General features: G+C 49.7%; 2 protein-coding genes across 3 annotated transcripts in view; one reads left to right on the top strand and one right to left on the bottom strand.

Moving 5' to 3' along the window:
* The window catches only part of Igfbp4 (insulin like growth factor binding protein 4), a 13,334-nt gene extending 1,951 nt beyond the window's left edge, over positions 1-11,383 (top strand). Inside the window, exons 2-4 of the mRNA XM_042672542.1 lie at positions 5,970-6,124; positions 7,469-7,603; positions 10,150-11,383. Of these exons, the coding sequence (XP_042528476.1) occupies positions 5,970-6,124; positions 7,469-7,603; positions 10,150-10,284 (425 nt within the window). The 3' untranslated portion in view covers positions 10,285-11,383. The remainder of the gene's footprint in view (positions 1-5,969; positions 6,125-7,468; positions 7,604-10,149) is intronic.
* Positions 11,384-22,586: 11,203 nt separating this feature from the next.
* Tns4 (tensin 4) lies at positions 22,587-44,541 on the bottom strand. 2 transcript variants are annotated; one of them, XM_042673938.1, is made up of 12 exons: positions 44,099-44,541; positions 35,700-36,084; positions 33,561-33,991; positions 30,371-30,457; positions 29,233-29,364; positions 27,374-27,466; positions 27,163-27,240; positions 25,825-25,896; positions 24,970-25,138; positions 23,777-23,845; positions 23,523-23,549; positions 22,587-22,782 (listed from the first exon to the last, which is right to left on the bottom strand). In XM_042673938.1, the coding sequence occupies exons 1-12, from the start codon at positions 44,523-44,525 to the stop codon at positions 22,641-22,643; spliced, it is 2,112 nt and encodes a 703-aa protein (XP_042529872.1). In that variant the 5' UTR covers positions 44,526-44,541; the 3' UTR covers positions 22,587-22,640. The 2 variants fall into 2 exon arrangements, with proteins under 2 accessions (XP_042529872.1, XP_042529873.1); XM_042673939.1 differs by having other exon boundaries at positions 33,561-33,988.
* Between the last annotated feature and the right edge of the window lie 24,873 nt (positions 44,542-69,414).

The following is a 69,414-nucleotide window of genomic DNA, read 5'->3' as shown; positions in this document are numbered from 1 at the left end:
CCATTGTTGCAGTCCGGATGCTGGGACTTTGGCCCCAAGCTTCCTGCCTTGGGTCCCAGACTGCTCTACTTCCTCAATCTTCTGCAGCTTGTGAGCTGGAGGAAAGCAGGATGCAGGGAAAACAGGAAGAAGGTGGACCCCAGGAGTCTGGGCCTCAGGCCTCTCTGCCCTTCCTGCCCTTGGGCAGGGAGAGATAGGTCAGCAGAAAACATTCTAGGGGAAATGCCAGCTGGAACCCAGCACTTCTGGAGAGTGGGGTTTTCAGGAATGGAATCACTGCTATTGGGGGCAGAAATGCCCATAGCAGAGAGACCAGGAGTAAGGGCTGAGTCTGGGCTCCCTAGGTATAACTTTGTCTTTGAAACTTTACAGTAGCTCATAGGTATCTGGCAGCAGAGAAGATTGGTAACTTCTTCTCTGACACTATCTTCTCTGTAGAAGCATCCCAGATGTAGTGGAGGACAATCTTATCCTCTAGATTTTTTTTAAGGGGGGGGTGTAGATATGGCATGAACAGTTTGCCATTATCCTGTAGACATAATGTAAACCAGCCTCAAGAGGTGTCTAGATGTCAAAGGATGTCTAGTGGCTTTAGGTCTACTTTGATTGCAGAACCTGTAGCTTGCTAATGACCCCTCCTGCTTCCTGTCTGGCCTTGTCCTCCACTCAGTGTCTTGGATATAGATATCAGAAGAGAGGTAAAGGGAAGCCAGGAGGACCCTGGAAAAGCAGGTGCTCACTCAGCAAGCTATGCCCTGCCCTGTCACTTCCCAGTCACTGTGGAAGTACTTCCTTTTCATGGCCTGGGCCACACGGCACCATGGGAAGTGACACCAATACAGCCACATGACAGCTCTGCAGGGACTCTGGTGAGATACTCAGCATGGCTCAGCCCCAGTCTTCACTCTCCTCTTTAGCTTGACACTGTCAACAGGCCACTGTCCCTTTTACATTCCCAGGCTTGGGGGCCTCTGTCAAGAATAGTTTGGTAGAGGATATCCATCTGTTCTTGCTGTTCTTTTTTTTCTTGAGGTTAAGTTTCAGCAAGAGAGTGGATATTTGGCATTCATCCTCCCTCAGCCTCGGTTCAGTTGCCTCCTGTTTATCCCATGGGCAAGTCCCCCACTTCCATCTCTAGCCAGTCCTGCCTTCCTTTCTCAGTCATATTATGGGTTAACCCCAGGCCATCAAAGGTGGAGATGGCCATGTGCATCAGAAATCTACAATTTTGCATCATGGTACTGACCCTTGAAATCTGGGAGATTTTCAATGGAGAGATCAGGCCTGGGACAGGGTTCACAAACTGCGCTCTGGGTCCTTCGGGGACAGGCTTAGGGATCAGGCAGTCTGGGTTAATTTTTAGTCAACGCAGCAAATATTGCCCTCTCTACTTCAGTACTGGGAATCTAGTCATGCCATGGATACAGGGCCTTCCCAGAAATTCTGTGCCTTGGGGGGAAGGGAAAGGAGGAGTGTGACTGCTTAGCGTTTTACTTTAGTATTGGCAATGCCTGAATTATTGATTCCTTGGGCTATCAGAAGTCCGTCCATTTAGACATAGAAGTGGCAGAGGCAAGTCTCATTTCTTTTCCTATACCCAGGAGAGTTTAGTTTCCACATCAAATAAAATGGGAATGCTGATAGGATAGCATTGGGGGGGGGGGGGTCTGACATGGCTGAAGAGCTCAATAAATTGGAATGGTGGTGATGAGGAAGCTTATACTGGGACTCTGGGGACCTGTAGGTCAAGGAAGCAAAGTTGGAAGCACATTCAATGGAGCTAAGGGGGGTTGGTTAGCTTTGGTGCCTTTTGCTACTGCACACACATGGAGAAAACATGTGCTTTACCTGTGGCCAGAAGGATGACACAATAGGGAGGGAGACAGTCTCTGAACCAGACTTGATACCTGGTGTGGATAATCTTGGCTTCTGCAAACAGAGTACTAGGGAAGAAGGAAAGAAAGGCCTTTCTTGACACGTTGATTTTGTGACCCTTCAAGGCATGACTGAAACTTCCAGGTTTGAGTGGTGGGTCCCGCTTAGTTCATAGCCTATGGGTTTCATGGAGATATGAGCCGGAGTTAAGGAGAAATCATGGGGTAAAATCATGTAGCAGAAACTTTGTAGCCCCTGATGCCAAGGCTATGTGCATCCTCTTCTTACTCTGGGCAGCTTCTTCTTGTTCTTGTTCTTGTTCTTCTACCTCCTCCTCCACCACTTCCTCCTCTTCCTCCTCCTCCTCCTCCTCCTCCTTCTTTTTTTTGCCAGTCCTGGAGCTTCAACTCAGGGCCTGAGCACTGTCCTTGAACTTCTTTTGCTCAAGGCTAGCACTCTACCACTTGAGTCTCAGTGCCACTTCTGGCTTTCTCTGTGTATGTGGTACCGAGGAATTGAACCCAGCGCTTCATGTATGCTGGGCAAGTACTCTACCACTAAGCCACATTCCCAGCCCACCTCTGGGCTTCTTACTCTCCTTTGGGACTAGAGCATAAAGCAAAGCTTTCCCCTGTGTTGGATGGCAGCTGATCCAGCTCCAAACCAGGGCTGTAGGAGAAAATCTAGCTTGTCTTGGAAACACCACCTTCCAGAACTTCTCAGAGGCCTGGCCTTCCACTGTGAGGAGTGTGGTTGCAGCTTATGTTTAGAGGGGGGCCCAAGGACATTGAGACTTTTGTAGAGGGCACTTCAAGGTGAGCCTTGCTGGAAGATTTTCAGGCGGGCCTGATGCTACAACCCTTACCCCCCCAAACCCAGTATCTAGGGGTGGATCCTGGGGTGGATCCTCAGTCTGCCAGTTAGTAAGGCTGGATAAGGCAAAGTCACAGATTAACTGAAAAGTCAACACTCTGTGGTCCAGAGAACCTGGAATTCACTGTGTCCTGCTTTGGTCTGTGTCTCTGACTATGGTAGGGTCAGAGGGCCTGAATCTACGTGGGTGTGCACACGTGGACAAGTGTTTATATCTGGACACGTAATTGTATGTGTTTGTGATTCTTGAGTCTCAGCCTGTGTGGGGGTGGGCAGATGTGGACTTCACTCTGTGTACCTATGTCCCCAGGTGAGTAGTAAGGAGGGTGGGTTCTACCCTAAGCTTAGACATGAAGTCGAGGTCAGTGGGATGGGGAAGATCAGCAGTCCGGAAGTGAGGCAGGCTGCTGGCTCAGCTTAGAGCCATTCCAGCAAGAGCTGAAGCTATGCTTGAGGGCTCACTCTGTATCCTGAACAGCCTAGTTTTCAGTGAACTACCCCATTGTCCTCCGTATACAATGAACAACTCAAATATCCATGGGTGATTTCCTGAGGGTTTGTCATTTATGAGCTTGTTGAAGCTCCTCAGTAGAAAGCAGAGTGTGGATGGAGCCCCTCTGGATTCTTGAGCTTTCTCTGCTCCAGGGCTACACATGTGCAGCGTGGGGAGCTCTCAGTCTCCTAAGACTTTTCTTTAGAAAAGTCCTAGGACTGGGAAGGTGGCTCAGTGGTAGAGCGCTTGCCTTGCATGCATGAAGCCCTGGGTTCGATTCCTCAGCACCATATAAGCAGAAAAAGCCAGAAGTGGCTCTGTGGCTCAAGTGGTAGAGCGTTAGCCTTGAGCTGAAGAGCTGAGGGACAGCGCCCAGGCCCAGAGTTCAGGCTCCACGACTGGACCCCCCCCCCCAAAAAAAGAAAAGCCTTCTCATCTGGGTGCTGGTGATCCTAGCTACCCAGGAGGCTGAGATCTGAGGATTGTTGTTCAAAGCCAGCCTGGGCAGAAAAGTTTATGAGAAGACTCTTATCTCCAATTAACCACTAAAAAGCCAGAAATAGAGTTGTGGCTTAGGTGGTAGAAAGTCAGCCTTGAGTGAAAAAGCTAAGGTACAGTGCCCAGGCTCTGAGTTCAAGCTCTACTACTGCCCTCTCCCCCATAACAAAGGACCAAAGAAACAACAACAACAACAACATAAAACTTTTCTGAATCATGGAACTGTGAGCCTAATACCATTCTTCACACTTATTAAAAGGACCTAGAATCCCAGGGTAAAGTCTCCCTTTCCATTATTTTTGTGAAAGGAACCCACACTCTGGAAGAATATAGGCTTTCAAGGTAGGAAGGAGTGCTCCCTAGAGGACAGTATCCCAGCTCCAGTCATACCCAAGGCCAATGATCATACCCTCGTTCACACCCTGAGCTCAGCCCCTGTCCTTCCAAGATTTGTTTCTAATTCTTTGGGTCTTCCTTTTCTGCTTTCTCCACAACCTAGGTCCAGTTTACACCCTGAAACAGTGTGACCCTATGTATAAGCTCATGGCTTTATGCAGGGTGAGAATAGGGAGAATGGGGTGCTAGCTTGCTGGTTTTTTTTGTGCCAGAGGCTCTCTGGAAGGGGGTTCTGAGGAAAGGCCTAGATTCTAGAACTTTCCCTGGCTCCTGACTGAAGGCTTAGAGCGTATCTTCTTGTGGTTCCATTGGCACAACCCTACACCCCCACTTTTGCTGCCTATACTTTCTGGGGAATGGGTTTTGCTGCAGTGCCTCATTTTTGGCTGTGTCTCTGAAGCTTGATTTGTGCTAGAGTCCCCTCTTGACTGTCATTGGGGTGTTTCATATACAAAAGCATGGACTGGATGTCTCTGGTCCACTTGTTCCCGCCCTGTGAACCCTTTTTCTAAGCTAGTCTTCCACCTGTGACAAAATCTTCCATCTATAGTAACTTGGTCTTATTATAAATCTTGACAAAGACTTTCTAATGGTCTCAATCGTCTTTTGCCTGGTTTCTCTTTCATCTGTGTGCTTATCCCTTCATCCCTCTAGCTAGATGAAGAAAATGAGAACCAGTTCCCCACGCCACTGCTGCTCCCCCTTCCCCACCCCCCCCTCGCTCCTCCTCCCCCCGCCTCCCACAGCTTTGCCCAGGCAGAAAAATACCATTTGACCAAGAGGCAGCTCTGGGCCCACTGCCACACATGAAGGAACCTGCTAACTCCTCAGGAAGAAAAAGTCCTGACGCAAACCAGATGTAACCTCCTGTTCGCCTGCCAACATCTGGAATGCTGGCAGGGGCTCCACACTGGGGCCTGTAGCAGGCTGCCAAGCCCGAGCTTTTCAGAGGTGGCTCTGATATGCTGAAAGGTCTTCCAGCCTCCTTCTCCAGCTCAACCTTGCATTCCAGTCTTGGCTGCCTGGAAGGAGGAACAAGGTTACAGTCCAGGACCTCCTGGATAGGGTTTCTCGGCAGCGCAGCTAGAGTCTTCAGGAGGTCCCCTGGAGGGAGTGAGGGTCCCCAGCTGTGGCTCTCCTAGCCTCACATACCCAGATCCCCGACTCTGGGGAAACAGAGACCAACATTGGATGGGGCTGAAGTCTACGGAGGAAAGACTTAGAGGTGGGGGCTAGAGAAATGCGCATGACTCTTCTCTTAGTCCTTGGGCCACACAGGGTGTCACCTTCCTACTTTCCCATGCAGATGGACATTAAGTCCCGCCCAGGCAGTGGGAGAGCCTTTGGGCTCTGATTCTGGAAAGTCTGATTCTGGTCCTGGGGATCCTAGGCAGGCTCAGTCAGACACTGGAAAGAGTAGGGCAGGGGACAGAGAGAACAGAAGGAGAGGGGGACGGCGGGAGGAGGGAGATTCAATAGCCTACTTCCCCAGCCCCCTTCTTCATCAGACCTCCCTAACAGAACCCAGGGGACCCTCCTGCCATCTGGGCAGCTGCAGCCGGTGACTGACTCATCTGAAAGCTGAAAGCTGAACAGGGTGGGGTGAGGGACAAGTCAAGGACTTCAAGAGTACTCTCCCAAGGAAATCCAGGGGAGAGGGGTGCAGAAGGGGGTGTTTTCATTTCTTCCTGCCCCTCCACAGGCTCCCTGCTGTTCTCAGACTCACGCTGGAATCCCCCTGGAGGAGGAAGCAAGTGGGAGGCTGGCTTGTTGTGAAGCCCTGCTCTTCCCAGGTCCTGACCTTTGCCCTTTGCTCTTCTCGACCTGTCTGCAGACAAGGATGAAGGTGATCACCCCAACAACAGCTTCAGCCCATGCAGTGCCCAGGACCTCAGATGCATACAGAAGCACTTCGCCAGATTGAGAGACCGGAGCAGCAGTGGGGGCAAGATGAAGGTCATGGCACCTCGGGAGGAAGCTCGACCTGTGGTGAGGATCTTGACCCACAGATTGCATGTGCACAGGACACACACGCACACCCTCTTACCACCAGACATGGATTATGTTTACCCAGGAAACACCCTTGGATGCCTACTGAGGTGCTACATGCATTGCAGAGAGAATCCTTATTTCTTTCCATATGATTCCTTTCCGGCTCACCACATCTGTATGTTGATAGAGCTGAAGTGATTGGTTAAGTACAGCCATGCTTCTGTGCCAATTTTTTTTTTTTTAAAGCAAGATTCCAAGCTCCCTAGTGTTTCTTGCCCCTGTTCTCCCCTGCCCCCCAGTACTGGGGCTTGAATTCAGGGCCTGGACACTGTCCCTTAGCTTTTGTGCTCAAGGCTAATGTACTACCACTGGAGGCACAGCTTCACTTCTGGCTTTTTGCTGGTTAAATTTTTTTGTTTTTTTTTGGGTCCAGTCGTGGGGCCTGAACTCTGGGCCTGGGCGCTGTCCCTCAGCTCTTTAGCTCAAGGCTAGCACTCTAGCACTTGAGCCACAGCTCCACTTCTGGCTTTTTCTTTTTGCTTATGTGGTGCTGAGGAATCGAACCCAGGGCCTCAGGCATGCAAGGCAAGTGCTCTACCACTGAGCCACCTTCCCAGCCCCTGCTGGTTAATTTTTGATAAGAGGCTCACAGACTTTTCTACCTAGGCTGGTTTAGAACCACAATCCTCAGATCTCAATCTCCTAGGTTAGCTAGGATTACAGGTGTAAACTACCAGCTCTCAGCTAATGACGTGTGTGTGTGTGTGTGTGTGTGTGTGTGTGTGTGTGTGTGTGTGTGTGTGTGTGTTGGTTCTAGAGATTGAACTCAGGGCCTGGGTGCTGTCTCTGTGCTTTTTTGCTCAAGGCTGGCACTTAACTACTTGAGCCCACAGCTCTACATCCAGCTTTTTGTTGTTATTAGTTAATTGGAGATAAGAGTCTCATGGACTTTTCTGCCTGGGCTACCTTTGCATTGTGATCCTTAGATCTCAGCCTCCTGAGTAGTTAGGATTCAGGGCCTGGTTCTAATGTCCTTTTTCACTGATGGTTCTGATGGATTTGTGCCTTGGCCTTATGTGTTAATTTGGTCCATCCTTCCTAGTTAGAAATTCCCTGCTTCTTTCCTGGGCACTGACTGTCCCTGAGCTTTTTTGTTCAATGTTAGTGCTTTACCACTTGAGCCACAGCTTTTTGTTGGTTAATTGGGAATAAGAGTCTCACAGACTTTAATGCTCAGGCTGTTTTCAAACTGTTCTCAGATCTCAGCCCCCTGAGTAGCTAGGATTGCAGGTGTGGAGCCACTGGTTTCCAACTTGGTGAACAGTTTCTTTCTCTCCTCAGCCCCAGGGCTCCTGTCAAAGTGAGCTGCACCGGGCCCTGGAGCGGCTGGCCGCCTCCCAGGGCCGTACCCACGAGGACCTCTTCATCATCCCCATCCCTAACTGTGATCGCAATGGCAACTTCCACCCCAAACAGGTGCGTCTCCCCATCTGCTTCTCAGTCCTGGCCTTGGCTCCTTCTCTGCAAGAGAGTCTCAGAAGGAGATTATAGGAAGAGGAAACTCCCATCCATACCCCACCCCGGGCCCCACTTTGTCTGACCCTGGCTGCAGAACCTCTCCTCATTCTGCCTACCTCACTCATTTTGGAGATGAAGAGACTGAGGCTCAGAAAAGAGTTCCTGGTGGCCCCAGTCACAGTGAGTTCAGGGAAAACTCTGCTCCCCCGCAGGGATGTTCTGTTGGGTCCCCCACCTGTGTTATGGTCATTCCTGCCAACCCCTTCTCCCAAAGCTTCCCCCCCCTCCTCATTTCCTGGTAGTGGTCTCTTATCGCTGATGTCTCAGGCTTCATCTGGGCTTGGAGGACCCAAGTTATGAGAAGTCGGGAACTGCTCATCCTTCCCAAGCTGGGCCACAGAATCCCCTGGGGTGCAGAGAGAGTGGCAATGGAGCTGCATCAGATAGCCTGAGACAGGGCCTTTGGTTGGAAGTAGAGGAAGGAGGGGCAGGAGAGACGATATGAAGGCAGCAGCCTCCTATTCATTTATGAATATGGAACATGTGGGGAACTCCCAGAAGCCTTGGATCTTCAGGAGGGTTGGCCTGCTCCAGCCCTTCCCAGGCCCATTAGAAGGGTAGCCTGGGGAGCACTGGGTCTGGGTGTCCTACAGCTTTTCTGGGCATTGACCCATATATCCCCTCATTTCATGCATCCACTTGGCCAGCAGAAGTTGTGCTAGGAGGGCAAAGCTGCCACTTGGAAAGTGCCTGTTCATCCCAGCTTGGCACAAAAAGAGCATAAGGTTGTGCGCAATGGATGGAGGTCCAGAGAGGGCTCCCCAGAGTCAATGCCCAGCCTGCCTTCAGCCATTATCCCAACATAAATTCTTTCATTTTGTTTAATGCTCCCCAGTTTAAAAAAATAATAGAGGGGCTGGGTAGGTGGCTCAGTGGTAGAGTGTCTGCCTTGCATGCATGAGGCCCTGGTTCGATTCCTCAGCACCACATAAGCAAAAAGAATAAAAGCCGGAAGTGGCACTGTGGCTCAAGTGGTAGAGCGCTAGCCTTGAGCTGAAGAGCTGACCCAGAGTTAAAGCCCTACTGCTGACCAAAAAAAAAGAATAGACAGTATTTTTTTGGCAGGACTGTGGTTTGAATCCCAGACCTATTCTTGCTGGGTAGACATTACTGCACTGCTGAGCCATGCCTCTATCCCCACTTCCTTCCTTCCTTCCTTCCTTCCTTCCTTCCTTCCTTCCTTCCTTCCTTCCTTCCTTCCTTCCTTCCTTCTTGCCTGCCTGCCTGCCTTCCTGTCTTCCTGCCTTCTTTTCTTTCTCTTTATTTTTTCCTCTTATTCTCCCTCCCTCCCTTCCTTTTTAAAATTTTTATTTATTTGTTTGTTTATTTATGTTCCTTGTAGGTTGTGGGGCTTGAACTCTGGGCCTGGGCTCTGTCCCAGGGCCTGGGCAGTGTGCCTGAGCTTCATTTGCTTAAGGCTAGCACTCTACTACTTGAGCCACAGTGCCTCTTCTGGCTTTTTCTGCTTATGTGCTACTGAGGAATCAAACCCAGGGCTTCATGCATGTTAGGCAAGCATTCTATCACTAGGCCACATTCCCAGCCCCTCCTCCAGATTTTTATTACAGGGAGAATTGTGACACTTGACCCTTTATCCCTAGATCAGTTTTCTGACCCATGAGCCAAACTTCCTTCTAGTTCTGGTTATGATGCTGAATTGCTGAATATTTGCCCCATCCCTACTGTCTAACTCTGACCTGAACTTTAGTCCAATTTCATTTGTCCTGAACATCTTATTTATTTATTTATTTATTTTTGTGCCAGTCCTGGTGCTTGAACTCAGGGGTACTATGCTCAAGACTACTGCTCTACCACTTGAGCCACAGCTCTACTTCTGGCTATTTGGAGATAAGAGTCTTTCCTGCCTGTCTGGCTTGGAACCTCGAACCTCAAATCTCATCTTCCTAAGTAGCTAGGATTATAGGCACAAGCCACTGGTACCTGCCTTCTATCTTTACTTTTATTTTTTTGGGGAGATGTATCTGCTGGGGATTAATCCTAGGCTCTCACTCATGCTAGACAAGCCTTCTACCCCAGCCCTTGGCCTCTATCTATCTTTATCTTGTCTGTCTCTGACCTGGATTCTAAGTCTTACCTGAGTCAAGTTTTAGCTGCAGTTCTAATCCTGATCCTGCCTTTAACCCTAACTTGGATGCTGTTCTAATCTATAATCCTATTCTTCAAGACCCAGCCTAATCAGAACATACCCCCCAAACATCTCCAGCACAAACCCAGGTATGTCTTTCAGTCCTAGAGTCTAGGGAAGCTCTCTGAATGTTTCCCTCTTGCCAAATTCTCTCTACTTTCAGACGCTTAGAGGATCAGTGCTCAAAAAGAGCCTCCACCCTCACATGCTATTTTGGAGCACTGTCTGACCTTGAGGGCACTCTGTTCTTACCTGGGAGCTGAGTAACCTCCCCCCTCTCATGTCCTTGTCTTGGCAGTGTCACCCAGCTCTGGATGGGCAGCGCGGCAAATGCTGGTGTGTGGACCGGAAGACAGGAGTGAAGCTTCCAGGGGGGTTGGAGCCCAAGGGGGAGCTGGACTGCCACCAGCTGGCTGACAGCTTCCGAGAGTGAGGCCTGCCCACAGGCAGGGGGCACCCCCCATTCTCTGGGGGCTGCAGAGTTGACCTGGAATGGAGTCTGGGTCTGAGTCCTGGCTTTGTCTCTGGTCCCAAAGTTCCTTGAAGGTCTGTGTGTTTGTGTGTGTGTGTTTAGGGCATGAGTATGCCCTTGGGGTAAGCCGGAGCCTACAATATCCTCTTTGGGGATAGATAGCCCAAGAGGTCTGAGAGTGGCAATGGAAAACCCCAGTGTGTTTCCAAATCGATCCTGGACTCATTCATTCATTCATTCATTCACTCATTCATTCAGCATCTACAGACATTTATTGACCACATACTGTGTGCCAGCTCTAGTTTTCAGCCCTGGCAACCCTCATCCTACCTTCCTCTGATGTGGCATAAATTCCTATGAAGTGAGTGCAAGCCTGTGGAAGAGGAGGGAACCTCCAGAGTCAGAGAGGAAGAGAGTGGCCTACTTTGACAGTTGTCCCTCCTCTCAGTCTAGCCAGAGGGTGGGAGCCATCAGGAAGTGAAGGATGCTGATGGCTCAGGGCTCTTGAGGCCCAGCCCTAGCTTTAGTCTCTGCAGCTAAGGTTGGCTGGGCTCCCCTGCCCTTCTTCCCCAGGTCTTACCAGGGAAAGACCTGGTGAATGAGCGGCAGGCCCACCTTTGGTTTCTGGGTATTATGTCATGCGCTTGGTTGCCTCAGAGCTGAGACTCTGCCATTAGGAGATAGGGTCAGAGGAAGACCTGCCAGGCAGAGAGCTTACACAGTCAGTGGGAAGAAAGAATACAGGATTGGATTGAGTGTGCCTGATGGACAAGAGGACCCCATGCTGGGGGATGAGGGCCTTGCCTACCCTATTTGTAGTCACCAGGATGACCCTGTCTGTCCAATGCTTACTGCCTGTGGCTCTGTCTCTCTTCTCATAGCTCATTCCTCTCCATATCCCATTTCCCCTGGTTATTTTCTGGCTTGGCTGTATGGAAGGAGACATAGGGACCTGCGGGTTGGCCATGATGTCTTTTCTTCCTTACTTTCCTTTTCTTCCCATCTTTCTTTGTTGGTGGTTGTTGTTGTGTTTTTTTTTTAAACAAAACAGAACAAAACAAAACAAAATCCAGATAATTGTGTTTGCTTGGTTTATTTCTGGTTAGAGACAGGGACATATTAAAGATGGAGAAAGATGGACACGGAATGGTCCCTAGACCTGCTTGGTTGGTAAAAGACCACAGAGAACAACTGGTCCACTCATACCCTCTCTAAGACCTGTGATGAGGGTTTCCTTCCTCTGTAGTCCAGGCTCTTAGACTTCTGGTAGGCAGACTGCGGCTTCTGAATGCAGGGCATGGCAAAGAGCAGCCCTGCTGGACCAGAATGGTTTCTAGATCAGCTGCTTCATCAAGTTTTGGGGCTATTCCTAGGGCACTAAGCAGATTGCATTCGCAACTCCATTCAGTTTATTGGTGTAGTTGGAGGCAGGGGAAGGAGGTACGTCCTACAGTTGGGGAAGGGGCCTATACTCTGCAGCAGGTTCCACTGCTCTCATGTCCAGGTTTGATTCTGAGGAGTGTGTTTGGGGGTGGCAGTGTTCTTGACTTTGCTATAGCAAAGCCAGTGCCAGCACCTACTTGAGAATTTGGGCCCACGTGGATTCTTGACCATGCCTCTGTGTGTGTGTGTGTGTGTGTGTGTGTGTGTGTGTGTTGGGATGGGCCAGTCTTTTAGAAGAAGATTCCTTCCCTGAAGGTCCCAGGCTACCTGGGGACCCCAAGCAGGTAGTCTGCTGCCTGATGGGGGGACTCTCCTTCTGTGTCCTGGGTTCCCTGAGCCTTGACTTCACTGCCTCCCCCCCTTCCTTCGCTCCCCCTCCCCCAGGTTTCTGCAGCATTGGGACTGCCTGCATCTCTAGCCCAGGCAGCTCTCTGGCTGGTCTCTATCTTGGCCCCAGCGAGGGTGGCCTGGTAAGGCCACTGCCAGTAGCAAAAGATAAAGAAAAGTGGCCTTGAGGTTACTCCCACAACCCTTGGCTTTTCTTCATAGAACTGCCCCCTTCTGGGACTCAGGCCAAGGGATGTTGGTGTAGGGGGTGGTGCAGCCTGAAGGTAGGGAAGATATCTTAGCCAAGGTAGGGAAGGTATCCTTACCCAAATACCTATATTCCCACCCCCACTGCTCTCCAGCCCTTTCCAGTGCTCTTACCTTGTGACAAGGAGGTCTTAAGATGTCTTTTTTTTTTCTTTCTCCCTTTCACTGGTCTCAAAAAGAAACAAAACAAATATAAACAAACACAAGGTTGGCTTATCAGGTTCCAGGACCTGGGTTCAATCTCCAGCCAAACACACACAATATGTGCACACACACAAAGCTGTGTGTATGTGCATGCACACATGTAGATATGCACAGTATTGCCTGAAATGCAAGTGAGAATTTGGGCTTTCACACATGTACCTGTGTGATGGGGACAGATAAGGTACAAGATATGCTATTGTGTAGTGTGTATGTGTGGTCTGAATGAATCTTGAGTGTAGATTTCTAGATGTGCACATGGGTGTGTCATGTCACAAGGAGAAAGCAAGACAACCTCAGAGTATGCCCATCCCTCATGGAGGAAAGATCCTCACTCATTAGGTGTCCCTAGGGATCTGCCTAGCAGGAGAAAATAGAGGATGTATGCATGTGCTGGGGGAGGGGATGGGAGGGGTTCCACATTCTACAGACACATCCCTTCCCTCCTGGACTGCTTGGCCAGACCCAACATCAAAAGCGTCAAAAGAAGAAGAAGAAGGAAAAAACAAAAACAACTCTCCAGCCGGGCATCAGTGGCTCACACCTGTAATCTTCGCTATTCAGAAAGCTGAGCTCTATGGATCAAGGCTCAAAGCTAGCCCAGGCAGGAAAGTCCATGAGACTCTTATCTCCAATTAACTACCAGAAAACCAGAAGTGGCAGGCACTGTGGCTTAAGTGGTAGAGTACTTTCCTTGAGCTGAAGAGCTCAGGGACAGCGCCCACTCCTAGAGTTCAAACCCCACAACCAGCACCACCACAAACAAAAAAGCTCTCCATTTGTACATAGACCCTCCTAATATGGCTTCCACATATCCTTCCTTATGTAGTCCCTCTACAGTTGTCAGAGGAGAGTGAATCCCCTCCACAGTATGTGAGGGAAGTGGACCATAGTCTTTATGTCCTGGTGGGGCCACCATACCTGAATGAACTAGAGAACTGACATCCAGTTCTGCTCTACCTTCCTAAGTAATGACATTCTCTCCCACTAGCTTGGAGCGGGAAGATAAGTGGGTGTTCTGTCTTCTAGGATCCTGTAGCACATGGGGTGCTAATCCATGAGAACAAACTTTTGTTTTATGCTTCTCAGTTTATTAGGAAACAGTAAAGATCAAGCCCTGATAGCACAATGAATTAGGGTAATTTACACTGATAAGAAGGCAAGATGAGCAGGACACTGGTGGCTTACACCTCTAATCCTAGCTACTCAGGAGGCTGAGATCTGAAGATCACCATTCAAAGCCAGCTGGGGCAGGAAAGAACTTGGAACACTTATCTCCAATTAACTACCAGAAAACCAGAAGTGGCAATGGGAATCAAAGTGGTAGAGTGCTAGCCTTCAGCAAAAAGAGCTCAGAGATGGCGCCCAGGTCCTGAGTTCAGGCCCCATGACTAACAACAACAAAGAAGACAGGATGGGGTTGGGGAGGAAAAAATAGAGACTTGGAGTGATTCACACTGGGCTCGGGTAGGACAATCTCTGAAAGCTGGCCATGCCCCACTCTGTCATTTAGTCCCCCATCAAGTTTTGAGATTCAGTAACTGCGACCCTTATTCAGCCAGATTTTGCTGCTCAAATGGTCCTGAATTGTCTCGAGGCACCTGAGGCTGTGGCATCTGCTCAGTCCCCCCTTTCCTGAGAGGGTTATGTAGCTGTGTGGTAAATAACCCCAAAACATTCCTAGCTAGGGAAGCTCCCCTTCATTCCAGGCCCCTGTGATATAGTGTTACCTCTGACCCAGAAATAGTCTAGATAAAATAGTAGTATGGCACTGGAAGTCTGGGGTACCCAAGCTTGCAGGGAGGAGGGAACTGTGTTGTAGGAAGGGGATGATGAGCAAAAATGTATTCAGGGGGAGAGGAGCGCTAATGAGGACAATGAGTGGGAGACAATGGAGCCAGCCTGTGGACATACCCACTGTGGGGAATAGAGAGCACCCCAGCCAGTCAAGGGTCTAATGAGATCCTTATTGTGGAGTGACCTGTCCCTCTCTGAGGCCCCAGGGTTGGGGAAGATTGAGGTCAAAGAATAGAAGTATAGGGGGGGAGGGAGGGTAGATAATTAAAAACATGCTCTTCTTAATGAACAGTCAGGCGCCACCAAGACCACCTCTCTCCTTTCTTCTCCCCAATCTCCTTCTCTAGTTCCCAACCCCCTTACCCTGACCTGGACAATTCCAGCCAGGCCTGGGGGGGTGGGGGGGGACTGGTGGAGTCAAGAGTAGAAACTGTGGGATTGGCTTCCCAGACCCTTACAAAGTCTCTAAAGTGCAAACAACATATTTTCACCATGCAATGGTATTTAATTACATATAAAAACAGAGCCATTAAACTGAAATTAAACCCTTGTTGGAATCACTTAATTCAGGGCATGACAAATTGCTTTCAGTGCAGGAGGCAGCAGCAGTCCCTGGGGGGCGGTGGGGGTGGGGGGGGGGGGAGAGGGAGATCCAGAGCCTCCTTGGCTGGCTGGGTTGCCTCATTCTCTTGGTCCCCTTGCCAACATTCAGTTCTGAAATGGAGCCCAGAGCCCTTTTCCTAAAGACCACCCAGGCCAAAGGAAAGTGTCTAGGTTTGTTCAGGGTGATAGGAACAGAGGGTTAAGCAATCACTGAATCACTGGCCAATTCAGTTTTCACAGCCCAGACCCATTTTATAGATGGGGAAATTAAAGACCAGGTACCAAGGTCACCTACAGCCAGAATTAGAACCCTAACCCCAAATCATGAACCCAGAGGCTGAATGACTTCAATTCTTAGATCCTGGGCCTGGAGCATGAAAGATTGGGGACTAGAGCAGACCAAAAGACTCTGAAGTCAGCCAGACCAGGTTACTCACCACCTAGGAGAGGTTGGGCAGGTGAGAACTGCCCATTTGTAAATGGAGATGGTGACTTCTCCCTGTAGAGCTGTCTGTCCTGAAGGCAGGCAGACCCCACACATGAGCACTAAATCCCATAAGCCTTCCTTCTCTGGCTTCACTTCCCCTGGCTGGACTTGGTGGTCTTTAGGTCCCTGTGGCCTCCAGGACCTCCACTTGTTCTCTGTGTTTCTGGTACTTCCTTTTCCCTCCAGCTCCCTCCCTTTCTTTGCTCAGATATCCCCCCCTCTAACCCCTTTTTTTTTCTTTCCTCTGTGGTTTGAAAGTCTAACTATAGACAGAGGTGTGTGTGGTCTGTGGCCAGGACACTGGGTAGAAAAAGGGAGGTGCTTTCCCACCCCCACCCCAAGACTTCTCTGCTCAGGGCTGCTTGTCATCCAGGCCTTCCTCTTTTCCCGTGGGTCCTCAGTGACAAGATGTGTCACCATGGCTCCAGGCCCTGTCTGAACCGTCTGTACACTCAGTGCCCACCACAGCCTGCTCCCAGGATGGGCAAGGAGATAAACCCAAGAGAAGCAGAGGTATAACCATGGGGGAGGGCGGAGGAGGGAGTGTCCCTTCTGCCTTCTCCTTGCTTTCCAGACCTGTAAACATTTGTTAGCTCACAGAAGGTGCTAAGGGAGAAGTGGCTGATAAGGAAAAGTCTCCCCCCAAAGCCTGAGTGGACAGCCCTCTATTTTCGGATGACTTCCTCTGAGGCCAGCACGCCCACCTCCCTGCCTCATTCCTGAAGTTCAGCTCAGCTGCAAGTTACTACGTGGCAGGGGGCTGACCATGTCTTGTCCCCCTGGCCTCCTAGAGTGGTCTCAAGTTCATCCTTCTTGTCCTGGCCTCCTTTCGTCTTGGCAGACCTAGAGGTTACTTCACTGGGGGTGCTGGGACACAGAGTTGCTGTCATTCCAGGCCTGGCAGCTCCCCATCCGCAGAAGGCTTTCTTACCAGCATGGCGGACACAGGAACATTTCCAGCTGCTCCTTCTCTGCTGGACCTAGGGCCTCCAGGCAAAGGGGCACAACACAGAGAGCTGGGCTGGTAGGGACTGGACCAAGACAGCTGCCTAGCAAACCTAGGTTGCTGAGAGAATATGGGTGACCAGAAGAATTCCAAGCCTACAAGGATTGGAGTGGGCTGTCTGAGGCCTGGTTGGTGCCCCCCATTTCTGTTCTTGGTGCCTGAGCAGAGCCAGAGCTTCTAAGCTGGTGTAGCCTGGAGGGAAGGTCAGCCTGGTCCCCACCCAGGGGGAAATTAGACTAGACTGCTCAGGAAATCAGTGCGATTTTCCAGTATCCATGGAAGGTTCCTTGGACAATAGAGTTTTCTCCGCAACCCCCCCCCCCCCACCCCAATTTTTTTTTTTAAATTGCATTTGGCTGAGTTGTTTCCCAACTTCATTTCTCAGTGTAATTCAAGGCTTCTTATTTAAACTGACATGTGACTGCTCAGTGACCCTGTCCTGAACTGTGGCTGTGCAGGGGTCAGGCCAGGCCAGCCAGCGCCTATGCTCCCAGGGCTGTGACCACCCCCATTCCCAAAAGCCCCTTGGGGGTCAGTGCTGAAGACTAAAGACCGTCTCTGGGCAGTACCAGCCAGCCAGCCTTCGCCCCCAAAATAATATGGATGTGGAGGCTAGTGTCTTCTAAATCTGGGCAACATGCCCTGAAATTTTTTCTATTCAACTATAAATTGGGACCTGAAGAGTATTGAAATGTTTCTTGTTTTTCTTGGTAGCGGAGAAGGGAAGGCTATCTCCGGAACAAAAACTGGACTTGTCAGCTGTGCGCTGGCCTGTTCTAGGACTGTATGTGGGGACAAGGTCCTGCAAGCTGGGGAAGAGCAATCTCTAGTCTGGCTCTCTGCTGGTGGTGGCCTTAGGGGGTAGGGGGTGGGGTCACATGGGTACAAACAGGCAGAAGAGAGGACCCATGGGTCATGCTGGGTGGAGGTGTAAGGGAGGGACAAGAAAAATCTGTCCAGGAGGTTCTGGAGGAGGAAGAACACATAAGGGGTCTTGGGGAGCACAGGGCTGTATTTCACTGGAGAGGTACAGTGGTGGTAGGGTGTATGTGAAGAATGGAGGGAAGAACTCTAGCCCTATGGCTGAGTTCTGGGAGCAGCTGGCAGGGTCTTCTCCTATTACAGACCCTTTGTGAAGACAGGAAATTGAGTCTAGATGTAGTTCTTGACCCAGCATTTCTTAGGGGGGTTGGAGGGAAAATTAGAGAAGGCTTTGGGCACCCAAATAAGTAGAGAGAGTCAAGGACCAGACATGGTAATAACACACTTGTAATCTAAGCTACTGAGAGGTAAGAGGTGGAGGTAGGAAGAATGAGGTTCAAGGCTAGCCCAACCAACGTACAAAACTCTATCTGAAAAATAACCTTCATGCAAAAAGGACCGGAGGTGTGGCTCACGTGGTAACACATTTGGTCCTAGTGAACTTTGGGGCCCTGAGTTCAAACGCAGGTACCACAAACAAAGAAAAAATAAAAGAGGGAGAATGAGAGGGCTGGGAATGCGGCTTAGTGGTAGAGTGCTTGTCTAGCATGCATGAAGCCCTGGTTTCGATTCTTCAGTACCACATAAACAGAAAAAGCTGGCAGTGGTACTATGGCTCAAATGGTAGAGTGCTAGCCTTGAGCAAAAGAAGCTCAGGGATGATACCCAGGCCCTGAATTCAAGCCCTAGGACTGGAAAAAAGAAAAGAAATAAAGAAATAAATAAAGAAGGAAGGAAGATAGGAAGGAAGGAAGGAAGGAAGGAAGGCGGGCATGCAGTTTCTATACAGAACCATAATCTGTGTGAGGGGCATGGATGTGCATGAACAGCACACAGGTGCCAGACCCCCACAAAGGTAGGCATTGAGGAAGGGTGGCTGTTACACTGGGTAATAGGAGCGGGGGAATCAGGGGAGGCAGTGGAGGTAGATCTCCCCATGACCTTACACAAAATTCGAAGGCCTTCCATCCAATGTCCTGCATTTGCCTATAAGGTTCTCCCAGCCAAAGGCTGTTCTCCAGCCCCTTTATTATGGCTTGTACCAGCTCCAGGGCCTTTGTACAGGTCTTTGCATTATGTTTTCACCATTGCTATTTGGGCCTGGGAGATGTCCCTGAGCTCCTTTTGCTCAAGGCTAGCAAGCACTCTACCATTTGAGCCACAGCTCTACTTTATTGCTTTTCCTGTGATTAATTGGGCTTTTCTGCCTGGGCTGGCTCTGAACCTCGATACTCGGATCTCAGCCTCCTGAGTGGGTAGGATTATAGGTGTGAGCCATCAGCATCTGGCTTTCCCCTTCTGCTTTTAGAAAACACATTCCTGCCTTATTTCTGCTTGAATGTCTAGAGCTGACACACAGTGGGTGCTTAGTGAATGCTTGTTGAGTGAATAAGTAAGCTAAAAAATAAACAGCTGTAGAGAAGCAGGACTGGGTGGTGGCAGGGCTGCAGGCTCCTCTCAGCAGGACTATTACTCTCAGGTCCCCAGCTTTTCTGCTTGCTCTTCCTGTCCTGGCCCTACTGGGGTCCTATGGTCAGCTCTGGTCACTAAAGAAGCTCCATCATTGTCCCTCCCATCAGGAAAGCCAGTACTTTGGACATCCTCTGGATAGGGGATTGCAGAGATGTTCCAGCTCCCAGGCACAAAGAGAGAGGTGTGGCTTTCCCCATAGGCTGGGCAGCCTGGATAAGGGAATAGGAGAGGGGGAGAAAGGACTCTAATGGGAGCAGAGACCTCCATTTGTTCTACCACTTGAGCCACTCTTCCACTTCTGGATTTTTGCTAGCTAATTGGAGATAAAAGTCTCTTAGATTTGTCTTCTCCGGCTGGTTTCAAACCATGATCCTCAGATCTCAGTCTTAGCTCAGGCTCTTGATAGGATTACAGGCATGAGTCACCCTTGCCTGGCTATATTTTGTTTTGAGATAGGGTCTTAAATTTTGCCAACCTGTTCTTAAACTTGAGATCCTCCTGCCTCTGTCTGCCCCATAGCTGGGATTATGGGTTATTTGCCACCATGACTGTCTCTGACTTTTTTTTCTCTTGGTTTTGGGGTTTGAACTTAGGACTTTGTGCTTCTTAGGCAGATGTTCTATCCTTGAGCCAGTCTTTTTTATTTTTCTGGTTATTTTTCAGGTATGATCTTGTTTTATTCTCAGGTTAGTATGGACCAAAGTCTTCTTATCTCTGTTTCCCATAATAGCTGGGATGACAGACACCTACTACCAGGTCCGGCTCTGGCTCTAACTTCTGCTTCTTGATGTTGAGAGAGAGAGTGTGTGTGTGGGGGGGGTGGTAGGGGTAATGTCTGGGAACAGGGTGAACTAAGAGGTTATATCTGCTTTTAGTGTTGCAGAATGTTGTATCTGAATGCCAGATCAACACGGGTCTGCCTCATTCTGCACAGTTCATTCGACAGCTCAGTACGTGTGTGTTGAGTGCTCCTATGAGTAAGAATGTGTATCATTCTCAGTGCTCTTCTTCCCTCCTCCTCCTCTATCTTTTCTCCATTTCCCTTTCTGTTTCTACTTCTCTCCTCCAAGCCACTCCCAGGCAAGCTCTTCTTACCACCCTCCCACCCCCGCCCTATACTGGATGCAGCTGGAAGAGGGGAGGAGGGTGGGGGGGGGGGGAGGTGGGAAAGCTTAGGAATTTCCAGCCCCTATCTCCAGTCCCTGGCTGGCTCTCAGAGTACCCTGTTGGGATGAGGAGGGTCTGCTTTTCTGGGGTTGAGGATTCCAGCCTGGCTAGGACTTAGGGGTGGAGGGACTGGCTGGGGCAGGGCCCTTCCTGGAAGAGGCTGTGGGTGGAATTGGGTTTCTCCCAAATTCCTATGTGGAATATGTATACCATCACCTTCAGTGTGTGTGACGGGTCTCAGACAGGGATTTCAGAGGTGGAAAGGTTAAATGAGTTCTGAAGGGTGGAGCCCAGGTAGGATTAGTGGCTTTATAAGGCAAAGAAGAAGGGAACGGTTTCCTCTTCTTCCAGCAGGCATAGATGGGCACACTGGCCCATGTGAGCACGCAATGAGAAGTCAGCTGCGTGTGGGGCAGGAGGAAGGCCTCAGCAGAGCCTGGCCACGCTGGCAGCCTGGCCTCCGGTTTTCAGGCCCAGAACCGTGAGGAAGAAATGTCTATTGTTTAAGCTACCAGTCTGTGGTATTTGTTGTGGTAATCTGAGATGAGGAAGATGGCAGTCCCTAGGCTGAGTGGTCCTAATTTTTTTCTACGTAGACTTTCCAAACTCAAAGAGAACCAAGGCCCCAGGCCCAGATTAAGTGAGGTGAGATCAAGTGAGGTGATATTTCCCCCCCTCTTCTTAGATTCTTTTCCTCCAAGTCCTGATGGCCTTCTAATCCCATTGATCTGTTCCCAGCTCAGACTCAGATCCTGGCTCTTGCCTTACTGTCATGTTTCTAAAGCACAAAATTGACCAACCATTTGCAAAAAGCCTCTGGTACCTGCCTATTAGCAACAGGATAAAGTTCAAGGGAGTTTTGTGTACAGTTGCACATAGAACCTGCACAACTGTATGCAGTAGTTCTGAGACTGTCTTCCTCCTTTAATTCATATTAATTACACACACACACACACACACACACACACACACACACACACACACACACACACACACACTCTTTGGCAGTCCTAAAGTTTGGACCCAGGTCTTACACTTGCTAGGCAGGTGCTCTGCCATCTGAGCCACACCAGCTCTTTCTGCTTTAGTTATTTTCTTCAGGGAGGGCCTTACTTTTCTTGCCTGGACTGACTTTATATTTTTGTTGTGGAAACTTTTCAGGTACCCATAGTAATAAGGGAACTCTGCCAGTCTCCTGTCTAGGACTGGGCACTGAGGGCTTGAGAACTTCTGCTAATATCCTGCAGTCTCTGGGAGTGGAGCAGTGCCTGACCACAGGCTGGGTGGGCTGATCTTAGCCCTGGGCTGCTCTAGTCTGGTTTAATTTCCTAGGCTGGAATCATCACCTATCAGGCCTGACCTTGGCCAAGATAATGATGCTCTGGCAAGGTCACACTCGAAGAAGCCAGGCACTTCCTCTGCATGGAGCCAACATGGGCTTCTTCCCTGAGCTTTGCCTCCTACCCAGTGAGGAACTCAAACCTGCCAGACAAAAGGCTCCAGATTCTCTGGGGTGCGGAGGTGGGGGTGGCAGTGGGCAGGAAAGGGCCTCGCTTCTTCAAGTGGCCTGGGCAAGCTGCCTCTTTGCATTCTTGACTCTCTGCTGCCCCCTAGTGGCCATGAGGTCAATCAACACCACACAGCTGTAAGGGCATGGGGTCCTCCCAGTTCTGGGTTAAGAGGACTCTAGAGCTTGTTCTAGCCCCGCTCACATCCTACTAGCTAATCAGGAGGCTGAGATCTAAGGATTGCGGTTCAAAGCCACCCTGGGCAGGAAAGTCCGTGAGACTCACATCTCCAATTAACCACCAGAAAACTGTATGTGGAGCTGAGGCTCAAAGTGGTAGAGCACTAGCCTCGAGCAAAAGAGCTCAGGGACAGTGCCCAGGTCCCAAGTTCAAGCCCCATGACCACCACCACCAACAACAAACAACAAAAAAAGACTGGAGTTTAGGCAGAACTCCAGAGAGATGCCTTTGTGTATGCTCCAGAAGAAGAAGAAGATGAAAAAGAAGAAAAACAACAACAACAGGGCTCCTCTGCCCCCATTCACCAGATGTGTATTATATAAAACACTTGGTAGCTATGACACCTGTTATGGGACACTTGCCAAAAAATCAAAAGCAAATATGGAGATATAAAAATGGAGGAAGCGATAGAGGGGACAGTCTGTTCTCTGTCTTTGCAGCCTCAGGCCAGGAGACCCATGGGTCCTAACTCAGCATACGCTGTTTACCACAATACCAGGAGTCACGGGTCTCAGATCATCGTGGAGGTGGAGTCCAGACATGCAGGTATGGGTGTGCTGCACAATCGTGGAGGAACACTCTAAAGAGGCCCACCAATGCCATGTCTATCAGCTGAGGCTGGTGGGGACGGGGTGTCTGGATGCAGGTTATTGCTGAAGATGACAGCAGGCCTGTAGGTCTTAACTTGATCCTGTTCTCTAGTCCAATAGAAGAGTTGGTCAGTGTGGCCACAGTCCCGCCTCCTGGGGGTAAAGGTGAACTCATGGATAAGGCCCTTAAGGTGTTCAGGAGGGCACATAGGCGCCCCTCCTTCCCCCTACATCCGTTCTGTGTCCCGCAGCAGAGCAGCTACCAGGCTGATGACCTGGGAGGCAGGCTGGACAGCATCATATTCTGCGAAGAGGTGGCACACATTTTCCTGGGGCTCCGTCTGGCTCTTGGCTACAAACCCAAAGATCCTGGTGGGAGAGGGCAATCTGAGTTAGCTGGCATGGGGGGAGGTGGGGGGAGGTGGGGTGTAGGGGCGGGTATTCATTCTACACCTAGGTTAGTCCTGGCTTTAGCACCTCATTATCAAAGACAGCTTAGAGATAAGGCATCCCCCTGTCAGACTTCAAGTTCTGAGTCTCCTTCATTATAAATGACAGGGACAGGGTGGCGGGGAGGGGTATAGGTCGGGGAAAGATCCAAGGACAGGACCTATGTATTCCTCATTAGAGTGGAAACTCCCTGAAAGCAATGATGCCCTTGACCATCAACTTGGAGCATCCCTACGAGACTGAGGCTTCTCACACCTATAATCCTGGCTACTCAGGAGGCTGAGATCGGAGGATCCTGTTTCAAAGCCATCCAGGCAGCAATGTCCACTAGACTCTTATCTCCAATTAACTAACAAAAAGTCACAAGTGGAGCTGTGGCTCAAGTGGCAGAGTACTACTTGCCTTGAGGACAAAAGCTCAGGGACAGTGCCCAGGCCCTGAGTTCAAGCCCCAGTACTGGCACAAAAATAAAATAAGACTGAGGCTCCTTGAGGTAGAATCTGTGCCTCTTGCATGTAGTCCAGGACTCTGAGAGTCATGTCTCCCCGACCAGACTAGGAGCCCCCTGAGGGGGGTTCTTTAAGTTAGGATGTGGCCTCCCTCCATCTCCAGGTGTGGGGCCCTGCCACGGGACACATCTTAGGATGGGAAGGCCTTACCAGGATGGCTTGCAGTATTTCTGCCACCTGTGGGAAAGGAACAAGACAAGAGTGAGGAAGGATGCCTGCCTTGCTCTCTCCCTCAAGACCCTGATGCGAATCCGGAGACGGGCCAGCCACTTCCCCTCTTGCCCTCGTCTTGAGGCTCCTGAGCCCTTGGAGCTCACAGGCACTCTCCTTCCAACCAATGCCAGAGTCAGCAGGGCACTGTGGAGGGCAGCTGGGCACCCTGGAAGGCCCAGCCTTAAACTTACTTCCGTTGCTCGGGGTCCATGCCACAGAAACGCAGGGTGGAAAGTGGATAATGGCGCCGGAAAAACACTCTGTGTGGAGGGAAGAGAGAGACAGAGAGAAAGAGAGACACAGACAGAGAGAGACACAGACAGAGAGACAGAGAGGAAGAGAGAGAGGGAAAGAGAGAAGGAGAGGGAGAAGGAGAGGGAGAGAGGGAGAGGGAGAGAGAGAATATGAACAAGAGCTTTTTCTGGTGCCATGTCTGGCCTCTAGTATTTCTGGCTCCCCCCAAAGCTTCTTGTAACTCAAGAAGCCTATCAGTAAAATTCTTATGACCTGGTATGACCTTCTTATTATTGCTTGGGCCTAGGACTCCCATGGAGCCCATTTGCCCTGCATCCTCATAATTAAGGCCTTCTGCCATCTCTCCACCATGCTGCTAGGTTGTTTTGTTATGGGAACTGGTTCTGGAGCTTGAACTCAGGGCCTGGATACTGTCCTTGAGTTTTTTTTTGTTTTTGTTTTTGTTTTTTTGCTCAAGGTTAGAACTCTATTACTGAGCAACAGCTGAACATCCAGCTTTGTTCTATTGGTTTATTGGAGAGTCTCATGGACTTTCCTGCCTGGGATGGCTTTGAACTAGATCCTCAGATTGCAGCCTTCTGAGTAGCTAGGATTTCAGGCCTGAGCCTGGATCCTCTTGTTCCTTCCTGCTTGTGTGTGTATGCTTGCACATGCACGCTTGTGTCACTACTGGGGCTTGGACTCAGGGCCTCAGTACTGTTCCTTAGATTTTTTTTTTTTTTTTTTTTTGCTCAAGGCTGGTGCTCTACCACTTGAGCCACAGCTTTACTTCCACCTTCTTGCTTTAAGCGCCCTGCCCCGGTTGGCTCCTGTGAGCCCACAAGGACAAAGTGACTTCATTCCAGTCTGCATTCCTGAGCTCAGCCTAGAAACCATGTCCCATCATCGTGCAAACATAATCAGCATCCAGTGGAAACTGGTGAATTCCATCCCATCAGTCAGGACAAGGGACACTTCTGCAGAGGGTCAGTGGACTGAGGCCTAGAGAAGGTGGGGAATTGCCTGAAGTCAGCCAGCACGTAGGCGGCCCACTGGGTCCATAGTGCTCTGAATCCTGGGCTGTGTCTCACTCTCCTCTCTAGCCTTGCTCTGCCAACCTGGCCACCCTCAGTGGAGGGAAGGCCCTTACTTTCTCTGGACATCTGTCAGGGTGATGCCTTGCTCGGTGACTTTGAAATGCACCACGGTGGGTGTGGGGAGGACATCTCTCTCGAAGGTGGTAGAGATGGCTTTCTGCACAGCCAGGGCCCCGCTCAGGGTCTCCACACTCACGGAGCTCAGGTACAAGGTGTGGCAACCTGGGGGATACAGAAAACCCAGAAAACCGTGATGTGGGGTGTGCAATCAGTCCTCACCAGGCCCAGATCTTCCCTCTGCCCAGACCCAGATTAGGAGAGGAGGTGGTCGTTTTCTTTAGTCAAAGCCACCAAGCAGGTAGGGAGGGAGTGGATCTGTGGGTCTCAGAAATTTGAGGCCAACCCCAGAAGACTCAGCTTTTGGTTGCTCCGCCCCTCCCAGCCCTCCAGGCTGGGGCAAGGGAGGCTAACCCAGAGCAGGAGCTGTCACCGAGAAGAGTGATTGATACCTGACCTCTGGAAGTGGGGTGGGGGTCCCGTAGAAGCCCCCAGGACTTACACTTGACATCTCCCAAAGGATCCTGACCTAGAGACCACCTCCAGGGTAGGTATCTGAGATGCAGAGAGACCCTGGCATGATTGCCTGTGCCCGCGTGTGTGCAGGATGGGGTGCAAGCCTGCCAGCAACCCCTCTCCACTTCCCTGCTGGCCCAAAGCCTGCAGCTTCTCCTCTCTTGGTTTAACAGGGGCCCAGGGGGCTGGGGCACCTTGTGAAAGCTGCAGAAACAAAGGGATGATGGGAAACATGTGTGGGCCTGCGTGGTCTGGTGTTGGGAGGTGCTCAGGGGGTGGGGAGATGCCCTGAGGGGTACAGTGAGCCTGGGCGCCGCCTCCCCCACACCACTTACCCGCAGATTTCTTCAGGCAGGAGGAGGGGCTGTCTGTAGCCGAGTTGGTGGTTCCATCTGCACCTCCAAGTTCTGAGCCACAGAAAAGGAATAGGCCCCCAGGGAGGTCGGGAGGGGAATGAGTAGACCCCTCTCCGGAGAGCAGGCTTCACTAATTCCTTTGAACACTTCCCGACTCTATACTCCCCCCCTCCCCATCTCCAGGAAGTGGCTGGCTGAGAAACCAGGTGTGATTACTGCAATTAGGCAAACTTTGGGCTTCCAGATGCCTGGCTTGCAAGCCTTTTGATCTCCCCCAAGCCCCTACCCCAGGCTGCTGCTGTGACCTTGTCCTCACAAGCCACCCCCCACCTACTGTTTTCATCCCCTGTCCCCAGGCTGAGTGTAGAGATGCTTCCCCCCCCCCCACCTCCCAATTGTCTTCTAGCTCCACTATTTTGCACATCACTGAGATGACCCACTCTGTGGTCTCTATGGAGGTGCTGGGCCAGATGGAGCTGGAGATCTGGGTTTGGGTCTGACTCTGTGAGTCTTTGGGCAAGTTACTTAGGTCTAGGACCTTACTGTTATATCTATGAAATGGGTCTGTAAGAGGGTCATAAGAGTTGGGCTCCCGTGGCTCTCCTGTAATCCTAGCTACTCAGGAAGCTGAGATCTGAGGATCATGGTTTGAAGCCAGTACAGGGAAGGAAAGTCTGTGAGTTTTAATCTCCAATTAACAACCAGAAATCTGGAAGTGAAGCTGCAACTCAAGTGGAAGAACACTGTCCTAAGAGACAGCTCCCAGGCCCTGAGTTCAAGCCCTAGTACTAATGCACACACACACACACACACACACACACACACACACACACACACACACACACACACACACACACACACACACCCCTCTGTCATCTACTTTACCTGGTAAGGTGAATGAGTAAGTATGTAAGAAACATCGGGCTTGGTGGAGGAAAACCACCTTTTGCACACCGTTGGACTTATGCTTTTATTCTCTTTAGGATGCCTAGTAAATATCTGTTCTAGGCTACCACTGTGCTTAGACCCAGGCTAGATCTGTCTCGTCTAAGCTGCTCACCATTGTTTCGTTGTGGGTATGCAAATGGTTATCTCCATTTTATAGAGGGGGAAATGGAGGCCCAGAACTTTACCATTCTCAAATTCTCACGTCTAGTAAGTAGAAATTACTGACCCGCTTCAGAGAATACTTTTAAAAAAAATTACCCACGGCACTGAAATAATCCATAAACAGGATAAGAGGTGACTATGAGAGCCTGTTTAATGACAATCAACAGCTTCCTGCCATAATGTGGCCTCCCTAAGGACCAGGCTTACCTTTGTGTGGGATGCTGAGTTTGCAGGGCAGGGCCAGGGCCATGATGGAGTGCTGGCACACAAAGGCTGACAGGCTTCCTGTTAGGGAACGGATAGCTCAGGAGGGTTTTCCTAGGCTCCCCCTCTCCCCACAGAGCAGGAGGGTGGGACCCCCACTCCAGAGGGCTGGAGACTGGTGGAGGTCATCTCCTGGAGGCTGAGGAAGGCTCACCGAAGTAGGGCTCTTCATCTGCTCCTTTGAGATGTACCCCTTTAGCAGAAGACTCGATGAGGAAGTGTCGGATAAGGTCACTGCTGTCCTCACCTGGACAAAGAAAGAAGAAGATGGGGTCCTGGAGCCCAGTGTTCACCAAATCCCGGATCACTCCATCTGAACATGACTGTCCTACTAGTTCCTGCCTTGGGTGAAGCCTCAGGTAGGAGTCCTGTGTTCAAGGTCTTCCTCCAAAGGAGATGTTAGCACATTAGCTCAATGGCTTCTGTGTCTGGTAATTTCCCTTCAGGAAACCCTTCTCTTGACAAGAATTATCAGTGATAGTGTGTGTGTGTGTGTATGTGTAATTTAAGGCCTTGGTGCTCTATCAGTTGAGCCACTTCCAGATTTTGGTGGCTAATTGGAGATAAAAGTCTCACAGAAATTCCTGCCCAGGCTGGCTTTGAACCGTGATCCTCAGATCTCAGTCATCTGAGTAGCTAGGATGACAGGTGTGAGCCACCAATGCTTCAGGGACAGCTTCCCTCTCTCTCTCTCTCTCTCTCTCTCTTTCTCTCTCTCTCTTTTGGTAAGTTGTGCTCTTCAATTCTGGGCCTGGGTGCTGTCCCTCAGTTCTTCAGCTCAAGGCTAGCACTCTACCACTTGAGCCACAGCACCACTTCCAGTTTTCTGATGGTTAACTGTAGGTAAGAGTCTCACAGACTTTCTTGCCTGGGCTGGCTTTGAACCGTGATCCTCAGATCTCAGCCTCCTGAGTAGCTAGGATTACAGATATGAGCCACCGGTGCCTGGCTTCCGAGACAGTTCTTGGTGACTGCTTAGAGCAAATATCAGCTCTGTAGTCTGGTCTTCCCCATCCCATCCCTGACTGGCAATTACTTCCTGCCAGATCACCTCTGCATGTTGAACAAGGCTGGCCCCTGAGGGGGCACCCTGACTCCTCACAGGCCCACAGCTTCTCCTCCACCTACTCTCATTGCCTCTCCAAAAGGCTTCTTTGAAAACCTATACCTGGGAGAGGTTGTTTTTCTTCCTCTTTTTCAGTTTCCCCCATGCGAGGGATGGAACCCAAGGCTTTGTGCCTGTAGACAAGCACTCTACTACTGGGCTCTACCCTTAGCCCTTCATTTTCTTGTGCCAACCGAGAGGCAGCATACAAAAGAACACAAGGTTGAGTTGTTCATTCTCTCTCTATCCCTTAATTGCCTGTGGTCATAAATTCTTTGTGCCTCACCTGATTATTGAATGAGCAGTACTATCTATTTTTTTTAGGTGAGGACTTTATTATTCAAGTGCCTTGTACTGTAATATTTGTTCTACTTCCATCTCCCCAGCGAGGTGGTGTCTGCTTGTGATTCTTCTATCTCCCTGATTCCTTACCGAGCCTGGCACATGGTTGAGGTGTGTGTTGAGTTACTGTGAGCTCCTGGGAAGGCACAGGATAAGCTAATCACACATGGGATTAGCCATTATACTAATCAATTGCCACTTGGGGCATCAGCTATTATACATGTAATAAGCTATCACACATGTGTGATTGGCTCTTACACGTGTGTGATAAGCTGGTGTATACACATTCCGACTCCATTTGGGTTCCTGGAGATGAATCTAGTCTGGACTGAGGTAAGTCCCAGAAGACCAAGTCTGGGAAAGGGGTGGGGACCTTCCTCCATGAGGGTAGAACTGGAAATTTCAGGGGCTCATTTCTGGAGGGCAGCTGGGAGGGCCAGGAAGAGACCCTCCTCTCAAGAGTTGTTATGGCACGGCTCCCAAGGCGGCCTTGAGAGTTAGTGTTAAGCTGGGATGGAACCCACCACACCCCATAGCCCCAGCAAGCACAGAAATGGGGAAAGTACCTGTACCTGGTCTGCTCTGGGCGGATGCCGGGGCCTCCTGCACCTTCAGGGCAAGGCCAAAGGAGCCTCGGTAGGAAGAGCTGTCCCTGACCACGAAGGCACCTGGCTCCTCCTTTCTCAGAAGCTCGATTGCTGGAAAAATCCTTAAGTCAGAGGCAGATACCATAGACCCCCTGTTCCAGTCCCATAGGGTGTTTGTGTGTGTGTGTGTGTGTGTGTGTGTGGTGCTGATACTGGGGCTTGAACTCATGGCCTCACACTTTGCTTGGCTTTTTTTGTTCAAGGCTGTCACTCTACTACTTCAGCCATGTTCCATTTTTCTTTTTTTGGTCCGGTCGTGGACCTGAACTCTGGGCCTGGTCGCTGTTCCTCAGCTCTTCAGCTCAAGGCTAGCACTCTACCACTTGAGCCACAGTGCCACTTCTGGCTTTTTTTTTTCTGCTTATGTCGTGCTGAGGAATTGAACCCAGGGCCTCATGCATGCAAGGCAAGCGCTCTACCACTGAGCCACCTTCCCAGCCCAACCATGTTCCATTTTTCTAGTATTTATTTTGCTGGTTAATTGGAGATGAGAGTCTCTTAGACCTCTGCCTGGGCTGGCTTTGAACCATGATTCTCAGATCTCAGCCTACTGAGTAGCTAGGATTACAGGAGTAAGCCACCTCATAGGGTCTTTTTCTTTTTCTTTTTCTTTCTTGCCAGTCCTGGGGCTTGAACTCTGGGCCGGGACACCACTTCCAGCTTTTTAAAGTAGTTTATTACAGGTAAGAGTCTCACGGAGTTTTCTGCCCAGGTTGGCTTTGAACTGTGATCCTCAGATCTCAGCCTCCTGAGTAGCTAGGATTACAGGCTTGAGCCACTGGCGCCCAGCTTTCAGAGGATCTTAATAGAGGAGTCATTGCACAATCACCATTTGTTCTCAGGAAGTTCCTTCTACAGTCTAATCTCGGCAAGTTTAGCTGTAGTTCCTATTTCTTCATGAGGTCGGCAGGGTCAGCAAAAGCCCAGTCCTCCGCCTTTTCCCCAGGCCTGCTGCTTGCCATTCCCTTCATTCCCATGACCTGGGGTCCCATCCTCCCAAGGTAGAATTCAGAAACAGATCGACGTATTGGGTCACCTGTTTTCTGCTTCCTTTTACCTTGCTCTCGGGTGATGCTGGGCTTAAACCAGTATTTGGAAGTGTCCATCACAAACTTCATGGTAGGCTGCATGTCCTTGGCAGGACCTGGAGACAGGCAGAGAAAGGAGATGATGCAGGCTGGACCAAGGGCTGCCAAGAGGTGGCCAGCAGAGTATGTCCGAGCCACTGAGCTGTTCTACAAGGAGTCCCAAATGGCCACCCTCCCTGACCCCATCCCTAGGAGATCTCCAAATTACCTAAAGAGACAAAAGCAGTCAGGAAGGGGCTGGGAATGTGGCTTAGTGGTAGAGTGCTTGCCTAGCATGCATGAAGCCCTGGGTTCAATTCCTCAGTACCAAGAGGTAGAACAACAACAAAAAAAGCTCAAGGATAGTGTCCAGGCCCTGAGTTCAAGCCCCAGGACTCGGGCGGGGGTGGGGGGGGGGGGAAGCAGTCAGAAGCATTCAGAGCTGGCTGTACCTAAAACTTAAAAGTCCCCCTGTATTCTTGATAATGAATGCCCTCTGAGGGGGACCGACAGAGGGATAGAGGATTTCACACTCTTCTCTCCCTTCATAACGCTAAGTGTTCTTTAGAAATATATTCAGCAAACAGGAAGGACAAGGAAACAGTAGATCTGGATGCAAGAACCTGTGCCTGGAAGTTAGGAGCTTGAATTTATAAATTGATTTAGGCTGGGTGCCGGCTGGTGGCTCATGCCTGTAATTCTGTCTACTCAATGGGCTGAGATCTGAGAATTAAGGTTTGAGTCCATAAGACTCTTAGATCTAATTAATTAGCAAAAAGCTGAAAGTGGAGGCTCAAAGCGGTAGAGCACCAGCCCTGAGGAAAAACAATACCAATGGTTTTCAATGTCAGCATCTTAAAGTGTGACCTGTCAGAGCTGAGAGTAACTCATTATAACAATCATACTATAATCTGCAAGTGATGTGGACTCGGAAAGCCATCGGAGTAGAATCAAATGTAGACTTGAGATGGCATTGTCTCCTGCTTGCACTGATGTGTGTGTAAGAGTGAGCATTGGGCTAGATGCCAGTTGCTCACACCTGTAATCCTAGCTACTCAGGAGGCTGAGATATGAGAATCTGGGTTCAAAGCCAGCCCAGGCAGGAAAGTTCCCTTATCTCCAATTAACCACACAAAAACCGAAGTGGTACTGTGGTTCAAAAATGTAGAGCACTAGCCTTGAGCAAAAAGAGCTCAGGGATAGTGCCCAGGCTCGGAGTTCAAACCCTATGACCAAGACACACACACGCACACATACACACACACACACTCACACACGAGTGAGCAGTGGGGCACAGGGAGCTTCCCTTTCCCCTAGGAGTCACCTTGGATATCTCACAGTGGAACTAGGCTTGGAAGTTGCTGGCTGTGGGAAGGGTTGCTGAAACAGGGTCCCTGGGACTCTGCTCATGGGAGCTGTACATCAGAGGGTGCTTGGGCTCAGCCTCTGTGTTTACTGCTGTGGGTTCTGGTTGCTTGTATTCTTTTTGGATGCCTGTAAGTCACCGGCTCCGGGAAGGAGGGTGTTTGCTGGTTTGTGGTTTTGTCTGTCTGGAGTTGGAATGCATTGTCTCCATTCCCCGTCCACCCCTTCTGGGTTCACTCATTTCTGAACGTCAGAGGAAGCACTGAAGCGCCCTCTGGTTCTCTTTGGCTTAGTCATCAAGCTCCTTGCTCCAACATCCCCACGGTTGCCTGGCTCTGTCCTCTGTCCCCAGCCCTCTACCCCAGTTCTCCTGTCCACAACCCACTTGCCATGTAGCTATGATGGGGCCTGCACCATCGACACCCTGTGCCTCACCCTGTGCCCCACTTTCCAGCAACCTGCTGCTACCCAAAGTGTGTAAAACTCATCTCCTTTTTCTTTGGTTGGTGGTGGGGTCCCTGAGCTTTTTTGCTCAAGGCAAGTGCTCTACCACTTTGAACCCACAGCACCACTTCTGGTTTTCTGGTGGTTAACTGGAGATAAGAGGCTCACAGACTTTCCTGCCTGGACTGGATTTGAACCTCAGATCTTCAGATCTCAGCCTCTTGAGGTAGCTAGGATTACAGGCATGAGCCCCTGGTGCCTGGCTCATCCACTTTTTTTTTTTGGGTCTGGTCGTGGGGCCTGAACTCTGGGCCTGGGCGCTGTCCCTCAGCTCTTCATCTCAAGGCTAGCACTTTACCTCTTGAGCCACAGCGCCACTTTGGCTTTTTTCTTTTTCTGCTTATGTGGTGCTGAGGAATCGAACCCAGGACCTCATGCATGCACAGCAAGTGCTCTACCACTGAGCCACCTTCCCAGCCCATCCACTTTTTAGTCTGTCATTCAAGGCCTCTCAGTGACTTTTCCCTGGGCCAACATTCCTGGCATTCCTAGATATGCCATGTGTTTACAGGTCATCTGATGCTGAGGCCCTGTTCTCCCTATAGGGGCTTAACTCAGGGCCTGAATGCTCTTCCTTAGTTTTTATGCTCAAGGCTGGTGTTCTACCACTTGAACAATAATAGCTCTGCTTATGGCTTTTTGCTAGTTAATTGGAGATAAGAGTCTCATGGACTTTTCTGCCCAAGCTGGCTTTGAACTGTGATCCTCAGATCTCAGCCTCCTGAGTAGCTAAGGTTAAAGAATTGAGGCATGGGCATCCTGCCATGGTTTTGTTTTTTGTTTTGTTTTTGCCAGTCCTGGGGTTTGAATTCAGGGCCTTGGCACTGTCCCTGAGCTTCTTTTGTTCAACACACTCTATCACTTGAGCCACAGCACCACTTCCAGCTTTTTCTGTGTATGTGGTACTGAGGAATCAAACCCAGGGCTTCATGCATGCTAGGCAAGCACTCTACCACTAAGCCACATTCCCAGGCCCTGCCATATATTTTTACCTGGGCTAGACCTAATATGGGAATCTTGAACTTTGGGCCTGGGGTTTTAAAAACCCAATTTTAGCTTCACAAATGACTCCTTCTGTCGTGCACAGAGTGTCTCGACCCTGGGCTTAGCTTCCTCTGAAGTGATTCTTGTATTTGGTCTGTCCAGATTGTGTCTAACTGTGGATCTTCACAACCCGGCACAGTGCTGGGTGCCCAGGAGATAGATACTCAATGCAAGTATGGACTGGCTGTTGTTGAAGTCCATTGGTGCATTGGTGCTACTCCCCTCAACTAAACTTCCCAGTGCTTGGTGGATTGATTTATAATGTACCTTCTGGGGACATGGTGAAGGGGGCATCTGACAGGTTCTGACTGTGGTTCCTGGTGGCTTGGCAAGTGTGGCTGGGAGACGCAGCTCCAGGCTGGACAGAGCCCTGGTGTCCTGGTGTCCGCTGGGGCGGAGGAGATCGTGGTTCTGGGCAGCCATTAATCAGCACAATGGGTATGTCTACCATGGAGTTGGTGATGGATGGAGGGCAGCTGCTGGCCTGCTCCTTGGCCAGTGGGGGGGAGTGGGCTGCTCTGGGCTGACTCATGCTCATGCTCAGCGTAGGGTTGCCGGGACTCTGGATGTCACTGCGTCTTACACTCATGGACCCTGGGCCAATGTTGTGAAGGCTGGAGGAAGAGCTGGCTGGGCTTTCCAAGGATTTACAAGATGACTGATGGCTGGAGAGGCTAGAGTGGAGGAGAGACTGGCTGCTGCAGGAGGGGGAGAAGGGAGAGAGATATTGAGAAAACAGAGTGTTAGAGGGTTGGACATTTGGGGTCAGATCTAGGTTCTAGAATCTAGCCATTTGGGTACCATGGCTTTGATTCAGGAGAGGCCTGTACACCTCCCACCCCAAGCCTATAGCAAAGGCCATTTCTGCCTGATTTTCTTTTTAAATTTTGTCAAGGTGATATACAGAGAGGTTATAGTTACATATGTAAGGTAGTGAGTACATTTCTTGTCTAAATTGTTACCCCCTCCCTCATTTTTCTCCCACTTTCCCTCCCTCTGCCCACCTGATCTTTTAAGGATGCTCTGTGGTCATTTAAAGTAGAGAGCAGAGCAGGGCATGGTGGCACACACCTGTCATCCCAGCCTGTGGGAGGTTGAGGGAGGAAAATCATGAGTTTGGGGTAAACTTGGGCTACACAGTAAGACTCTGACTCAAGAACAAAACAAACCAAACCAAACACAATAAAGGAGCCCTGAGCTGATCCTGCAGGTCCCATGGTCCCAGGTTGATGAATTCCCTCTGCCTTTCCAGCCAAGCAGATCTGAGATGAACACTCACATCGCCTGACCAGCCCGGCCCGGTGCTGGATTTGTCTGTGGCTGACCCAGAGGGAACTCCCCAGCTGGAGTCAGCAGGCACGGCTGTGGGATCCCTGGACTTTGCCAAATCCTGTGGTTTGGTCTTCCCGGGGCAGGATGGGGTGTGTGTGCGTGCAATTCTGGGAGGTTTGCAGAAAAGTGAGCTGAGACCATGAGAAACAATGCCCAGGCAGGTTGGCCTCTCCTATGAGGTTTTGACAGCACAGAAGGGAAGGAGGCTTTTTATTCCCTGATGGTTCACCTCACGCCCACAGAGCCTGTGTACTTCCCTGAGTTTTGAAAGCTCTTTCTTTCTTTCTTTTTTGTCCGTTGTGGGCCTGAACTCTGGGCCTGGGTGGTGTCCCTCAGCTTTTCAGCTCAAGGCGGGTGCTCTACCACTTGAGCCACAGCGCCACTTCTGGCTTTTTTTGCTTATGTGGTGCTGAGGAATCAAACCCAGGACCTCATGCGTGCGAGGCATGCACTCTACCACTAAGCCATCTTCCCAGCCCCTGAAAGGCCTTTCTTAAGGTGGGTTGTGGCAGGACTGGAAAGGAGATGGGTGAGACTCCTTAATGAAGGGGGCTCTGTTCGTGAAAAGTAGATGAACACCCAGACTTTTGGGTATTGAATTATATTCTACATGATAGAGGAAAGCCTGAATGGTTGTTGATAGAAAAAAAAAAGACAAAATTGGTGTGTGTGTGTGTGTGTGTGCCAGTCCTGGGGGCTTGAACTCAGGGCTTAGGTGATGAACCTTAGCTTTTTATTTTTATTTTTTATTTTTGCTAAAAGCTAGTACTCTAATACTTGAGCCTCAGTTCCACTTCTGTCTTTTTGATATTTATTAGAGATAGGAGTCTAACAGTCCTTCCTACCCTGGTTTCAAACCATGATCCTCAGATCTCAGCCTTTTGCGTTGCTAGGATGACATGTGTGAGCCACCAGTACTTGGCCCAACATTCACCCTTACCATTTTGGCACATGCTTAGATTTTGTTCAGAGAGAGTAGGGTGGTCTTCTATGATTTTAGAATGTGTATGTGTGTGCCCATAGGCACACATGCATGTACACTGAGGAGGCACAGGCAGAAACTATGGAACCTACCTTCCAAACACGAAGCTGACATCCGACCCTGGGCTGGCTGACAGCACAGAGATCCTGCTGCCCCGCTGTGGGACCAGGGCTCTCAGCCCCTTCTCCAAGCCTGGAGAAGCCACCAGCGAGGACCCTGAGGCCCGGCTACTCCTGCAAGGGATGGAGATACTGGGGGAGGGGGAGGGGGAGGGGGTAGGAGCCAGACCCCTGCCCTGGTTTCCAGAGAAGATGAGGCTCTCGCTGCTGCTTCTAGTCTCTCGAGGGATGTCTCTGGAAAGAAGGAGGCCGCCAATGCGTGGGGAGCCACAGGGTGGGGTGACAGAGGGGCTGGAGCATTGCTGGGGGCCATTGTGACATCTTGATTTGGTGGAGGTCACTTCGATGTACTTTATGTCTATGGGGAGAGAAACAGAGCCTTGGTGAAACCTAGAAGACTGGATGGAGATGTGGGAAGGGGCCTCAGGATCTTCCTTCCTTCCTTCCTTCCTTCCTTCCTTCCTTCCTTCCTTCCTTCCTTCCTTCCTTCCTTCCTTCCTTCCTTCCTTTCTTTCTTTCTTTCTTTCTTTCTTTCTTTCTCCCCCTGTTTCTTTTTTCTTTGTGCTGGTACTGGGGTTTCAACTCAAAGGCTGGGTGCTGTCCCTGAGCTTTATTTCACTCAAGGCCAGCTCTCTATTAAACCACAGATCCACTTCTGGCTTTCTGGTAGTTCACTGGAGATGGGAGTCTTATGAACTTTCCAGCCCTGGCTGGCTTTGAGCAGTGATCCTCAGATCTCAGCCTCTTGAGTAGCTAGGATTACAGGTGTGAGCCACTGGCACCCACCCGGCTTGTTCCCCCTTTCCTAATATAGGTGACATGGAATCCCAGGGAGGAGAAGTTTGTTGGAATCAGGGTCAACCCCCAGCTCCAAGGTTCTGTTCCAAGGTCACCTTCATGGTGGCATTGTCCCAGGGCTGGGGAGAGGCAGTGGTTTTGGCTCTGGGGTTGAGAACTTGACTTTATCACTTGCTAGTTCCCAGTCCTCACCTATGGAAGTGCCATGACTGCCCCCAGACCCTGGGTGTCACAGGAAAGAGGAAATGAGATTGGTATAGGCAGCAGAGTACTGTGCCTGACACACAGTAGGTGGTTAACTCCTGGGTGCACGTCCCAGTCCCCCACCACACCCATACCAGAATCACCGTCCACCGGCTTGCTCACTCACGGTGTGTGGTTGTGAAATTGCCTTAATGTCTGTTCCCACTATGAAGGCTGGGTTTCTGAAGCAGGATCACACCCCGGAACCACAGCCCCAGAATGAGCTGGAGCTGTACCCCGTGCCTCCTGGAAGGGAATTTTGTGGTGGTGGAGGGGTGCCCAGGCTTGGCTTGGTTTTGTTTGTTATCTTGGTTTCCTGGGATTAAGCATAGCCAGGGTGACATGTGGCCTCATCCACCTCTTCACCTGGGGTCAGACAGGCACAAGTTCAGGCTCGGCCTATGGCATCAGGCATCAAGAAGGGCATCCTTGCCACACCCCTAGGGGATGTTTGAAACTCTACTGGGAGGCCCCCCCCCCCCCCACCTCCCCTGGCAAGTCTGGCCTCTGCTGAGCCTTGGGCCTCCTGGTGACCTGTACTCATGACAGAACTCAGGGAGTCATTTAGGGGACTGGTTATCTCGTGTGCCCTGGGTACCCTAGGACTTCAGGGTTTCCAAGCCCCTGTTCCTCCTGCAGAGCTCTTGTGGGTTGGCCTATGGCTGCTTCAATTTCCCTCCCCCACCCCCAGAGGATGGATGCCCCTTCTTTTAACCTGGGGGTGAAGAGAATTGTCCTGGTGCTGTTTAAAGGTAACAGAGAACAGGGATGTACCCTCCCCCCCCCCCCCCCCACACACCTTCAGGGCTGCAAGTTCTGCCCCTGGCTCCCAAGGATAGAAGCAAAGCTGTAAGAACCCCTGCCCTGGGCTCCTGTCTTTGGACTCTCACCTGCCCGGGCCTGGCTTAGCCACCATTCCCCCTACCTGAGCCTGTCCCAGCTCGCTCTGGGCAGGGCCTCCTGGCCTTGCTCAGGCTTCCTGCCTCTGTCTGGACCTGCAGGGCGGGGGGAGGGGGAGGATGTGAGTGGAGACCGTCAGGCTGACCTGAGCTTGCTGGTCTAGGGGATGGAGGCAGAGGCTTTGCTTTGTAGTCACAAATCTGGGCTGGAGTCTGACACATACGAGGTCACTTCCAGCCAAGAGGGATTTTCCAATCTCTCTCAGTTTCCTTATTTGCCAAGTAGAGACCTGCACCTGACTTCTTGAGGTTGTGGTGAAGAACTAAGTGATGGACAGAGCTTGACCCCATGGGGGTCTCAAGGAGGTAGCCTTACTTTTGCGAGGCCCTCCATCCCTCTCCCCTTCTCTACTTCTCCCTCTTTTTCTCGCCCTCCCTCTCTCTTCCTATCTCCCTCTTTCCTTCCCTCCTTCTCTCTCTCTCTCTCTTTCTCCTCTCCCTCCTTCCTTCTCTCCCTCCCCCCAATGTCTCTCTCCCCCACCTCTGGCCAAGGTGGACATCTCTCTCTCTGCTTAGGAGGATGAAGGCAAGAGGAGAATATTTGTAGTGGGTGGATTTGAGTGCAAGCATGCGAGGCAAGTCTATTTATTTAGGACTTTATAGTGTTTATACCCATAACTGCTTTTGAACTTGGGGGACAGCCGTTAGGCAGAAGCATTTTTTTTTTTTAATAGAGGAGCAAACAGAGGCCGGGAGATAAATGGGAGTAGTAGAGCGCACATTAACTGCACAGCAGTTTTAAACCAAGACCAGAAGTCCAGGGCTCTATGTCCCAGTAGTGTGCCACATGTGTGTAATCTCATCCAACCCTCACAACGACTCAAAGAGATGAAGGCTCGGCCAGGTATGCCACACAGCCAGTGAAGAGCCAAGTTCTGCCCCTCAGCTCTGTTTAGGGGTCTCTTCCAGGAGAGGGAGGCAGCCCCTTGGGACTCTGTTCCAAGGTGAAGGGCTTGGATGATTTGAGGAGGACCCAGTGAAGCTTTTGACCCCTCTAATCCCTGGTCATCCAAACACTCAACAAAGACCTTGCCCCTGACTCTGCTCCCTTCCTCCTCCGGCAGGCCAAGCTAGGCGGGGAGGGGGCCCTGGTGCTGTGAGTCACCCCCACTGTGGCCCTGGGGAGATTAAGGTGGGGTGGTAGAGGTTCCCCCCCATCTCCATCACTGGGGTGCAGAGGCTGTTTACAGGCCTGAGGGGCAAGTCTGAGCAGTGCAGGGTGTTTGCAGGCGCCAGAGGCAGCAGGCAGGGCGGCGGGCGGAGGGAGGGCCCGTGGGTGGGGGGTGGAGAGACACTTACTAAACACCCTTCCCTTGGGACTGGCACACAGCCTGGCCTGGCAGAAATGGCTGGAAAATGCAAAGTGGAGGCCCTGTCCAAAGACGGGGTGGGAGGTCACAGAAAGGATACAGAGGGGATATGGCGTTTGTTTCCAGAAGCCACGAAGGGATCCCCGAGGAAGAGCGACTCTGCAGGTCAGGTCTAAAGGAAGGCCAGCCTGACACAGGGACAAGGGACCCAAACATGTCCCTGGGGTATCTGAGGTCCAGGATGGGAGCTGGAAGGCTGCTTTCCAACACACCAACATGTGATGCCCCGGTGGGCAGGAAGTTAGTACCAAGAAAGAGGGAGAAAATGGGAGTACAGAGTTAGGAGCCCAGATTCAGGGCTGATTGGGGTCTGACCTACCACTTGCTAATTGTGTGCCCACATACCATTACTTTCTTCCCGCAGCCTCAGTTTCCTCAGGTGTAAAGTAAGGCTGGGAATGTGGCTTAGTGGTAGATTGCTTGCCTAGCATGCATGAAGCCCTGGGTTCCATTCCTCAGTACCACATAAACAGAAAAAAGCTGGAAGTGGTGCTGTGGCTCAAGTGGCAGAATACTAGCCTTGATCAAAAGAAGCTCAGGGACAGTGCCCAGGCCCTGAGTTCAAGCCCCAGGTCTGGCACAAAAAAAAAAAAAAAAAGAAAGTAAGGTTACCACTATGATTCTTACTAGGCAGACACTGGGGAGCATGCATTAACAGGGACCAGTCCTTTAAAAAATGTATTTAGCATCAGGGTAGCTGTAGCTCAGGCCTGTAATCCTAGCTACACAGGATGCTGAAGGATCAGTTTGAAGCCAGGCCAGGCAGAACAGTTTGAGAAGCATCCATCTCCCAAAACTAAAACTAACCAGTAAAAAGGGAAAAAAGCTGGACTGGAGGCATGGCTCAAGTAGTAGAACACCCACCAAGTGAGCAAGTTTGAGCAATTTCAAGGCCCTGAGTTCCAACCTTAGTATCAGCAGAAAAAGAAAAGAAAAGAGAGGGGCTGGGAAGGTAGGTAGAGCGCTTGCCTTGCATGCATGAGGCCCTGGGTTCGATTCCTCAGCACCACATAAACAGAAAAAGCCAGAAGTGGCGTTGTGGCTCAAGTGGTAGAGTGCTAGCCTTGAGCTGAAGAGCTCTGGGACAGCATCCAGGTCCAGAGTTCAAGACCCACGACCGACAAAAACAAAAACAAAAAAAACCACCCTGTGTATTCGTATCTGGGGGAATGTGTCAAGAGAGGATTGCCAATGTTTAATGTTTTTTTTTTTTTTTTGAACTTTGCCAAGTTAGGGCAAAGAGGAACGTGGGACATCTGCTGTCTCCACCATGACAGGCTCATGCCTCATCGGCACCCCCAAAGGAGGAAAGGTGAGATTGCAAAATAAGCGGTGTATGTCCACCGTTCTGACTGGCTTCGTAGACAACCTCCTAAAGGAGAGCTGACCGGGCTGAGTTATCTTAAAACAAAGCTCCAGGCTGCTTTTTTTTTTTCCTCTGCTAGCGCAGAGCTGGACAATTTTGTCAGGATCCTCTGGTCACTGCTAGCCTCTCTCTCTCTCTCTTTTTCTTTTCTCTTGCTGTTATCCTGTTTAGTGGAGCCAGGCTCACAATAGCAGGCTATGCCCAGGGTATAAGAGGATGCACTACTGTGCCCATCCACCCCTTCCAGAGAGGGAAGAGGGGGTTGTCTTCACCTCATTGCATGCATGTGGACACCACTCTGCAGGGCCTTGGTCTTGCCCCAACTGGCCTTAGATGGGTGGAACCCTTGCCTTAGGGGCATGAACGCTGAAACCCTGGGCTTGCTCCTGCCAACTGTAATTAGGTCCAAGACATGACGTGCCCATGACTGGCCCGAAGCAATGGAAAGGCCCTTGAAGAAGGAGGTGCTGTCTTTCACAGGCCTGGGAGACTGTGTGTGGTGATGGAGGGGAGCAGGCTGGAGGCCAGGAACCTGGGGTGGGTGCCAGAGGGTTGGGGCAATGGGCTGGCCTCCACTGGAGTCCAGACCTACCCTGGGGCAGTCCCTACATGCAATCTCTTATATTTCACAAAATAGCCACCATTTCCAATGGCTCACAGTGCTGCCAGAGCTTTGGTTAAACAGCCAACAAATGTTAGTTCTGTTAACCCTACAATACCCTTGAGGAAAGGATTTTTTTTTTTTTTTTTTGGTCAGTTGTGGAGCTTGAACTCAGGGCCTGGGCACTGTCCCTAAACTTCTTTTGCTCAAGGCTAGCACTCTACCACTTGAGCCACAGCACCAGTTCTGGCCTTTTCTGTTTATGTGGTACTGAGGACTCAAAACCAGGGCTTCATGTATACTAGGCAAGCACTCTACCACTAAGCCACCTTCCCAGCCAAGGAAAGGATTCTTATCTGTATTTTATAGATGACAGATACTCTAAGACTCAAAGAAGTGAAGTGCATGGCTTGTCTAAGAGCTGCCTGGCTCTAGGGATGGGGTGGGGGCTGGGGTAGATTGGCTTCTCTCATTAGCTTCAGACTTTTATGTGTAAAACGAGGCAAAAAAAAAATGCCCTCCTTAGTACTGGGTGAAGAGTCTATAGGAAGTACTCAGCACAGCACCTGGCATCTATTAAGTACTCAATAAATGGAGTTAACAGGGATCCTATCGGTAATCCTCAATCTGGTTGACTCAATCCTCAATCTGGTTTAAACATCTTCTTTAAACATCATCTTCTTCTTTTTCCTACTCCTCCCTTCTTCTTCTCTTGCCTCCTCTGTCTAGTGGGGGTTCCGCTCCTTGACCTCCATCCTCAAATCCTTGAAACTCCTTTCACATGTGGAAAGCTAACTCCAGAGGCAGTGTTTTCCAGATTCCTTGGACTCACTGACGTGCTGGTGTTGGCTTGTGTCAGCTTGTTATACTTTTAAGAGCTTGTCCAGCTGGTTACTAAACTCTGCCATTATTTTAAAAATTAAATAATATAAACATAGCGAAATAATTTATGGTTTAAACAAAAGGCAGAGTGGATATGGTCGTACATGCCTATAACCCCAGCACTCCAGTGGGATTGTGAGTCTGAGAATAACCTGAGCTCCATAGTGAAATCCTATCTCAAATAATACAAAAACAGAACAACCAGAGAAACCCCCAAACTAAAACAAAACACACAAAATGAAACAAAACAACAGAAACAACAACAAGCTGGATGCCTGTAGCTCACACCTGTAATCCTAGCTTCTCAGAAGGCTGGGATCTGAGGATTGGGGTTCAAAGCCAGCTCAGGCAGGAAAGTCTGGGAGCCCCTTACCTCCAATTAACCATCAGAAAACTAGAAGTGGAGCTGTGGCTCAAAGTTGTAGAATGCTAGCCTTGAGCAAGAGAGCTCAGGGACAGCGCCCTGACCCTGAGTTTAAGGCCCACAACAGACAGACAAAACAAAACAAATATATAATCAAAACAAATATATAAAACAAGTATATAATCAGGAACAGTGCCTAGGCCCTGAGTTTAAGGCCTACAACAGACAAACAAAACAAAACAAATATATAATCAAAACAAATATATAATCAGGGACAGTGCCTAGGCCCCAAGTTCAAGCCCCACAATTGACAAAAGAAAAAAAAAATCTACCCAAACCAAACTGAAACACTCCCAATAACAAAAAGGCAATAAGTACTAAAATATATCACAACCTAATTATTTTCTACATTATTGCTAGCTATGCTCTTGAGATATTTCTTTTTCTTTTTAACATCTATTTGATTGATATGATGGGGTTTATTTTTTGAATCCAGGGCCTTGTACATGTTCCCTAGTCCCCTCCCCACACTTTTTTTTTGTTTCTGAATTAGTTAATTATTAATTAATTTTGAGATGGGGGAGGTCTTACTATTTAGCCCAGGCTGGCCATAAACTATCATCCTGCCTCCGCCCCCTGGGTAGCTAGGATTACAGGTGTATGCTTCTGCACCTGGCTGACACAGTGTATTGCTATGGAACGATTACCCTTGTTTTCCTAGCTGCACATTCAGTGCCTGTCATCTTGGTAGCTTCAAACTGGCCCCAGTGGGAGAATTTACACCATTGGACATAGGCAGATACTTACTTCACATCTGGGCACTCTGTCCCTCCCCTCCCTCCCCCCCCCCCCACCCCCACCCCCAGCCAGAGAAGCCAGTTGCTAAAACATTTACCATTATCCACAGCTTGAACCCAACAGGGTTCCTGCTGTTAATGGACTGAATTCAGTGTGTCTCAAACTCCACTGGTTCTAGCTTGAGCATCTCTTAACTAGGATGAGGGGCCCAGACAATAACACCACAGACATTTCAGGGAGCCTAACTTAATCTCTAAAGATTAACACCATGCATTTCTGAAGCCTCAGTGAAGGGACATGGGCTCAAGAAAATCCTCATCTCTCTTTCTCTCTTTCTCTCTCTCTCTCTCTTTCTTTCTTTCTTTCTTTCTCTTTCTTTCTTTCTTTCTCTTTCTTTCTTTCTTTCTTTCTTTCTTTCTTTCTTTCTTTCTTTCTTTCTTTCTTTCTTTCTTTCTTTCTTTCTTTCTTTCTTTCTTTCTTTCTATCTTAGCTGATTTAAATTCTCGTGAAACCCACATAAAATAGGTGTCAGCTGGGTGCCAGCAGCTCACGTCTGTAATCATAGCTACTCAGGAGGCTGAGATCTGAGCATCTCAGTTTGAAGCCAGCCCAGGCAGGAATATCCACGAGACTCTTAATCTCCAATTAAACACCAAAAAGCTGGAAGTGGAGCTGTGGGTCAAGTGGTAGAACAACAATTTTGAGCAATAAAGATAAGGGACAGTGACCAGGCCCTGAACTCAAACCCCAGTACTGGCACATACACACACACACACACACACACACACACACTGATGTCCATCAAATCCCAAATTCATGAACCAAATAGAACCGGATAGTGAAGGAAACTTGTATTTATCCCTTCTGTACAGCAGAGCAAACAGTGATCAGGAGTTTGTCTAACCAGTATCTCTGGCTGTTGTGATTCTCCTTCTTCCTCAGAAGGCCTGGTCTCCACCCCTTCCCTGGGCCCTGGACCCCAGGTCCTTACCCAAGGCTTCTTGTTCCTCCTTTTTGTTCTTGGAGATGGTGGTGTGCTCAGGTTCAGCCAGGGGGCTGCCAGCCCCCAAGGGAAGCAGCTGGAAGGTGGGGTCCAGTTCCAGGATCATCTGGTTGAGGCTTTCCAGCGAGAAATCAATGTAGGAATCCAAGCCCTGTGGGGTACCCGAGGCTGGCTCACAGGGACATGGCAGGAGGCCGTGGGCCTTGACCTCAGCCTGGGGGGCCTGTGGAAGCCTGCTGGGGAGCCCCTTGCAAGGTGTAGGAGCCATCAGGGCCTGGGCTCCCCAGCCTTCAGTGGTGTAGTAAGGACACGGCGGTGGTAGGCTGGGGCCGGGGGCTGGGCGCAGAGCTGTCCTGGCTTCCTCACAGGTAGCCAAGCCTCCTGCTCGCAGGGTGCTGGACATCACTTGGGACATGGTGGCAGCAAGGACCCTGGAATGTTGTCACATCACCAACTGGGGCTCCGAGAATCTGAAAGAGGTGGTGGTGGGGGAGGGGGGGAGGTTGGAACTGAGTAAGTTCTGTAGTTGAAGCCCCTGCTCGGTCCCCACTCCTTGCCACACCAAGGTGGCACAACTCTTTCACTTAATGCCATGGCTGCTAGGCCCAGACTTCCTGGTTTGCATCCTGGCTCCCCTCTACTCACTAGCTGTGCAAGTTTGGGCAAGTGAATCAACCTCTCTGTGGGAGCCCCCTCCCCCCCACCATTTCCTTACCTATAAGTGAGCTGGTATTTGCAAATATGCTCAGAATAGCCCCTGATACATGACAAGTATCATGTCAAGTGAGACATGACTTCAACTGGGACTTATTGAACAGTTACTATGTCCTAGGCATCTTATTTAAATTTTTTTAAATTTAATAATTTATTGCTATTATTAAGGTGAGGTACAAAGGGGTTACAGTTACATAAGTCAGGTAAGGTATACTTCTTTTTTTTTTTTTGTCACAGGGCTTGATTTCTGGGCCCAGCTGCTGTCCCTGAGCTCTTCAGCTCAAGGCTAGTGCTCTACCACTTGAGCTACAACGCCACTTTTGGTTTTCTGATGGTTAATCAGAGATAAGAGTCTCATGGACTTTCCTGCCTGGGCTGGCTTTGAACCTCGATCCTCAGATCTCAGCCTCCTGAGTAGCTGGGATTACAGGCGTGAGCCACCAGTGCCCAGCAAGAGCGTATTTCTTTTTGTTACCCTTCCCTCACTCTTTCTCAGTTTTTCCCTCCCCTCCTCACCCACAAGTTGTATAGTTCATTTTTCACAATGTCCAGTGAATACCACTGCTGCATTTTTTTTTTTTTTTCCGATCATGGGCCTTGAACTCAGGGCCTGGGCACTGCCCTTGATCTCTTCTGCTCAAGGCTAGTGCTCTACCACTTTGAGCCACAGCACCACTCCACTGCTGCATTTGTTCACCCTTTGTCTCCCCATTTCTGTGCCCCAGCTTTACCCTCCCAAAGACAGATAAGTGAACAAACAAGACAAAAAGAAAACAAATCATCAACAAAGAACAATCTCTTTGTTTCCGTTTTCTGGAGTTCATTTTGATAAACATTCTTTTGTACCATCCGATGCACTTAGGCATTGTGCCTTTGTGCTCCTTAGGCATATTATTAAGTACTAGCTGGCGTTTATGGAGTAATTACTACGCAATAGGCCCTGATATTTACCCTGACAGCCTTTTAAAGTCCTTGTGACAACCTCATGAGGTAGCAACAGTTATAATCCCATTTTACAAGGAGAGAACTGAGACACAGAGAGGTGAGTAATTTGCCCAAGGGTCATACATCCAGCAAATGTCAGAGCTGGACTGGATCTCTGGCAGTCTGTTGATTGGATCCCAGCAACTTAGGCCACTTGGAGAAAGTGGGTGGGGGAGGGTGGTGAAGAGGAGAGCAACTGCAGGATGCCAGTGGCTCACGCCTGTAATCCTAGCTACTCAGGAAGCTGAGATCTGAGGATTGGGTTCAAAGCCAGCTGGGGCAGGAGAGTCCCTGTGAGACTCTTATCCCCAATTAACCACCAGAAAACCAGGATCGGCGCTGTGGCACAAAGTGGTAGAGGGCTAGCCTTGAGCACAAAGAGCACAAGAACAGTGTCCAGGCTCTGAGTTCAAGCCCCAGGATTGAACAATGAATGAATGAATGAATAAATGAAAAAGAAAAAAGAAGGCAGCAACTGTAAAAAGTGTCACCAGGAGGAGAGGAAGCAGAGGGGACTGTGTGGCACCGGTAGGGAGGTTAGGAAGGACTTGCTGCAGCTAGGAACATACAAAGAAAAACCAGGAACTAGTGGGGCAGGGCAGGTGGAGAGAGGAGGCGGGCAGTGCTCAAAGCAGGGGGGACGTGTGTGCAAAGACCCAGCCGAGAGATAGGGGAAACCAAGCAGCGTTACTGAGCATCTAGGAAGCAGTGCATGAGGTGGAGAGAGCTAGAGTTGGGGCAGAAGAGGCAGGCTAGCCAGATCCCGCCAAATTTTTTTTTTTTTTTCACATTGACTCAGAACTTGCCTACTCAACCCTGAGGGCAATGGGCAGTCACAGAAGTCATGAGCTAGAGAGTGACATGATCAGATGATATTCATTCCCTGGGGGTTCCTCAAAGGAAAGAGATGGTCAACTTCCTCATTTCCTTTCCTATGGAAAGTCTTTTCTGTTGTCTAACCTTCATCCAATGCACTAGTTCCTCCGTGAGGATGGGAAGGAGGCATGGATGAGGAAACCCTATGTGGTTGGCACACATGGGCTGTGTTCCCACTGCCTGCCTGAGCCCTAGTATTCCTCAGTGCTCCCTTTTCCCAAGATGGCCTTCTTCATCCATTTTCTGCTCTAGAGTCAGCCGTAAGCGCAGGAAAAAAAAATACTTGAGACCAGTCAGCTGTGAGTGAATTGAAAAAGGATTATGAAGCAGGGGTGCTGGTGGCTCACGTTTGCAATCCTAGCTACAGAGGAGACTGAGATCTGAGCATGGAGGTTCAAAGCCAGCCTGGGCAGGAAAGTCTGCGAGACTCTTATCGCCAATGAACCACCAGTGGCGCTGTGGCTCAGAGTGGTAGAGCGTCAGCCTTGAGCAAAAGATGCTCAGGGACAATGCATGCCTAAGGCCCTGAGTTCAAGGCCCAGGACTGACAAAAAGAAGGAAGGGAGGAAGGAAGGAAGGAAAGAAGGGAAGAAGGAAGGAAGGAAGGAAAGAAGGGAGGGAGGGAGGGAGGAAGGAAGGAAGGAAAGAAAGAAAAGAAAATGGATTATGGTGATGGTGGCACTCTTACCTGTCAAGCACCCACTGGGTTTACAGAGGATTTGATTAAGTAACTCAAACCTTAGTGCACCACTCTGGGAAGTATTGCACCATCTCCCTCCACTTTACTGACACTCGGAAAAGTTTCACAGGCTGCATATCCATCCAAAGTATTGGGCGGGGGTTGCGGGGAGAAGAGGAGGGAGGTGGAGTAGGATTCAGGATTCAAATCCAGACCTTGGAGGTGCGGAGTCTTAACTCCTCAAGTCCAGTGGAGTTCAAGTACAGTTCAAGTGAGATCTGGAAAGGGATCTGCCTAAGGTGACATAGTGAATGACAAACGCCAGGTCCCTCTTCTTTTCCTCCCACACAGCCTTCTAGATGCTTGCTGCCAATTTTTCTCCCTGGCTGGGAACCTGGAAGGGATGGTAAACCCCAGGCAGGGAAGTGTGGCTATAAATGGCAGTAGAAGGGAGACGGCCTCGGAGCTCTTTCCCCCAGGGGCAGCTGAGGACACGGGGCTGGAGACGTGGCTTCAAGTGTCCTGGGTTTGTTGGGACAGGATCTGGACACTCCCTACTGGCTTCTCAGCCAGGCCCTGGGAGTGGGGGAGGGGAGCAGGCGAGGGGAGACCCTGACTTCACAGGGGGCCCTGCAAGCTGGGTCTGCCTATGGATTTGGACACTGTTTCTGTGCCAGTCAGGAGAAGGGTTCTTTCTGCTCTGAGAGGGTCTCGGCTGCCTCATCAGTGCTGTGAGCCTATGCTAATGACAGGCCCTACCGATCTCATTCTCCAATGGTCCTGTGGATTGCCTTGAGGGAGAGATGGAGGGATTCATCCAAGCTCACCCAACCTCTAGGAGAGGAACCAGGGCTTGAACCCTGGGCGTTGTTGGTTCCACCCTCCCACACAGTTACCTTATGTGGCACAGGTCAGCTCATGTCTACGATTCTGGCTATTTAGAAGGCTGAGATCTGAGGATCATGGTTCAAAGCCAGACTAGGCAGGAAAGTCCATGGGACTCTTATCTCTGATGAACCACCAAAAAAGCCAGAAGTGGAGCTGTGGCTCAAATGGTAGAGTACCAGCCTTGAGCAAAATTGTTCAGGGATAGTGTCTCCCAGGTCCCCAGTTCAGGCCCTAGGCCCCAGGACATAGACACAGACACAGACACAGATACACACACACACACACACACACACAATCCCCTTCAACTTCAGCTCCTCCTATGGTTCTGGAACATACTGGGACACAGCAAAGGGCAGCCAGCCAACCTAGAGGCTCTTCTTCAAGCTCTTCTCACTTTTAACCTTCCCTGTACCAGTGGACTGCCAAGCCAGTGCTGTACTGCGTTGCTGTATTCCAGGATCTTGCTTGCCCACCTCTATTTTTACCAGAACAGTTGAGCTGATTCCTTCCCACTCTTAAGAGGCAGAGAATGTGTGTGTGTGTGTGTGTGTGTGTGTGTGTGTGTGTGTGTGTGTGTGCGCACACGCACGTGCGTGCGCCTTCTACCTTCTGGTGCTCCAGCCTCTTTCTTTGTTTCCTAAGGACTCCAGTCAGGGTACTCCTGGGACCCTGGCAAGCCACCTTTTCTCCTGACTTCTTCTCTCCCTTCTAGAAGCCTCCATGAGTGAAGGCACCTCCATGAGTGAAGACAGAGGGTGAAGTCTGCGTCCCCTACAAAGCACATACCCAGTTGGGTCATCCATTTCCCCCGCACCCAGGGGGTGCCAGCAATCAGTCCCACCTGCTTCAGAGGGGCACAATGTTCCTGCTGGGAGGCAGGAGACCCAGGTCTTTGTCCCATCCCTTCCCGAGTGCCCTGGACCTCCAGTTTCTCATCTGTGCAGCAAGAGTGCAGTACAGACTTAGTCCCTTTGTAAGCGCTACCCTCAGTTGTCTGATCCTGACTCTATCTCTGTCACCTACAGTCTCCTCCCCGATTTTGTCCATCTGCCCCAGAAGCGGCAAAAAACCTGAGAACAAAGGGTTAAGTGGGTTGGGGGAGAGGGGTGAGAGGGCACTGAATTTTTCTTTAAGAACAAAGACACATACCTGGTGTCCGGGCAGGCAGCGGGAGGCTAGCTGTGTGGCTGGCTGTGTGCAGTTCTGTGGTTGGGAGCTCAGTGAAGAGTAAGGGGGGGGCGGGCTCACCTCCAGGCTCACCTGAAGAGCAGCCGGCCCTCTAGGCAGTCCCTCCCCCCTGCACGTGGCCTTGACAGCCGCAGGCCCCACCCCTGCGTGTCCCAACCAGCTCAGGTGGGGCAGGCGCGGGCTGGGGGAAGGGAAGCTTTGGAGGAGTGGCCTGGGCTGGCAGGTTGGGGTGTGTGTTTCTGTGTGTTTGTGTGTGTGTGTGTGTGTGTGTGTGTGTGTGTGAGTGAGTGTGTGTGTGCAAGTACGTGTGTTGGGGTTGGAGGACGGGTTGGCAGAGCTAGCAGAGAGGAAGTGTCTTGACTGACCTTGGGTCCTTGACCTTAGCAAAGCAGGGCACCAGTGGGCAGGAGCCCCTTACCCAGCATCATTGGGTGCCATTGTGGTGGGCCCAGAGGGAGGGGCTTATGCCTGTGTCTTTTTCTCTCTGCCTTTTACCGCCTGGGAATAGGAATGGGGCGCAGAGCCGCTGGGCTCAGCAGGGGCACCATGCTCTCTGAAGGGGCGATACACCATACTGCACATTGATTCGCCCTCCTGTGGTCCGGCCTGTGCCCCAGGGTGGGAGCTCCCTGGAAGTCCCTTCCTCCCTTTCCATGGCCCTAGTTCTCCCCTTATCAGGGGATCATGGGGCATCTAGCACAGAGAGGAGGCAGAGCCCAGCCTGGGCAGGTTGGAATAGTTAGAGAACTGAGATGCCAGCAGGCTAATCTCAAGATGGGCTGCCCAGTGTCCCTGTTCTGCTTTGTGGACAAGTTCCTGGCCTTTTCTTTTTTTTTGCAGGGGGGGTGGTCAGACATAGGGCTTGAACTCAGGACCTGGGTGATGTCCCTGAGCATTTTTTTTTTTTTTTTTTTTGCTCAAGTATGCACAGTGCCACGGGCGGTTTTCTGGTGGTTAGTTGGAGATAAGAGTCTCATGGACTTTCCTGCCTGGGCTGGCTCTAAACTACAATCCTCAGGGGCTGGGAAGGGTGCTCAGTGGTAGAGCGCTTGCCTTGCATGCCTGAGGCCATGGGTTCGATTCCCCAGCACCATATAAGCAAAAAGAAAAAAGCTGGAAGTGGCGCTGTGGCTCAAGTGGTAGAGCGCTAGCCTTGAGCTGAAGAGCTGAGGGACAGCGCCCAGGCCCAGAGTTCAGGCCCCACGACCAGACACCACCCTCCCCCACCCCAAAGTACAATCCTCAGATCTCAGGCTTCTGAGTAGCTAGGATTATAAGCCACCAGTGCCTGGCCTGACCTGGGTTTTTATCAGCTGCCTTTGAGCATCCCGCATCCTCTTCTGTGAGCATGGAGAAGCTGTGTCTGAAACGGCTTCCTGATCCCCAAATCAGTTCTGGAAGTCAAGAAAGTCTTGTGAGTGTCAGAGCTGGTGGTTCCCATGTAGCAGCTTTAGGGGGTGGGGGGAGGGGGACAGTTGCCTCCTCTCACCCTCCTGATTTTTTTTTTTTGTTTTTTGTAGGTACTGGGGTTTACACTCAGGGCCTCACACTTGCATGGCTGGCACTCTACCACTTGAGCCATGCTTCCAAGCCTGCTTTTTGATAATTATTTTGTAAATGGAATTTCACAAGACTTTTCTGTTTTCCAGTTGTGATCCTCCAGATCTCAGCTTCCCAAATAGCTAGGGTGATAAGTGTGAGCCACTTGGTGTCCAGCTCTCTGTTGTTTATTGTAAGCCCAGAAAAATTGCCAGGAGATGCTCTTTGTTTAAATCATCTAATGTAAGGCCAGGGGTGTGGCTCAAGTAGTAGAGAGCTTGCCTGGTATGCTAGAGGCGCTGGGTTCAATCTTTAGTCCTATCTTTTGTGGCTTCTGTGACGTGGTGCATTGGGGTGGGGACAGAGGCTTAAAGGTTATACACGTTACTCTCAGCAGCCTGGATTGTATGTCATGGGCAGTGGAGATGCAGAGCATACCTTTAGGCAAGGAAAAGACAGGGAGGAAAGGCCATGAGTACATTCCTGCTTAGGAAGTGTTTTTGCTTCAGGGAGGGCTGTGGCCCACCCCCCCCAAGGGGTAGCGGAGGTATAGGCCCTACTGTCCTCTGGAATTCTTCCTTCTTTGGAATGAAGACAGGCACACAAGATCAGGCACAAGATCCTTGCTACTGAACAGTTTAGGATTTATTTTCAGCATGCAAATCTGAAATTAATAGCAGGAAGAACTTCCCCACAGAGACAATAATGAGCATTTTAGTAGCAGAAAAAAAGAAAGAAAAGAAACCAAAGGGGGCTTGTGCCTGTAATCCTATCTACTCAGGAGGCTGAGATCTGGGGATTGTGGTTCAAAGCCAGCCCAGAGAAGAAAGTTTGTAAGATTCTCACCTCCATTTAAGCACCAAAAAAGCTCAAAGTGAAGCTGTGGCTCAAGTGGCAGAATGCTAGCCTTGAGCTAAAAGGCTCAGAGACAGCACCTAGGTTCCGAGTTTAAGTTCTAGGAATGGTGCGTGCATGTGTGCATACATGTTCCCCCCGCCCCCCAACAGCCGAGTGCTGGTGGCTCACGCCTGTAATCCAAGCTACTCAGGAGGCTGAGATCTGAGGATCATGGCTTGAAAACAGCCTAGGCAGGAAAGTCTGTGAGACTCTTATGTCCAATTCACCACCAGAAAACCAGAAGTAGCACTGTGGCTCAAAGTGGTAGAGCGCTCACCTTGAGAAAAAGAACTCAGGGAGAGTGTCCAGGCCCTGAGTTCAAGCCCACATCTGACAAAACAACAACAACAAAAACAACATACCCAAACAAACCTCTCCCAAACCCAAAAATCAAAACCCCCAAAATTCAGGTTCTACATTAAGTTCTAGAGAGAACAGAGTAGGTAAAAGCTCAGACCTGGGGTCCTGGATATCTGAATTCACAATCTGTATGAACCAAGAAAGATAATTGCCTTTCAGGGTCTCAGGAGCACCCCTTAGAGCAGAAGGAAAGCCATTTTTCCCTCTTGTTAGGTGGGATGGGTGAGGAGGAGGTGGCAGACATCCTTCATGTTCTAGGGGAAGAGGTCAGCGTCTTTATAGAGAGGCTGCTATTGGCTCTCAGTTCTCATTCTTTAGGACCTGTGCCTTCTTACCTATAAAACACACGTGCCTGAGACTCTAATTGACCCTTCACCAGCATGGAGCAGGTGGGGCCTGGTCCTGAGACATCTTTATTACGAATATCCACACCCAGCAAGTCTCCAGTGCCCAGACTGGAGGGGCCCTTAGGCACTGCCAACACCCTCCCACTCAAACTTTATTGTTCTTATATCAATAAAAAAAATGTTGAGCTGGGTGTGGTGATGCGTGCCTGGAATTTCAGCTTTCTGGGGGCTGAGGGAGGAAGGTTGGAGTTCAAGGATAGTTTGGTCAACTAGTAAGAGCCTGTCTTGAAAGCAAATGTTGGACAGCTTTCCCCCCCTCCCCCCATCTATTTGTTTATAAATTATAGGCACACCTGGATGCTCACACTGTCAATGTGGCTACTCAGGAGGCTGAGATCCGAGGATCTGGTTTGAAGGCTGCATGGGCAGAAAAGTCTGTGAGACTCTTATCTCCAATTAACCAGCAAAAAGCTGGAAGTGGAGCTGTGGCTCAAAGTAGTAGAGCACCAGCCTTGAGCAAAAAACCCTGAGAACTCAGGGTATCCTGCATCCAAGCCCCACGTCTGGCACATTCACAAAAAGAAATTATAGCCGGGCGCTGGTGGCTCACGCCTGTAATCCTAGCTACTCAGGAGGCTGAGATCTGAGGATCGAGGTTCAAAGCCAGCCCGGGCAGGAGAGACCGTGAGACTCCTATCTCCAATAAACCACCAGAAAACCGGAAGTGGCGCTGTAGCTCAAGTGGTAGAGCGCTCGCCTTGAGCTGAAGAGCTGAGGGACAGCGCCCAGGCCCAGAGTTCAAGCCCCACGACCGACAAAAAAAAAAAAGAAATTATAGACACCGAACTTTAGAAGTTATACACATGAGCTACAAACATGAGTAAATATGAGTATATATTTATGAGTAATATATATAAGTATATATTTATAAAAATACATGTTCAACTGGGCGCTGTTGGCTCACACCTGTAATCCTAGCTACTTAGGAGGCTGAGATCTGAGGATCGCAGTTCAAAGCCAGCCAGGGCAGGAAAAGTCCATGAGACTCTTATCTCCAATAAACCACTCAAAAAAAGGAAGTGGTACTGTGGCTCAAGTGGTAACGCTAGCCTTGAGCTGAAGAGCTGAGGGACAGTGCCTAGGCCCAGAGTTCAAACCCTATGACTGACAAAAGAAAAAAACAACCAAAAGTCATGTTCATTATAGAATATATTTTGCATGTTATGCACATATTCACAATTACTCTGATTAATACACTGTAAAATGATAGATAATAATAAATATAAAATGAACAATATTGAAAGTGATTTTTAAAAATGATATTACATTTAATAAAAAAAAAAACAACCAAACACAACCTTTTGCTCCCATAGGGAAAGCAACACGGTTGAATAAACTTGCTTATTTGAAGATCCTGGTTTTATAGGACAGTGATTTGAATATCTCATTTTAAATCTAGCTTTTTTTTTGGTAATCAGATTTAATGGCTGTCATGGCTGAAAGGGAAGGCTTCACAAAGATACCTAAATCCAGACAGGCAAGGTGCATTGTGGGCTCAGCTCATTAAATCATGACATTAATTTTCAGTCCCATCCACCAATTATGCAAAAGATTTTGTTCAAAACTTGGCTTGCAAATTTCCATCTCCTCTCATGTCAGTCAGTTCTTGTGAAGAAATAGGAATATGTTGCATTTTAATACTTTCAGCAAATGGATTTTTAAACCCACTCAGACTCTTCATTTAGAAGATCTTTAAGCAAATTGAAATTTTTCTTTTTTTGGTTCATGGTTTGAAGGACAGATAAAAAAGATCTTGGGAATATACCAGGTTTTCAGCACCAAAATCAGATAACAATGCGAACACTTTCAAACTTTCTCTCCAAATGTTCTATCTTATCCTTTTCATTCTCTTAAAATTGCTTGCTCGATGAGTTGTTCAAACTTCTTTCTCCTAATGAAAAGACATTTTAGTTTTGGAAATTTGTACTTGATGGACAGAACCTGTTTTACAGTTTCTACATGTCTTCAGCTTGGGAAAAACTTATCTGTCTTCTTGCTGTTTGTTTGTAGAAACCTTTGAACATGTGTTCCACTGTACTTCTCCCTCTGTATTTATTTTGTTTCCATCAGACACTATAAATGATAATGTCACTGGGTTGAGGATCTGAGGTGTGAAGATGCTGCAGTATGTCTAAACGCAAGCAGCAGTGTGTTTGCTGACTGCTGTCCTCTTAGTTCTTCCAGAGGCTGAACACTGCACACAATGCCACTGGCCAGCACTCCAATGGGGCGTAAACTCAGGGCCTGAGTGCTGTCCCTGAGCTTTTTCACTCAAGGTGAAGTAAGAAGGTCAGGTCTGGCCGGTGCCATATTGGCCACATGGTGGATGGTAGGGTCTGGCATCTTGTCTTCATGCTGTGGGAAGAACTCCCCTCCCCCATCACCTGCCTCCCAGGTGATGGGTGTGCCTGGATCCCTGGAGACAGGGGTGCGCACTTGACTGATAGGTTACTGAATCTGTTAGTCCAGTGCCAACTGGGAATTTCCTGAGGATTTGCCTCCTGTACCAACCTATTTAGGCCCGGACCAGCCTAGCTGCCAGGACTCCATGCCACGTGTGACTCTGTGATCCTGTCCTGTGTCCTGTCTCCTGGCTCGTTTCCACTCATCATGGAGTCCCAATTCAGCTCTCCATTGGAGCTTCATGGCTTGTTGGTATTGTTTTTGTTATTTTTTTCCTCTTTAGCATGTTTCCTAGCTGTGTTATGTGTATTTGCTTGCTGCAGGCCTTTGTAACAACTGGCAGCCTGCAGCCTGTTCACTGTATAATAAAGACTCCAATATTCTATATTTTAAAATGTGGCTTCTGGGATGATTCACCTTACAACAAAGGGAAGGCTGATGCTCTACTACTTGAGCCCTACTCCCAATTACTGCTTTTTGGTGGCTAATTGGAGGTAAGAGTCTCATGGGCTTTTCTGCCTTTGCCAGCTTTGAATCAGGATCCTCAGATCTCAGCCTCCTGAGTAGCTAGGATTACAGGCATGAGCACCCTGCAGTCTAAATGATAAATATTAGAAGGCCCTGAATTTCTTTCTTGCTTTTAGATGGAAAGGTGTGCGTGTGCGTGTGTGTGTGTGTGTGTGTATGTGTGTATAGGATGTGGAGGTTGAGGGGCAAGGCAGTCAGTGTGGCCTTCCCCCTCCCTGAATTCTCCCTCCCCCTAGCACATCTACTCTGCACAGAGTCCCGTGGCTCCAGGAACACCTGCCCCCTGGAGCCCATTTTCACCACTCTGTCATCTCCAGGGGTTAGCCCTGGGTGGGCCCCCCGTGGGCCCCCCCCCCCTCCGGGAGCAGATGCAGACACTCTTCTGATGAAAACACTCTTGTCTCTGCCACGCCTTCCTCCCTGGAAGGCAGGTGTCTCAGACACAAGCAGCGCCTTGACCTCTCTGGACTGAAGACTTTGTACTTGGCTTTGGAACCGCCTTTGCTGATTCTTCCCAGAGTTAGCTCTGAAAAGAAAATCAGCTGCCTGTATCCACAAGTAGGCTAGGGTTGGGACACTGTGTGTGTGGGGTGGATAGGAGAAGGGTCCGCCCTGCTTGGGCCCTCTCCCTGCTTATGGGGGGAAAACAGGTGTAGAGACACTCTCGGGGCCACCAGTGCCCAAGTCCTACCCCTGACTAGAAGCCACTAGATCATCTGCTCAAGGGATGACCAGGAGCAGGGAGTCCTTTTGTGCCCTGAAAGGCCTAATTAGCTTCCTGCCAAGATGCTACTGAGTAAGAGAACAATGTCCTAGAGCCCCTCCCTGGTTGCCATTCTCCTCCCCCCCCCTCCCGTTGGCTCTGACTGCATAGCACAATCCTTTTTTCCTTTTCTTTTTCCTCCTCAGAGCCACAGGTAGCCAAAGAGTGAGGCACCCAGGACAGCTACCATGCTGTGTGTCCTCCAAATTCCCTTTTCTCCTGGGCACCTTGTGAGTGTAAGGATTTAGGAAGGTGCTTCCCAGCCCCTCCTACAGCTAGATGGGGTCGTGGACTGAGCTCTGACCAGTGGAATGGGGCCCAAGGGGTGCCATACCATGCTACCCCCTGGCCTTACTACAGGAGGGAGCCGAAACTCTTACAGGAGTCTGAGGAGCAGAGCTCCTGACTACTGTGCCTACAGGAGACAGAAGTCTCCTTCTTCTTCTTCTTCTTCTTCTTCTTCTTCTTCTTCTTCTTCTTCTTCTTCTTCTTCTTCTTCTTCTTCTTCCTCTTCCTCTTCCTCTTCCTCTTCCTCTTCCTCTTCCTCTTCCTCTTCCTCTTCCTCTTCTTCCTCTTCTTCCTCTTCTTCTTCTTCTTCTTCCTCTTCCTCTTCTTCCTCTTCTTCCTCTTCTTCTTCTTCTTCTTCTTCTTCTTCTTCTTCTTCTTGCTGGTCCTGGGCCTTTAACTCAGGGGTATGGGTACTATCCCTTAGCTTTTTCACTTAAGGCTGGTGCTCTACCACTTGAGAGCTGTACCTCCAATTCCTGTGTTTTTGGTTTGTTAATTAGAGATAAGAGTAAGCCACTGAGCTGGGTGCCCGGTGGCTCACACCTGTAATCCTAGCTACTTAGGAAGCTGAGATCTGAGGATTGTGGTTTGAAGCCGGCCTGGAGACACTTTATCTTCAATGAACCAGCAGAAAACCAAGGTGGAGCTATGGCTCAAAGTGGTAGACTGCTAACCTTCAACGAAAAAGTTTAGGGAGGGGGTAGGGGGGAGGCTGTGAAGGGAGGTGAAGGGTAAACAAAGGAGGAGGCTGCAATGCTTGGTAAGATATGTACGCATTATCCTGCCCATGTAATTGTAACCCCTCTGTACAGTATATTCTGAAATAAAATAAAATAAAATAAATTAAAAAAAAAAAAAGAAAAAGTTTAGGGACAGTGACCTATGACTGACCCCCCCCCAAAAAAAAAGAGAGAGAGAGAGAGTCACTGGTGATTGGCTAATATCCTTCTATCTTGACATCTATCTTCCCAGTAACTGTGTAGGCCAGGGTAGGATTTGCAGTTGTCTGATGACTTGGCTGGCTGGCAGCTGTCTGGGGAGAGTTAGCTATTGGACCCCAGGTGCTAGCCTGTGGCTGGGCCTTTCTTTTCTTGCTCCTGACTCTGTCCTGCACTGGAAGGAGTGGCCGGCCAGCCCTGAGGAGGCAGATTCCACTGCACACCCCCACAAACAGCTGTCCTTTGGGCCCAAGGTAAGGCCTGGAGAAGTCTCCAGCTTGCTTGGGGAGGAATACTACAGTCTTCTTTGTTTAAGGAAAGATCTAGAACTAGACCACAGATCATAGCTCTGGTGTGTACATTCAGACCCACCAAGCTCCAGGGTAGGGATCTTTTGCTTTTCCTATTTATGCCATAAGCTTACCACTAGTGATAGTACACTCACAATATTGTGCAATTGCCACCTCTAAACAGCTCCGAACTTTTTTTTTTTTTTTTTTGGCTCAAGACTGGAACTTGAACTTAGTACCTGACACTTTTGCTTATTGGCTAGCACTCTACCAAATGAGCACCTTAACAACCCCTCCAAAGTTTTTTTTTTGTTGTTGTTTTTTGGTCAGTTATGAGCTTGAGTTCAAGGCCTTGGTGCTGTCCCTGAGTTTTTATGCTCAAGGTTAATGCGTTATCAGTTTGACCACAGATACAATTCCAGTTTTCTGGTGGTTATTTGGAGATAAGAGCCTCATGGGGACTTTTCTGCCTGGACTGGTTGAACCATAATCCTCAGATCTCAGCTTCCTGAGTAGCTAGGACTACAGGCATGAGCCATTGGTACCTGGATATTTTTTTATCACCCCCAAAGGAAAATTAAGTCATTACCCAAGGCCCTGGTTGTAAGCATTATGCCCACCTTTGGTCCTCAGCTCCACCCAAACCTGAGCTTCTCCCTACCCTGGAGTTCCCGCCAGACTGCTGTCCCCTCCCTCTCTCTGTCCAGACCTACCCGAACTTCCATCTACCTCACTTCCTACCCCCAGACCCCGCTGCTACCTAGATAGTGGAGGCTGCTATGTGCTGTCTCTCCAGGGCAAATATGGCTCCTCTAATAATAATGGCTCTAATAATAATAATGGCTCCTCCTGCCTCTGCGTGGTCCCCTGGGATGGATACGATGGATCCTTTCACTGGTGATCACTAATCTGTGTTCATCTTTTATGGCCTTACCTGGTGTGGATATTTCACACAAATGGAATCGTGCGATCGGTGGTCTTTTGGATCTGGCTTTTTTTACTTAGCATATTCATTTCAGGTTCCTCCTTTTTTAAACTTTTGTGCCAGTCTTGGGGCTTGAATTTAGGATTTTTTTTTTTTTTGCACAAGGCTATCATTCTACCATTTGAGCCACAGTTCCATTTGCGGCTTTTTGGTGGTTAATTGGAGATGAGTCTCATGGACTTTCCTGGCCAGGCTGGCTTTGAACATGATACTCAGATCTCAGCCTCCTGAATAGTTAGGATTACAGGTATGAGCCTCCATCTCTTTTCCTTCTCTGTGTTTTGGGGCAGTGTGGGTGGGGTGGGGGTGGGGGGGAAATCAGGGAATCTGTCACTCTAAACTCTGTGGCCTGGGGACCCAGGGAGAGAGCCAGTCTCCATGATGTCCCTTTTGTAACCTGATCCTGGATCTGTCCCAGAAGGGGGCTCCTGTTGCTCAAGGTTCCCAGCTGTCTCTGGTCAGGGTGCCCCTAGTGGAGTTCAGAAGAAGCCAGGGCCCCTCTCAGGTGACAGTTTTGAGGTCATGGAGAGTGGCAAGGCTGGGGGGTGGAGGGTGGGGTCTGGCCTCAGGGGTAGAGGTTGCTTCATTGTTGATGCTGGAAGATGCTGGAAGACAGGGGAATCCTGCCTGGTACTGGGGAAGCAGCTGGTCCCAAGTGCAGCTCAGATCTTCACTCAGAGGGGTTGTTTTCTGGAGAAATTGGATTCCACATTGTTTGTTCCTCAGTGAGGAGACCGCGGGAATCTCATTTGGGAGAGGAATTTGACCCCTGGAGCCCCCTCCCCACTCACTGGTGGGAGGGAGCCAAGACTTCACTCAGCGCCACCACCCTAGCAAACCCCAGACCACAGGAATGCTTTGAGGTCACCTGGGGACAGAGGGAGGTGGCTAGACAGGGAGCCCAAAGGGCTGTGATAGAGCCCCCCAACACACACACACACACACACACACACACACACACACACACACATATTGCAGTGTGTATGGAGGCCCGACCACTCTGGTTGAGGGTGGTGACATCTATGGCTAACCACACTTACAAGGCCACTTAGGCCCTCAACACGACTCGGGTCAGGGAGCTGAGCTTGGCAGGGAGATAAGCCATGGTTGGAGAGGTAGGGGAAAGGGAGCTAGGGTAGAAGTTTCTGGACTCTGAGCTTGGCAGGCTGAGCTGGGGAGGCACCCAGTGTTCCAGGACTCAGGAATGGGGAATCTGGTCTGTTAGCGATCAGTTGAGGGGCCAAATGAAGCTCCAGCGCCCCTTAGTACTTGATGTGCATCTCTCCTCACCCTGTTCCAGATGAGGAAACCCAGACAGGTGAGGGGACTCACCTGGAATAGCAGGTACTAAAGACAGGCAGGGCAGGGCAGAGGGCAGCCACTTGGTCTTCTAGGTGTTGCGTTTCTTCTTCACCAGCCACTAGCCCCTCATTCGATATGGCATTGTGCTTTTTCAGGTAGGGTAATAGCTGGACATGGTCCCTGCTCACTTCTGTGCTAGGGATGCAACCAGGGACTTTTGAAATGTAGCCAAGTGCTTTACTATAGAGCTATATCTCCAGCCCTTATTATTATTATTATTATTATTGTTGTTGTTGTTATTTGTCCTGGTCCTGGGGCTTGAACTCAGGACCTGGGTACTGTCCCTGACCTTGGTTTTTCTCAAGGCTAGTGCTCTACTACTTTGAGCCACAGCTCCACTTCTGGTTTTCTGGTGGTTCATTGGAGATAAGAGCTCAGGGACTTGGCTGCCCAGGCTGGCTTTGAACCGTGATCCTCAGATCTCAGCCTTCTGAGTAGCTAGGATTATAGGTGTGAGCTACTGATGCCTGACTTTTTTTTTTTTTTTTTTTTCTTTTTTAGTATGATCTTGCTAATTTGGCCAGACGGGTCTCAGACTAGAGATCCTCCTGCCTCACCCTCCTAAGAAACAGGATCCTGACTGCAAATGGCTTTAGGATGCTTTCATCAATGTGTTCCCAGGATCCTGGGCCAGATGAAGGGGCTATTCCCTCCCTCCCTCCTTCTCTCCCTTCCCCTCTCCCTCCCTCCTTCCCTCCTTTCCTTTCTCCTTCCCTCCCTTTCTCTTGCATTCTTTTGCTGCTATTAGGCTTGAAATCAGGGCTTCATGTTCATCTGGCTTGCTGAGTTGGTGCTCTACCCTTTGAGCCATGCCTACAGCCCCTTCTTCCCCCTACCTCCTCCACCTATAGATTTTAGTTATTGGCTTATGGAGTTATTTAAATAATACTTAGGCCTGGCACTGGTGGCTCATACTTGCAATTCTAGCTATTCAGGAGGTTGATTTGAAGATCATGGTTCAAAGCCAGCCTGGGCAGGAAGGTCTGTGAGACCCTCTCCAATTCACAAGCAGAATACCTGAAGTGGTGCTGTGGCTCAAAGTGGTAGAGCAAAAGAGCTCAGGGATAGTGCCCAGGACTTGAGTTCAGGCCCCATGACCATCACCACCACCAACAAAAATACTTAAACTGGTGTTTTCCAAGCTTTTCTGATCGTGACCTACAGTAAGAAGGATCTTTGCTGCTTGGGCCCAGGGCACCTAACATCTATGTAATGGAATGGTCTTTCTTACTATAGGCAACATGGATATTTTCTACTCCATTCTGCATTGTGTTTTAGAAAATACTGTTTGTGATTCCCTCCCCAGACTATAGGCTGGCACCTTGGAAACGGTCTAGACATTAAGCTGGCTGGCTGTAAACTCCAAAGAATGGGGTTGTGATCAACTTTACTCATTGCTGCTGCCGCAGGCAAAACACAATACCTGGCAAACAGACAGGTGTTCAGTGTTTGTTGAACAGCCCAATGACGGATATAAATGCATAGAAACCAGGGAATGAATGGCTTACCCCACCCAGGCAGGGAAAGTGTGGCTTTGATCAGATTCTTCCCTGAAGGAATGAATCTGCCCTCACTTCCTGTGGCTTTGATCTGCGGCTTTCATTCTCAACCGCCTCACTCAGACAAGCAGCTCATTTCCTGCTTCCCAACTGTCTTATCTCTCCCGAAATATTCCTAGCTTTCTCTTTCTAGGTGACTAGCAGCCACACCCACCTGTTCTCTTCACGGCTCTGGTGCAGCCACTGACGGAGGGCTGACTGGTTGGGTCAAGTCCTGGCTAGATCCTAAGGGCTTTCTGAGCTGGGTTCCTGATCTTGTGGAGGGGAGGTGCCAGAAGTGGGGCTAAGCCCTGGTCATCCTGCTGATTTATCGCTAAGGCAAGAGAGAGAGAGAGAGAGAGAGAGAGAGAACTAGAGATAAAAGGTAGATATGGATGAAATGAACCAGGCAAACTTGTGTCTATGAGCTACCAAAAAAAATTCTGTAAAGAAAAACGTAGGCCTAGTTTCAAGAATGGGGGACCCTGTCTCTGGGCACCACAGAAGCCTGCCCTAATTAATCCTAGATGTGATGACAATGGGAGTTAGCCAGATGAAGAGGGTGAAGGAGAAAGAGATCCTAAGATCTCTTGGCAAGCACATGCAAAGGTCCTGCGGCAAGAACCTTAGTGACCCACTTGAGCTGAAGAAAAAAATTCATGTACAAAGAAGGAAGAGCTTACAAGATCAAGGCTAGAGAAGCAGTCTAGAGCCAGCCCTTCATGTATTAGGTTGGACAGTTTGGATTTATCCAAAAGAGCCGTAGAGAACAACAGAACAGAGGTGTGATGCCATTGATTTATTTTCTTTGGTGAGGGGAAAGGGATGTTTAACTTAAAAAAAAGATCTTACCTTTTTTTGGTACTGGGGAATCGAACCCAGGATGATGCATTTGCTATGCAAGTGCTTAGCCACTGAGCTACATCCCAGCCTGATAACACTGTATTTTGAAAGTCTCTGTGGCTGTAGTATGGCAAAGGGCAGGGGAATAGGCCAAGGGAGGAATGGAGAAGTGAGGAGCTCAAGTGTGTGGCAGTGGCAGTTTGGAGAGAGATTAGCTGAGGGTGGGTGGCTAAAGACAGACTGAGGCTGGGCTGCTAAGAAGGCACCGCGCAATGAAGGCTTCACAGGTCATTGGAAGTTTGTCCTTCCCTGAGTGCCTGGGGAACCACACAGCCCTGCGGGACCCTGTGAGAAGGTGGTCTAAATTGTCACAAGAAAGAACAGAGCCCTCAGGAAGCCTCAAAAGCTCCTGCCCAGGATGTAGGACCAGCCGAAGGGTATCTTCCCTGAGTATATTGCAAGAGCTGCTTGAGCTTCAGGCTCCAAAGAGGAGCTTCATTAAAGTCATCCCTGGCCCTGCCACCTGTTGAAGGGAATCTTCCAGCACCTTCTGGGGCCTGGGGTCTCCCTGTGACCCCCTGCTGAGGCCCTCTCCCTGGAGTAGTGGGGCTGATGCAGCAGCCAGACCTGGGACCCATTCTCCCTTTCCCGCCTTTGACTCATTTCCTTGGAAGTGTGTTCATTCCTTTGTTACCTGGTGACTCACCGGGGCTTCCACCCACCCGGCTGAGGCCTCACCCTTCACTTGGGGGAGGGAGTGCGGGAGTTACCCCAACCTTCTCAGTATACAGCCCTGACACCCCTTCCTTGAGTGCAGGGAAGTTTCTTCCTCCTTCCCTCCCTCCTTTCCTCTCTCTCTCTCTCTGTCTCTGTCTCTCTCTGTGTGTAATTTGTATGTGTGTGTGTGTGTATGTATGTATGTGTTTGTAGGTCCTAGGGCTTGAACTCAGGAGCCTAAAGCTCTATCCCTGAGCTCTTTTGTTTTACCACTTGAACCACAGCTCCACTTCTGGCTTTTTGGGGTTAATTGGAGATAAGAATCTTGTGGGGGGGGGCTGGGAAGATGGCTCAATGGTAGAGTGCTTGCCTTGCATGCATTCCTCAGCACCACATAAGCAGAAAAAGCTGGAAGTGGCGCTATGGCTGTAGTAGTAACACTTGATCTGAAGAGCTGAGAGACAGTGCCCAGGCCCAGAGTTCAGGTCCCATGACTGGCAAAAAAAAAAAAAAAAAAAGAGAGAATCTTGTAAGGCTGGGCTGGGAATGTAGGTTGGTGGTGGTAGAGTGCTTGCCTAGCATGTGTGAAGCCCTGGGTTTGATTCCTCAGTACCACATAAATAGAAAAAAAAACAACACAGAAGTGGTGCTGTGGCTCAAGTTGGTAGAGTGCTAGCTTTGAGCAAAAGAAGCTTAGGGAGGGACAGTACCCAGGCCCTGAGTTCGAGTGCCAGGACTGGTAAAATAGAATCTGTAGACTTTCCTGCCTGAACTGGCTTTGAACAGTGATCTTCAGATCTCAGCCTCCTTGAGTAGTAGCAAGGATGATAGGTGTGAATCACTAGCTCCCAGCCCCAGCATCTTCATGTTGAAGAAGAAACTTGATGTATGTAACAATATGTCAGTGAGTGAATTATACCCTTGGCCTGGCTTCTGATGTCTCCTGTCTTCTGTCTCTGGGGTCCTGGTCCACCATCACACTCGCCGGGTCCCTAGGTGCCTTCCTCTGAGTTGGGGGTGCTCGCCCACAGGCCTTCCTGAACCACCAGATGAGTGGATTCATATGGAATGTCCTCCCACCCTGGAAGTGGGGGCCAGAGGACACTCCCTGTGGTCAGCATCCCCCAAACACATACAGACACAAACACTTCATACATCCTGAGGTAGTGTACAGGAATTCACCACACCTCAGGGAATACTTCCTTACAGAGCATTCCCTCGGAGCCTGAGTCACCCACTTCTCTTTGTATCTCCAGTTAAACACCAAAAAAGCTGGAAGTGGAGCTGTGGTAGAGCGTTAGCCTTGAGAAAAAAAAAGCAAAATGCTCAAGGGCAGTGCTCAGGCCCTGAGTTCAAGCTCCAGGACTGGAGTAGAGTGTTAGTGTTGAGCAAAAAAAAAAAAAAAAAAAAAGCTCAGGGACAGCGTCCAGGCTCTGAGTTCAAGTTGCAGGATTGGAATAAAAAATAATAAAAATAAGTAAAAAAGGATAATGGTGTTACCCACAAGGTCACCGTGAAGATTAAATGAAAGCATTGGTATGGACAGGATGGAGGGGCTATTTGTGTACCTGGGAGTTCCGTTCCCATCTCTCCCTTCTCTTCCATCACTGGAGAAAAAGCTGCCATGGCTTATTCCTTTTTTTTTTTTGTCTTCTTTGCTCTCTAAGGAAAGTCCTACTTTATTGCAACAGTCCTCTGGTGTTTGTGATGTTGGATTGAGAAGGAAGAGAATGAGTGTTAGGGAAGTAAGCTCCCTTCCCATAGCTTAGTCCACTCCTTCCCCTCTCCACAACTTAGCATGCTCCCTTCCTAGGCAGCACTAGGCCCAGGTAGTAAAGGCAGTCAATAATCAACTTCCAGCCCCCCTTTACCTTGGGATGACACTCCTCTGGGGCAGCTACCACCATATAAGGCAACAAGAGCCCCTTAGAGTGACCTTCAGGTCTGGACAGTTGCAGGACCCTTATCTACTATTTGAACAGCAGTTATAAATCCTAGTCCCCATGATGAAGCCCTTGGCCTACACATCCACACCAGGGTCTCCGCCTCCTAGTCCCTTCTAGCCCCTCCTAAACCTCCTAGATTATATAGGTCACCTCAGACAATAGCCAGTGCTTTTTCTCACTTCTCTCTTGTGAGAAGGAGTCTTGCCAGTCCCCTTTCCTGGCAATAAACCTTTCTTTGTTCTCTGTACCTGGATGTTTGCATGGTTTGCTGGCAGAGTCTAATCGTTTTTTAAGCTTTCAGTGAGGGAAGAAGGATGAGGGGCAAGGTTCTGAGCGGAAGAAAGCTTGAGAGCAAGTCGCTGCACAAGTTAAGGAAATGTTGAGAAGCGTGTGTGTGAACGATGCCTCTTCTTGTTGGAGTTAAGACACTGGATTAGACCCTCAGAGGTGTTTGGCACCATCACTTGTGTTGGCCAACTTGTGTTGGGCTCCTGGGGTGGTGGGGATGGGTGCACAGTGGCTGGAGCACTGGGGTGACACTTGAAGAACTTGCCTCTCCCCTCTTGGCCCTATCCTTTTATGTATCTAAAGATGGAATATGAAGGATTGACCCCCATCTTATTGTCCCAGGCCCATACAGACTCCAGGCAAAATCCCAGGGATGTGTGAACTCCTTTGAAGGGAAGGCAGAGCGATCCACCCAAGCCCAGCTGTACACATCCCATTGTGGGCCCAACTGAAAGGCCCCCACCTTCCTTGACCTCGTGGCTTTTCATTAACCTCTGCCTCCTTGCTTGGACCTCCTATAATAAAACCCAGATCTTGTCCCAACTCTCTTGCACAACCTCCAAACCCTGGGGAAGGTCTGTGCCCCTCGCTATTCCTCAATACACAGTCCTCGCCTGTTGATGATCAAGTGAATACACAGTCCTCGCCTGTTGATGATCAAGTGAATACACAGTCCTCGCCTGTTGATGATCAAGTGAATACACAGTCCTCGCCTGTTGATGACCAAGCCCGGCCTATTCTATTTCCGTTCTCCTCCATTTTCCTAACAACACTGTGGAACACGTGTGCTGTGGTGTGTGGGGAGCCGGTGGTACAATGGCTGAGGCTGGCTTGTCTCTGGAGATGTTTGTTGTGCACCTGTGTCTTCCACAGTGGGTTAAGCATGGAGATGATATTCACATCAGCCTTGTCTTCTCTGCCTTCACTTAGACTGGGGACTCCGTGTGTGTGTGTGTGTGTGTGTGTGTGTGTGTGTGTGTGTGTGTGTGTGTGTGCTGGTAGTGGACCTTGAAATCAAAGCCTTGCTTGGCTTTTTTTTTTTCTTCTCAAGGCTGATGCTCTACCATTTGAGCCATACCTCTACTTCCAGCTTTTTTTTTTTTTTTTTTGCCAGTCCTGGGGCTTGAACTCAGGGCCTGGGCACTGTCCCTGAACTTCTTTTGCTCAAGACTAGCACTCTACTACTTGAGCCACACTGCCACTTCTGGCCTTTTCTGTTTCTGTGGCACCAAGGAATCAAACTCAGGGCTTCATGCATGCTAGGCAAACACTCTACCACTAAGCCATGTTCCCAGCCCACTTCCAGCTTTTTGAGGTAACAGTCTTAAGGGTGTGTCTGTCCCAGCTAGCTTTCAACCAGGATCCTCAGATCTCAGCCTCATGAATGGTTTGAATTACAGGTGTGAATCACCAGCCTCTGGCTAGACTGGGGAGACTTCTATTTTTTTTTTTTTTTTTTTGTTGGTCGTGGGGCTTGCAGACTTGGGCGCTGTCCCTGCGCTCTTCAGCTCAAGGCTAGCCTCCACCGCTTAAGCCACAGCGCCACTTTGGTTTTCTGGTGGTTTATTGGAGATAAGAGTCTCACTGAGTTTCCTTCCTGGGCTGGCTTTGAACCGTGATCCTCAGATCTCAGCCTCCTGACTAGCTAGGATTACAGGCGTGAGTCACCAGCACCTGGCTGGGGAGACTTCTTGAGGACAGAGACATTTCATTCTTCCTTGGATGCAGGACTCCTGGTATAGATTGTGTTTTTCTGCTCTTTGGCTGTGCTTGAAGTCCCAGAACAATGTCTGGCTCTCCGATTGTGTGCTGTCTCAGTGTTTGTTTCACTAAGGGCCTGAACCCGCCTACCAGGTGGCTAAGGTAGAGGGAAGTGGAGGGAGAGGCCTGAGCATGAGGTGTTGTCTTCTACGGTGTGTCATCTGAGGATGTAAAGAGAATAACAGAGAAAGTATCCTACCCCTGCCCAGCCCCAGAGCTAAAGTATCATTCAGAGCGTAGCACTGACAAAGTCCTATCCCCACCCAGTAGATTCTCAGAGCTCCAGGTAAGCTCTGTCTCCTCCAATCACCTTCCTCTGCCTGTGGTGCATGGGGCGGGGCAAAGGCCCAAGCCATACCTAGGGTTGTGTCTCGTGGAGTTGAACGTGTTTGCTTCGGTTTGGTGGCCAAGTGGTAGGACGGGGAGTGGAGGTCACGATGACAACATCTCTGAAACTTCTGGGAGAAAGGAACAGCGTGTTCGCATCCTAGACAAGTCAGAATCTGTCCATCTGGGCCATAAGTCTGGGCTGCAGATCTCAGCCTGCCGTGGGTTAAAGCCATTCATGATCCAGTTCGGTTTGTTGCAGTTCAGTTCAATCTCAGCACTTATTGAGTGTCTACGGAGTGCCAGCTAAGGTACGGGGGAGACAGGAGGAAGAGGAGGAGCCGGATCAGGACTGTGCCTTTAGAGACTGCTGTCTAAGCTGAGCACTGGTGGCTCATGTCTGTAATTCTAGCTACACAGGAGGCTGAGATCTGAGAAGGGCAGTTTGAAGCCAGCCTGGGCAGGAATGTCCATGAGACTCTTATCTCCAATTAACTAGCAAACAACAATAACAACAACAAAAACCAGAAGTGGAGCTGTGGCTCAAGTGGTTGAACATTAGCTTTGAGCAGAAAAAGCTATGGGACTGTGGCCAGGTCCTGAATGTAAGCCCTGGGACTAGTGTGCGTGCGCATCCCCCTCCCCCATCTTTCTTTCCAGAGGCTCAGCTGTGCATGCACTAAGTTCTGTTGTGAGAGGCTGGAGTTACTACAGAAATGGGTGTGGGTGCTGGGTATAGATGAGAGAGAATAGCTCATCTGGAAGCTTGGAAAAGACAGTCGAGGTGAGAATGTCTAATGTGAATGTTGAAGAAACTCCAGAGAAGCAAGAGGTAGAAATGGTACAAATGACTCGAGCAGTCCAGGGTAAAGTAGTGGAAGAGGCACAGTATTGAGGTGAGCACTTATTGAGCTCATGGTGATTGCCAGGTGCTGGGCTAGGTGCTTCTCATGAGCCTGTCTCAGTCCTGGCAACGATCTGGGGGAGAGGTTATTACTAACATTTGGAGAAAGCAGAGGGTTGGATCGTTCAGGATTCAAACCAGGCTGTTTGACTCCAAATTCTGTGTGCAATTTTTTTTGTTGTTGTTAAACCATGACAGTGGTTTTTCTGAACATATTCTACAATTTCTTTTCTTTTTAAGGTTCTGAAGAGGTGTTTTAAGGGCATGCTGGATATTTATTTATTTTAGTCAGTTGTGGGGCTTGAACTCTGGGCCTGGGCACGGTCCCTCAGCTCTTCAGCTCAAGGCTAGTGTACTACTTGAGGCACAGCGCCACTTACAGTTTTCTGGTGGTTTATTGGAGATAAGAGTCTCATGGACCTTCCTGCCTGGGCTGTCTTTGAACTGTGGTCTTCAGATCTCAGGCTCCTGAGTAGCTAGGATTACAGGCGTGAGCCACCAGCACCTGGCTGGATTTTTATATTTAAAATGTATTAGCAACAGACACTGACATGTATTTTTTTTGTGCATATGTGCACGCATGTGTATGTGCACCCACGCGCACGTGTGTGTGTGTGTGTGTGTGTGTGTGTGTGTGTGTGTGTGTGTTGCAGGTACTGGGGCTTGAATGCAGGGTCTCATTGTAAGGTATATTAAGTAAGTAGGTTTCATTAGGTAGCCAATGAAGAGGACACCACGCACTTTTTAGGCAGGAGAAGAAGTTTATTTACCAAACTGCTGCCCCCACTGTGCATGGTGGAGAGGCATGGCCAAAGAGGGGAGACCCACCCCCAGACCAGGACTTAACTAGGCCAGGGACAGGAAGAGGCAAGGCAAGTTGGGGGAAAGGTG

This window comes from Dipodomys spectabilis, unplaced genomic scaffold (assembly GCF_019054845.1).
Source record: "Dipodomys spectabilis isolate Male_0828 unplaced genomic scaffold, ASM1905484v1 ptg000018l, whole genome shotgun sequence".
Lineage (NCBI taxonomy): Eukaryota > Metazoa > Chordata > Mammalia > Rodentia > Heteromyidae > Dipodomys > Dipodomys spectabilis.
This window is presented reverse-complemented; position numbering and strand designations above follow the sequence as displayed.

Excerpts from the sequence above, each read along its gene's own strand:
- Tns4 (XM_042673938.1), bottom strand. The coding sequence starts at position 44,525 with ATGTCCCAAGTGATGTCCAGCACCCTGCGAGCAGGAGGCTTGGCTACC. Across the intron at positions 36,085-44,098 it reads GGAGGAACAAGAAGCCTTGG|ACATAAAGTACATCGAAGTG; the intron begins GTAAGGACCTGG and ends CTCTCCCCATAG. Across the intron at positions 23,550-23,776 it reads ATGGACCCCGAGCAACGGAA|GTGGCAGAAATACTGCAAGC; the intron begins GTAAGTTTAAGG and ends CCTTTCCCACAG.